The sequence below is a fragment of the Oryx dammah genome, unplaced genomic scaffold (genome assembly GCF_014754425.2).
Source record: "Oryx dammah isolate SB20612 unplaced genomic scaffold, SCBI_Odam_1.1 HiC_scaffold_28, whole genome shotgun sequence".
NCBI classification, from domain to species: domain Eukaryota; kingdom Metazoa; phylum Chordata; class Mammalia; order Artiodactyla; family Bovidae; genus Oryx; species Oryx dammah.
The window spans coordinates 95,297,562-95,368,674 of NW_024070212.1; the positions used below are offsets into that span (position 1 = coordinate 95,297,562).

Consider the following 71,113-nt stretch of genomic DNA (forward strand, 5'->3'; position numbering starts at 1 on the left):
AGCAGGTCCCAGTTTAGAGACCTACATGCTGTGGAGGGGACCTCACTGCTGGAAGACTACAGGGGAGAGAGGCTACCCTGCTCCTTCCAGCTGAGAGGGGCCCTTGATAAACTCTCCACCATCCCAGCCAGCTGGTCCAACTGGAAATCCCAGATAAGCCCCAGATTCTGGTCAGAACTAGTTTGGCAGCAAAGGGGGAATATTTCTAGCTGACTGACCCTCCTCACAGGGGAGCTGGCAGTTTCTGCCAAAAAGAAAAAGAAAGTGAACTAAAGGAGTTGAGGGGAGTGCTTAGAATTATTTGAAATACTCCAAAATTCTGCTTGCTTGCAAGTGCAAGTTTACACTTAGGAATCCAAACAAGCTTGCCCCTCGCCCTGCATTTCTTCTCTCACACTCTCCTCTCCTTGGCAGTGCAGTTTTGCCATGCAGTTTGGTCTGTAGCGCGATTGTTGAAGCGACGAATCCAGCATGCAGCGCGACTCTGGTGATTAGTCAATGCATTTTTTTTTCCTCCTGCAAAGCTATTGTTATTATCATTATTGCAAAGCAGTCTCTCGGCCCTTTCCCCTTCCCTCGGAGAATCGCACTCCGGCTGTGATTGCTCGGGTCTGACTTCGCGAGTGGCGGTGCGCTTCCAAACCCCCTCCTCCGGCCCCCGCCCCCCGCCCCCCTCCCTGCCGGTTCCGCGCCCAGGCGAAAGCAGCCGATTGGCAGAGCGGGGCTTTCAGGAACAATAACAGCGGGGGGAGCCCGGGCCCTGGGGAGCCGCCCCCGCCCCCGGCCCGGCCGCGCGGCTCGCGCCCCGCGCCGGGTCCCCACCTCCGCGCCCGCCCCGCGGGCTGACCGGCCGAGCGGGGCCCGCCCCCCCGCGCCCACCATGTACGCCTTTGTGCGGTTCCTGGAGGACAACGTCTGCTACGCGCTGCCCGTGTCGTGCGTGCGCGACTTCAGCCCCCGCTCGCGGCTGGATTTTGACAACCAGAAGGTGTACGCCGTGTACCGGGGCCCGGAGGAGCTGGGCGCTGGGCCCGAGAGCCCCCCGCGCGCCCCCCGCGACTGGGGCGCGCTGCTGCTCCACAAGGCCCAGATCCTGGCGCTGGCAGGTGAGCGAGGGGGCCGGGAGGGACCCGGGGACCGGGCGGGGGCCGGGAGCCGGGGAGGGGGCCGGGGGGGGCCGCTGCTCGCTCCGGCCCCCTCTTCCCGTCCCATAGGCTTTTCTCTGTGGGGAACGGGGTGTCTGTAGAAGGCCAGACCAGTTAAAAATACGGGATGGTCCCCTTTGTCTTCCCCGCCTCCCGGACAACTCGCGCGCTGTCAGTCTGTCTCCACGTCCCCGTGTCTGTCCTACTCTTTCTGTTTCTGTTCTCTGGCTGCTTCACTTTCCCCTTCTCTCGCTTCCTGTTTGCACCTTCATTTCTCTCCCACCTTCTCTTTCCCTCTGTCTCACTTCCTTGCCTCTCTGCTGTGTCTCCTTAAGTTTCTCTAGCCGGCTGTCTCTCCCTTTAAGGCCCGCAGTACTGCCTGAGGAGGCAAGGCTTGATATTGTCAGACTCTTCCAGGTGGGAGTCCCTCTTCACAGAGGAGAGCTATGACATCCTTGTCTCATCCGGGCGGTCCCTGGATGGGATGAAGAGGCCTTGATCACTGGGTACTGGGTGCCTCTCTCCTGCCCCTCCCTGAATAGGTGCAGAGGTAAAGAGTTAGTGGCACTTAGCATCCCTCAGCCTCCACACTCCTTTTGAATCTCCCAGAAGGCTCCTCGAGTAAGAGCTGAGGGCCAGGATAAGACTAGACTTCCCATTCCTGCTTTCCCAGGGCCCTGAGAGATAGGTAAGGCAGGTGGCACATCCCCATTTGACAGGTGAGAATGCTGAGGTTCAGTTAGAGTTGGACAAGAAACCAGCCCCCTAGTCTTCTTCACCAAGTTTCTTCTGCCATACTGAAGTGACTTTTCCTTTGTGAAGTCAGCAGATCCTCTTTCGCAGCCAGTTCTAGGAGGCTTGGGTACAGACAGGAGTAGAAGAGGAAAGTGTCACTTCTGTTTTGGGGAGCGGCCTTCTAGCTATTCCTGGTAAGTGAGGAGGGTGTACCTCAGACTGAGCAGACAGTAAGCCACCCTGCCCTCCTGTGCAAAGAGAAGACCAGGGATGAGTTGCTATTGCTGGTGTTTTGTAGTTTGAGACCTTTCCTGTCTTTTCCCACTTCCTTAGCTTTCTTCATTTAGCTTAAAAGAATAATTTAGCATTTATCATATTTAAATTTGGCAAGTAAGGAAACTGTGGCTTGAAATAGAGAAGTGACTTTCCAAGGGTCTCCTGGCAAATTAGCAGTACATTAGAGCTCTAGTTCATAATAAGTTCCTTTCCATCACCCCCTGTTGCCTCTGGAAAGTAGGTTTGCCAGAGTTGAGGAGTGGAAGAAAAGCTGGAAACAGATGAGCACCTGGGGCCCTTTTGGCAGGACTGTCCTGACCACCTCTCTGACAAGCCCTGCGTAGCAGTGGTATAAACTCACCCATGACACCTGGGCATGCCTGGGGCCAGAAAAACAGAATGAAAGAAAATATTGGGGGAGGGGAGGGAAACCTTTGTAGTTGATGAGGTTTTTGTTTTGTTTGTTTGCTTGATTTTAATTACCTGAGGGAAGGGATTTGGAGATTTCCACCCCCCCACCAGGAGTTCAGAATTGCCCTGAGGAAGTTATAACTAGGTTGTAATCATTGCTTCCCCTTGACTATAAGAAAAGAAAGCATGCTCTTGATGCTTCTGTTATACTCTTAGATCTGTAAGGGCCCTAGGAGAGAAACGGTGTATGTCAGAAGGAGTCAGTGGTATGTACATGCTTTAGTGTGGGATGGCTGTTTTCCTGTTTTAGAGATTGCTCATTCATCCATTTATTCATTCAGTAAATATTAACACTGTGCTTGGCTCTTCAAGCACTGTATAGAGGCTGCTGGGGGAGATGGCAGCCCCCACAGACTGATTTTTGAAAACTGACAAAAGTCTTTTTAAGTAAGACAATGTAATCTTTGGTCTGAGGACCATGAATCTTGAATGTATAGACTGTTTATCCTTCCAAGTTGGAAATAACTCTTTGGGATTATTAAAAACAATTTAAAAAAAAAACCCACAAAACTAGGTAACATCTGGAAATTGTCAGAGTAGATCCAGAGAAGAAGCGTGGTGCCAGCTTGAGCAAAGTGAGTTGAAAAGCACTTTCCCCCACCTCTCTTCAGGTTTGTTTGTTTGTTTGTTTTTTCCCTTGAGAAGAGAAAAGGGGCAGGGGGTTGCGGGGAGAAGAGAAAGAACTTGAGGTCTTGAGGTTGGCTAGACCACATTTAGAATTCCAATCAGCTGGTTAATTTTTAAACTAGGGCTGTTCTTCTGGCTGTAGACCTGATTGGAAGGGCCAGGGTGGGTTTGGGAATTCATTTATCCTGGAAGAACTCTCTTGTGTGTCTTGAAACCCCATCTTAAATGCCGAAGCTCTGAGAATTGCTTAGAGTGACTTCATCTTAAAGAGCTCTTCTTCTGGCATGTCCTAGTTGTAAATACAACTGTGCTGTGGGACCTGATGTGCTTAGGTGAGTCCTCAAGCGGGAGGCAGAGAAGGCCATGTTTTTGTGAATTAGCCATAAGTAATTAATCCCTCCCTGACATCAAAAGCAGGGTTTCAGGGGGGCAGTTTGGGGCTACGTTATGGCTTTTGGTGAGAAGTCTGTTTCATTACTGTTTGCCCAGGCCAACCCAGAGCTGTCTTCAAGTGTACCTCTTCCTGTATCCAGGAAATGTCAAAGCCAGCTGCTTTGGGACTTGGCATTTTCTACACCATGGTTTCCATGTGTGTCAGACCTCATGTATAGCCTTGATTTCAGTTCAAGCGAAAAAAACACAGTCTTTATTGACAGTCTTGCTTTGTGCCTGTGTATTATCTCTGTTAGTCCGCCACAGAAACCTGTTGGTGGAGATTGCTGTTGTTACCATCCCCATTGTATAGATAAGGACACTGAGCCTTAGAGACTCCTGTGCAGCTGCGTAGCTGCAAGTGACAAAGCCAGACTCAGAACCCAGGTCTTCCAATGCCAGGTGCCCACTGGGAAGTCTCCTTTGTAAAGTAGCTGATGCTTCCATCGGCCACACAGCAAGCTTGGAAGGAGTAAAAGAAGAAAAAGAGCTGTCTGTGAAGCTTACAGTTCAAAGCAAGTTTTTGAGCTCAAGAGCAGTTTTTAGCGCTGAATTTTCAAGCCCCTTCTGCTCTTCCCTTCTTCTCTTACCAGCCTCCCTCCTTCAGAGCACACATACCTTCCTCCCTGCTAAGTTACATCTTCCTCAGGAAATCTCAGAAGAGCACCCATCCTCCTGGTTCACATAACTCAAGACTTGGCTCACCTTTGGACACGGTCTCATTCGTCACTCTCATTTACTTGCCAAACAGCTTGTGAAAATGAGAGCAACCCATTTGGAGAACTTAACCATTATCCAACTGCAATCCAGTCTCCTCCTGGGGCTCATGATATTGAATTTATGCTTTTTGTTTTGTTTCTATTTAACAGGGCCCAAACTGGTTTTTTTAAGCTCTGAGTCTTAAAATGCTGTGCCATTCTCTCTAGGCACTCTTGCTACATTACTGTTACTCAGGTATGCTAAATTCCTCTTGTTGTCATATGTCCCCTTGCTACTTCCTATAGCCCAGGCCCCATGCTGTAACAAATGGATGCGCCAGTGCACCCACAGGTCTGAGGTCCTGGGATTGAAGTGGCAGCACAACCCGGGTGAGACCAAAAGGTAACTCTTCAGGCTCTGCCATGTAGGGTTTCTGTCTGTTGGAGTGACAAGCAAAAAATGGGCACCATCCTCGGGGTCGTCTTGGGGCCTGATGTTTGGCCTAAGTAGAGAGAAGCCAGGCACTGCAGGTCAGAGAAAGGGCCTATTCTAGAGGGGCTTTGCAGTTTCTCTTGCACAACTTTCTAACTTTACCCCCACTGCCCACATCCAGGCCTGCACCAGCTTTTACGTCTAAACCAGCATCTCTTCTAATTGATCACCCTGCCTCAATCTATTTTCCAAATTGCTGCCAGAATAATTTTCTAAGACACAGTCATAGTCAAGTCACTACTTGGTAGAACTTGCTGTAGCTCCCCATTGCCTACTGAATGAACTTCAGCTTCTCAGCCTGTGCGTTCATAGCGGCCCCAGTGCCACCTCATTTCTGCAGCTTCCCCTAGGCTGCAGATGGTATTTCATACCATCTTGAGAACACACCCTCAGGCACTCCTCAAGCCATCCAGGATGGGTTAATCATTGTGTCAGATGGGCCTCTGCCCATGGAACTCACTTTCAGTGGGAAGGGCAGACACATGGGTGCTTGCAGTCCTGTGAGCTGAGGGCTGTCATAGAGGAATGGATAAATGCATTGGCAGCACCCTGTTCCACTCTCTGTCCCCATGGGAGACCTTCCTTCCTTGGAGCTCTCCTTTGACTTGGCTGTTCCTCGCTTATCTGAGCATTCTGTGTCCTATCTTGGTCAGTCGTGACTGTGTCTGTCTTCTTACCAAATGGTGAACTCCTCCAGGACAGGGACCTGCCTTCCTTTTCTATGCACCTGCAGTGCCCCGCATGTGGTACACTCCAGTCAGCCCAAGTTGAACTCACCAACTTTGGGAAGTCAGGTGCATATGCTATGCTCGGGGAGAAGAAGCAGGGAGAACAAGGGACTCTGTAGCAGCAATTTGTTTCAGAGCAGAAACCTGCAGTGAGTTCTGGAGGTTTCATTCAACTTTGTTCATCTGGAAAAAGTCAACATTCTGTATCTCTCCCTTGACTAGAAGAAACCCCCCACTTGGGGGAAGTAGCTTCCAAAGCCACGTTCTTCTTGCTTTGGTAATTTTAGCTCATTCAGGGCTCAGGTCCCAGCTTGGCATTGTCGGTCCAAATAGATCTCTTGCTCCAGAAATGCTTTGGAACTTCTACAAAGTTAGCAGCGAAGCAGGGGACTAGGCGATTTCATATGCAAAGATTGTTGCATGTCATCAGTGGGAGACTGCCAACAAAAGGATTTTTTTTTTAAAGCAAGTGAAAACTTTTAATTTAAGTTTTGACGTGTTCTGCTGATGTACATTGGAGTGAAGATTGGAACTTGCCTGTTGTCATCTGTTGCTGATTCTACTGAAATGTTAACCATTGAAAGTTCCTTCTGATGTGATTTAAGAACCACATATTTGTTGCAACTAAATAATAAGTGCTACAGAGTACTTCAGAATTCTGGTTCACTGGATGAAAGGAAAAAATTGCCCCATGCAAGCTGAGGTCTTGCTCTTTTGAATGTTTCTTTTTGGTTGTTTTTGTTATTCAAGAGCACACTGGTTTTTGTTTTTAAAAACACACCAGAAAAGTAGAGTTCAAATTTAGATCTTTGGCTCCCAAGATTTATTCTCTTTCCACTGTGCCTACCTGCTTTGTCTTATAAGCTCTTTCGAGAGAGAAGATGTGTTCCCTTCATTTTAAAATGCTTACCAGAAAAGCATCCATGCCCTGAAGAACTTTTCTCTGGTTCCTGTTAGCTCCCCAGCTCTTGAGTTACACTAGGTGGTCAGTCTTACACTGGAGGGAAATGCAGGAGGAGGAACAAACTTTGTTTCTTGCCTTCAAAGACCAATTCACTAAATATTTATTTAGTACGCACCAGGCTCCAGGTTCAGTGCTGGGAATTACCATATACATACTCTTGCCTACATCCTTGTGAGACAGGGCTTCTTGTTTTACCCCAGGAGGAGAAAGCTACTCAAACATTTACTGGCTGCTGTAGGTGCCAGGCAGTGGGCTAAGATCTTCCCATATACACGAAGCTTATGGAGAACTGTGATCAGGGCAGTCAGAGAGTATGATACACACACTGAGGTGGCAGTGGTTGTGATGGATCTGAGATGGACTAAGGAAGGAGACTCCGTAGGATCTGGGAACTGCCTGGTTGTGGTGACGTGTGTGATGATGATGTGATCTGGGCTCTGATCCCACTAGAAGAGTAGTTGGTTAGAAGAGGAGATGATGAGTCTAGTTTGAAACAGGATGAATCTTGGGGGCCCATCGGACATCTGGGCAGATACTCTAGGAGAGGGATTAGGCATGTGGTCCAAGGTTTAGGAGAGTGCTCTGAAGTGGGGCTGAAGATCCCAGTGTGGAAATCATTAGCCATGGGTGTGGTGGGGTCACGGGGGGGGAGGCGGTCAGAGGAAGTGAATGGTGCAGAACTCTCTAGAACACCAGATTTTAGGGGGCACAGCTAAAGAAGAAGAACCCCAAAAGATGACTGGGAAGAAGCAGCCAGAGATGGGCTAAAAATCAAAAGATAAACAGGAGAGATGGGTGTTCTAGAAATCAAATGAGGAGTGAAGTCTTTGTATCCTAGATCTAAGCCTATTTTTGTGTCTTATAACTACATAGCAACCACTTTTTCCTCTGAGCTCACTGGTGAGATGTAGGATAGGACAGCTAAATAATATACAAGCAGGAGAAGACAGAATCTGCTTGGGGTGATATTTTGGTAGTTTTGGATGTCTGAGTTTTGCCCCAGTAGAGGAAGGATCATACCTGTTCTTTGGAGTCTCAGAAGCAAAATTAGGTCCTGGAATTCATAGGAGTTGGTGGGAGGACTATAATAAGAGCAGATGAACACTGCTTCCAACATGGTGATGAGCTCCCTGTCGGGGAAGGTGGACATTGCAGAATGAACTCCTGCCCTATGAAAGGAGAATTGGTTAAATGCACTCCTCTCCCAGGTCACTTCCTTAAGTATCAAGTAGGAAGTATTAGAGAGCTGAAAGAAGATAGGCTTTGAAATCAGGCTGTCTGGGTTCCAACTGTGACTCTGCTTACAAGCTGTGTGACCTTAGGGAGATTAAAGTCACTTCTCTGAGTTTTAGGTGCCCAAACATAGAGAGAGTCATGAGCTACTTACCCACTATATCATTGTGTTATTAGCAAAGTAACATGGAAGTTACCTGGCACATAGTAGGTACTCATTAAATGTAGGTAATTGATAAGGACTGTGATGGCTAAGCACTGTTGAAAGAACAGCTTGCTTAGTGTGGGTACTACCATTTATGGTAGAAAGGAACGATTTAGAGGACCAAGGAGCAGACAGGGTTAAAATATAACTTTTGTGTGTTGTAAATCCTCCTGGGGCTTGACTTTAGCATGAAAGGCTTCCCATCTCACCCCATGATTTTCCTGCCTGTGACCCTATGGTGGGGCCACTTATTACCCTGGCAACAGCCTGGTAAAGCACATGAGGGTCGCTAGACAAATGAGTCAGCAGGTTGAAGGTTCCGAGTTTTGTCTGTGCCCTAACCCTGTACCCAGGCCTGGCAGGCTGTGATAGCGAGAGCCGGGAGACCTACCAAAACCTGGCTGTCAGTTCTTCTGTCCCTTTTTGGATGGACTCATCAGGACACTTCTTCAGACAAGCCCACCTGGAGGGATGGGATCATCTGCTCTTATCCAGCACTGCACAGAAGAGAAAGAGAAGTGGAACTCCCTGTGGCTGTCCAGTGGTCACACAGCTGGAAGGTTCTCTTGAGTTTTCTAGTCCAGTCCCTGTTGTTTTACAGAAGAGAGAGTTGAAAGGAAGTGACTGGTCACCTGGAGAGTGAGTTACAAAGCCATGCCTCAAACCCTTGTCTCTTGATTTCTTTCTGCTTTACCACAGCAGGGCACTCATCTTGTTGTCTTGATTAGACACAGTCCTAAAAACTTGGGAATTTTGTCTGCCTCAGATGATATAGAAACATAGGCCAGAGAATGAGAGATATACATGCTTTTTCTGTGGCATGTCTGTTTCTGAAGCAAACATAGATGTTGCAGGGTTTTTAGACAGTTGAAGAACTTTAAACTGGCATATAGATATTTTTTTAAAACAAGACAAAGCCTATGTGAAATGGTTTATATTTAGCCTTTCAGAATTTCATCATAACCAACAAGCCCACACCATATTAAACTCTGATGTTTGATTCTTTTAATTATCCAGCATGATTTTATGTAAAATGGAAATCAAGACAGTGCCTTTCCCATTGTAATTGTACTTCTACTTCTCCAGGGGTCTCTTCACTTTTGAAGACAGACTTGCATGGGATTTCCTGTCTATCAGCCTGTTCTCTAAAACACTATTTGCTCATTACCATGCCTCCATTTTTTTTTCAATAGTGGTAAGTTTCATGGGATGTTTCTCCATCTTAGATGAATGACAGACACCAAGTTCTTCTGTATTTTTGAAGAGCAGCTTCTACCACATTTTGTGGCTTTGAATAGGGGCTCTTTGGGGGGATTGTTTAGGGCTTGGTGGTCTTGATAAGCTTGGAGTTCAGGAGGTTGGTGGTGAGTCACACTTGTGCTAAGTTGAGTTTGGGAATTTATCACAGCATTTTCCTGGATGCAGGCATGGGCTTAGGAAAAAGGCTGGCACTTGGGAGATTATATTGATAAACTTGTCATTTTATATGTGCCTTTTAGTTCAGTTGAGGAAGTTATAACAACTTGGTAATATTTCTCCTGTTCCTATAGGATAATTAGGTAATAGAAATCGTCCAAGTGTCATGCAGACGTGACTGGAAATTCTAGCTCTGATATTTAGTAGTTTATGTCTTAGGCAAACCGCCACACTTTGAGCCTCAGTTTCTGCTTCAAAAGAATCATCATGGGGATTAAATATATTGATGTTAGTAAAGAATTTGTCATGGGGCATGGTGCATAGTAGATGCTTACCTAATATTTGTTGAATAGATGAATGCAGTTAGCTAACACCACAGAAGCTGGAAAGGAGGATGAGATAGTTGATGCCCAAATCCTTGGTGGTTTTCTTGCCTGGAAATGAAACAATCAGGAAGTCAGAGTCAAAGAAGATTGTCTCTTCAGAGGCTATATGTTTATTTCTGTTTACACTAAAACTGATTATTGGGTCTTAAGTTTGAAGTAGTTGCCAAGGTGGGTTGACTATAGAGAGTTTTCTTCATCCCTTTGAGTCCATTGCTAATTTCTTCTGTTGTTTCCTGGAATGGAAAGCCAGACACAGACTCCAAAGCCATGTTAAAATGCCACATGAAGTCACCTGCTGTCTTAGATGATCCACACCATCGTTCACCTTCATTAATGTGACCAGTCAAGAGTTATAGCTTCTTGTCACCCTATGTTCAGTCTCCTCCTCACACCTCATCCATCTTGCTCACCACTGCCACATTAATCTTCCTGAAACGTCTCCTTCATCATGTCCCAATCTGTGTTGGATGCCTGCAGTTGTTCTCTGTGCCAAAGGATAAAAGCCAAGCACATAACCCACAGAACAGCCTCATCGCTGCTATTCATTGAACACCTTGGACAAGAAAGGCACAGTGCTTGGTGTTTTATAAGCATCACCTTTTGGAAAACAGTTTATCATCCCGACCTTAGAAATAATGAAAGTGAGGCTCAGACAGATGAAGTAGCTCGCCTGAATTCCCACAGTCAGCAGGTAGCAGAACCAGAGTTCCAAACCAGGACCACCTAATTCGTAAGACTAGGCAGCCTTTATTCAGTCCTGGGCCTCCCTCTCCCAACCAGTTTGCCCACTTCTTACAGTGACACTGAGTGTTCCATAATCTGTGGGCTAGAATGGATGGGAGGCATCACCTTTAGCTCAGGGTGAGGATTAAGGAGACCTGGAGATGTGAGGTTTGCCCCACATGAGCCAGCATCTCTCTGAAAGTCAAGCCTTGTATTCTGGTTGAAATTCTTGGTACTTCCTGGGTTGTAAGGATCTGAAAGACACGGACCACTTAGCAGAGTGCTCAACCCAGAACAAGGGTCAGTGAACGTCCACTGACCCCAGAAAAGGACAGGTGGAGGCCTTAGATCTTCTTGAGCCCTCATCCAGGGAGCACATCCAGGAAGCCCTCATCCAGGGAGCACAGCTCAGGGAGAAGACTGATGAGCATTAGCATGGAGCCAGGAGGTAGGTAGCTCTCAGAGCTGCCTCACGATCCCCATGGCCAAACATCGGGGCAGCCAGGACCAGGTCAGGGGACAGGTGACTGGGGAAACCGTCTGCTTCTGCTCCCTTCTGGAACTCACTCCTGTCACTCAGACCTTCCTGTACTGCTCATCCTACCTTTTTAAAGAACCCATTCAAGCCCTGGGGTCTGGCCAGCCTCATTCTGTTGTGCTTGGTAATGGTTACTTCTGTCTGGGGATTTTCTGAGGCCACAGGGTTCTTGTCAGGAGAGCAACTGTTAAAGTGGTCTTCTGCTTTGAACTTCAGGCTGAGGGATTTTTTAGATGTCTTTATCCAGAGTCATCATTCATTCATTCAGCATTTATGAATATGGCTCTACTGTATTTCAGGCATGTATTTAGAGAGAAAAGAGCATGGGCTTGGGAGGCGAAGAGATCTAGATCATCCCTGGCTCTGCGCCTTCCTGTCTGCATGGCTTTAGGCCCTCTCTGAGTCTCAGCTCTTCTCTCATGGGAAAATTGCAGCTAGTACTTAATTGCTGGGTTGTTGGGAAGTATAGTAGTATGTGAAAAGAGCCTTATAGTGGTATCTGGTAGGTAATATACATTCTAAAAGTGGTAGCCTATCTTTTAATTGAAGTATAACTGACATAAAATTCACCATTTTAACCATTTTAAAATGTATACAGCTTAGTGTTCTGCAATTATCTTCATTATTTAATTCTGGAACATTTTCATCACTTAAAAAGAAATCCCTGTTACCCGTTAAGTGGTCACTTCTCATTGCCCCTTCCCCCTCCATTCCTGGAAAACATTAATCCACTTTCCATCTCTATGGATATACCTATTCTGGACATTTCATATCAATGGACTCATACATTATATGGCCATTGTGTCTGGCTTCTTTCACTTAGTGTAATGTTTTCAAGATTCATTCATGTTATAGCAAGTATCAATACATTCTTCTTACAGTTGAGTGATACCCCATTGCATGAATATATCACATTTTTTTCCCATTCATCAGTTGATGGACAATGGGTTGTTTCCCCCCTTTGACTATTACGAATAATGTTGCTATGAACATTTGTGCACAAGTTTTTGGTGGACATGTTTTCATTTCTCTTGAGTATATTCCTAAGAGTGGACTTGCTGGATGCTACAGTTACTCTTTTTAACCTTGTGAGAAACTGCCATACTGTTTTCCATACCACCCCATTTTACATTCCTGTCAGGAATGTGTTAGGGTTCCAATTTGTCCATACTTTGTCAACACTTGTTTTGCTTATCCTCTGTTCTTTTCTTTTTTCTTTTTTTTTGATTGTAGCCATCCTAGTGAGTATGAAATATATCTGATTGTATTCTTTTTGATTTGTGTTTCCTTAATGACTGAGGATTTTGAGCATCTTTTCAAATGCTTACTGGCATAGCTTCTTTCTGTTATTCTTTCATTAAATATTTTTTGATGAGTCCCTATATTATATGACCAGGCTTATGATATGGGACCTGTAGTTATTCACACTCCAGTGGGAAAGGTAGACCTCAAAGCAGGTGATTGCAACATAGTAAGAAAATAGGCTAGAGAAGGTATGTGCAAGGTGTAATGGAACCTTGAAGAAGGAAAAAGGAGCTGAGTGGAGGTTGGATGGAGTTTTTCAGACAGAGAGGAAAGGAGAGGGCATTCCAGTTAGATGGAAGAGCATGGAGCTTTGGGTATAGCTGATGGGAGTGGGACTTCTGTCATCATATGGGGAGTAGAGCTCTGCCAAGTGTCACCTCTCTCAAGCCAGGTGGCTGGGCAGGTCTCCACCTCTTGGCGCAAGCCTGCAGCAGCCTTGGGCCAGCAGCAGGCTCTGCAGAACTTCGTCACGTGCTGTAAGGACAGGGCTCTGTTGCCTTCAAGGCACACGTACTCGGCTAATTTGATCCCACCTGAAGCCAATATTCTATCTCCATTTCTACAGAAAGAGATCAGTAGTACTCACTGACACAGCTACAACCTAGCAGAGCTGGACTTGGAATCCAGGTTGTCTGACTTTCCCACACCTGCAAGCTGAAACTTTGTTCTTACCTTGGCATTCAAGGCCATTTATTCTCCAAGCTCAGCCACCATAACTTTCTTTCTTACCTCTCTTCCTGCCTATAATTAAGCCATCTTTTGTAACCATTCCAGTCTAAATGCTTTTGCAGTCTTTATATATATATTTTAATTTCTGTCCTTTTCCCTCTTCTTGCCATCCCTAAATGACTGTCTTTTTATGACTGCTGATGGTCCAAGTGCCATTTACTTCACTCAAGTTCTTAACACACAGAATTGATCATCTTCAGGGCATCCTGGCAATGTGAGCAGGAATTATTTACTTCAGGTCACAGGTGAGGAAACAGGATCAGAGAAGTAAAGTAAGTTACCCAAGACCACCTTGTAAGTAAGGAGTTTAGCTCAAAGGGTACTTCTTCTCCAAAGCCTGCCATGGTTGTCCTGACCAAAGTAATCTTCCTTGCCCCTGAGGTCCTGTAGCAGCTACTGTCCCCTTATTCAAACTCAGTATTTGAAATCTTTTCTCAGTCTTATCAGAGAGTTTTTCTTTTTTGTGGGTTTTTATCTAGTGTCCCTAACAATGTTCATTCTCAGTGGCTCAAGGCCCCAGCTAGATCTTGCAAGTGTAAATTCTCAGTAAACATTAATCTGAGGTATAGGAGGAAAAGTGCTGAACTCTGGTTACATGGTCTGAGTTCTCACGCTGTTCAAGTTATGACCCTAATTTCTGTGACCTTGTACAAGTATGAACTCTCCAGAATGGGAACCCTGCCTGTCCTGCTCCTCCTGTATCCCTGGGCCTGCTGGTTTAGTGGACAGATGCATGGATTTACCATTTGGAACCTCATCTCCATCTTGACAGGGTTGAGTGAAATGATCTGAGGATTGCTCTAAGTTCAAATATTGCCCAGTTTTGTGAGTCTGAAGGATTGCTTCTCTCCATACCAACATGATTCTGAGCTTCAGAGTTTCAGCTCAGAGAGGCTGAGCATAGCTTGTCATTTCTAGTTTGGTGGCTACATCTCACATTTTTGCCCTTGAACTTGTCAAACTGAAGACTGACCCAGGAGCTTTGCCTCAACACATTCAGAAGTCCTGACACCACCCTCTCATCCCCTGTATCTCTCTCAGTTTCTCTCTCTGTTTCTTCACTTGCGAAAACACCCACCCATCCCATTTCAGGATAACTTCATTTGAAGCACTTTCGTTGGGTTTTACTTTTAACAGCTTTTTAATTTAGAAAGAAAGAACAATGGTTTAATAGGAGGGGAGCTGCTGTTCTTTCAGAAAGACCACAGTCCCTGCTGCTCTTCATTCCTAACCCACCTATAAAATGTAGGTTCAAAGAGAACAAGAACTAGAGCCCAAGGATTGCTCTTTCACTAGTGGGAAAGGCCATTTTCATCTCCGATCAGGGGATTGTTAACAAAGACCATCTTCTTTTCCTCGGCATTTCCCTTCCACTCTGTACCTTTCTGAAGTCATTCTTTCTTTCTTTCTTTTTGTTTTAATTGTAGTATCTTTATCCACCTTTTGCTTAGGGAAGGAAGACAGTTCTGAGCGTGTTGACCATGCCAGTTTTCACACCCTGCTTATTGCGTGCCTGGTGTCTGCTGTGCTCTGTGGGTGTGAGGTGTTGCTCTCACCCCTAGAGGAGACACTTGAGGTCACTAAAATAGTTAAGTGCCTGTAAATTCTGAGAATTCTCTTTCAGATTATCTGAAGTTGAGTTGAAAGAATAAGAAAGAGAGAAGTAGCATCGCTTTGTGTAGCCCTTTGTAGTTTGTAGTGCACATCAGTAAGCACTGGATGAGATGCCAGAGGCCTGCTTTCCACTTCCTGGCTTTTCCTTACACTCATCACACTCCTTCCATCCTCACATGTAAAATGGGAGAGTTGGACCACGTGGTCACAGAGGCCCCTCAAACTCTCTCGTATCCTGATTTGATATCAGTAAAAAGGCAGTGAATGTTCCTTGTTCCTCTTCCTGTAACCATCTTAACTCAGTCTGTCCTGTGTCTGGGCTGTGGAGGCTCCACCTCAGCTCCAGTCCAGGCTTTATCTTCATAAGAGCCACCATCCCTTCATGCTCTTTAGTACGTGAGCTGGCTGAAACCCAATAGTTTTCTTGGGAAGTCCTTTGGCTTAAAAAGATCTCGATTGTTGAGGAATTTGTGTGCTAGTTAAGTTAAAAACATAACAATCTAAGGGCCATTCCAGTTCTAAGATTCTAGAACTCCATAAAAGGCCACCCTTTAAGATATATTTAGGAAAACCCCTCAGCACATTCATTGGGTGCTATTTCAATGCTTTGCATGGTAGTGCTTTTAGCATATAGCCTTGATCCTCAGGACTTCCTGGTGGCTCAGACAGCAAAGCGTCTGCCTATAGTGCGGGAGACCTGAGTTCAATCCCTGGGTCTGGAAGATCCTCTGGAGAAGGAAATGACAACCCACTCCAGTATTCTTGCTTGGAAAATCCCATGGATGGAGGAGCCTAGTGGGCTACAGTCCGTGGGGTCACAAAGAGTCTGAGTGACTTCACTTTCACTTTGTTCCTCAAGCTTGATCTGCACTGTTGCTCTCAAGAGCCCTGCACGAAGGAGAGAACATGTCTTGGATTGGTTGGCTTTTCCTCTTTAACTGGTCTGGCCTCAGTCATTCTCTAGCATTTGAGGTTGTGGGCATTTTGAGCATTTTGACCCATAATGAACCTTATTTTTTTGATATGCATTTTAGAAGACAAATCTGACCTTGAAAACAGTGTGATGCAGAAGAAAATAAAAATCCCCAAACTTTCTCTCAATCTCGTAGAAGAAGATGGGGAGGTTAAAGATTATGGGGAAGAAGATTTACAGCTTAGACACATCAAGGTAACAAAATCTTTCCTCTCTTTGAAAGTATGGGGGAGCATTTTTCAGATCTCTCATAGCTGAAGAATTCCAGTCTGGCCTCCTCTGCCCATGTAAATGTCCCCTGGTGTCACAGGCCATGATCTGTTCACGTGGTGAGAGACTCGGGCCAGCTGCTAGGAGTTGGCTGTGCCGGCTGACTTTCCAGGGAGCACTGTCCTGTTTCGACCATCTGTGCAGTGTCATCACCACTGAGGGCTTGGAAGGGGCATTTGCTCCGGCCTTCAGCTCCAGAAAGGCCACTGCTGGGCTCCCGGCACCTGAGGTGGCTGTTCTTGGGCAGCAGGTCAGAGCCAGCCACTGTCGGTTGGCCCCTGACAGCCAGGAGTGGACTCATGAGCAGAGGAGGGTGTGCCAGGTTCACACAAGAGGGTTAATGTGGTCCTGGGTTAGAAGAAAAACTTCTGCATGAGTTGCATTTCCTTTGGTGTGAGCCCTAGTGGGTCTCCTCCAGCCTTTACTTGGAAGCCTGCTAAATAGCTTGTCCAATAAGCCAGATGTTTATTCTGCGCAATGGGTGCCCCAGAGGAAGGGAGGCAGAAGAGGGATACTTTCCACTTTGACCACAGTCTGATTTTGGACTCAGGGTAAGGACATTCCCGAAGTGTAGTCCAGAAGATTTAGCTGAGTTGAGTTCATGCATTCATTGCACCCCCACTGTGGCCCTGGCCCTGTGCTGGTTCCTGGGGTCGTCGAGATCAGACAGATGTGGTCACTGCCCTTGGGGGTGTCCCAGTGTAGTACTGCAGTTGGATATCTAAAGTGATCATTACAGTTTTAATGAATAGATTCACTTAGACTAGTAGCACTTTATCCCAGCTGATAAGATGACAGGATAGGATTTTGTCATGTAACCTAATCCCAGAGTCATGGTTCTTTTTTGTTGTTTTTTCCAAAACTTTCAGGAGCTTATTGAGAGGTTAAGGCAGGCTCAACCTGACATAGTTAAGTAGTCTGGAGTCTTGTGTCGTTGGTTGTCTGCACTTCCCACAAGTGCCCCCAGTCAGGAGAGTCCCTAGCCCTCCTGCCCTGGGCGAAGAATTCAGTTGGTCCCGTAGCTTCCACTCCCCATCTTGGAAGCTTTGTCCACTTGAGCTGGAATTTCCTCAGGCAGCTGAAGCCCCCAGCCCCTGGGTAGCCCTGGTTAGTTCTCCTCTCACTAAACCGTCCTCGCTCTATCCACTTCATGCTGAGCTTTAGCTTGGCCAGAGTTCAGGGAGAGACTGGCAGGGGTGGGGGAAGGAGCCTTGTGCTCTAAGTTGGGCTTTCAGTCCCAGGTCTGACTCTGTAGCTCAGCATGTGACGCTGAGTATAGTCCTTCTCCTCTCTAAGCCTCGATTTCCTCACCTGTAAAATGACAGAGTTAAACAGAAAGAACCTTCCAGTACTAGTATTCTTTGAACTTCTCAGTTAAGTAAACATGTAAGCCCCTGCCGGGTGCCAGTTCTGAGTAGGCAGTGGAGAAACAGAAAATGAGACACAATTCCTGCCCCAGATTAGAGTCCTTAGCATCCTTCCCAACTGGAGCATTCTTCAGGAAAACTTTATTTGGCGGAACGCCCTTTCTTGGGGTGGGGGGTGAGGTGGGGAGAAGAGGCCTTTATGTTTTGTTGGTGTAAAGATTTGACTGGGGACCCACCCAGGATGCCTAGGCCTGGCCTGATTTCTCATGGATTCTCCACAAATACTCATTGAATACCCACTGTGAGCAGATCACTGCCTGAGCCCTGTGGGTGGGGGAGGGGCCTGGGGAGTTGGGGAGGGCAGTCATGGTATGAGATACATCCAAGAGGCAGAGTGATGGGGATGGGAAAGCGCTGGCCTGGGAAACCAGAGTTCTGCCTCTGTTGCTCACTGAGCATGTGACTTTGGGCAAGACACTTCCCCACTCTGGACCTCTGTTTCCCCATGTGTAAAATAAAGAGCTTTGTCTTAAGTGTGTGCACAGAGTTTCTTCAAGCACTGATGTTCTGTGGTTCTGTGATTCTAGGATTGTCTGGGGACATATTGAGCCGCAGTCCAAGACAGCCCCAGCTGCCCTTGCCTGAACTGACTCTCGTTGTCCTACACAGAGACCCGAGGGGCGGAAGCCGAGCGAAGTGGCGCACAAGAGCATCGAGGCAGTGGTGGCCCGGCTAGAGAAGCAGAACGGCCTGAGCCTGGGCCCCGGCACGTGCCCGGAGGAGGTGTTCGTGGAGGCCTCGCCGGGCGTGGGGGACATGGACAGTCTGGAAGACACCGGCGTGCCCCGGGCTCTGTACGAGGAGCTGCTGCGCAACTACCAGCAGCAGCAGGAGGAGATGCGCCACCTCCAGCAGGAGCTGGAGCGGACTCGGAGGCAGCTGGTGCAGCAGGCCAAGAAGCTCAAGGAGTACGGGGCGCTCGTGGCTGAGATGAAGGAACTCCGCGACCTCAACCGCAGGCTGCAGGACGTGCTGCTCCTGAGGCTGGGCAGTGGTGAGTGCACCCCCTCCACCACCAGCCACCTGCCAACCCCCACGGGGTGGCATGGCAGCCCCGGAGGGCACTGGGGAGAGGCAGACCCTGAGGCAAGGCAAGGGCAGAGACGAGGCTCAGCAGGTCCCCCAAGAGAGAGGCCCTCCCTGCTCAGAGTGAATCTGACAGGAGCTTTGGAACACAGCAGCCTTAGCTGTCTAGAGCACAGTGGGCAGCAGTTGGAAGAGGGGCCTCAGAGAAACGTATTTGCCACCACCCATGTATGCATTCATTCAGCTCCAAGGGGGTTTTAGGATAATGAAGTGAGTTAGACATGATTCGAGGAAAACTTGCGTTACTTTAACGTGGTCAGGGCCATGGGAAAGATGTGGATAAGATGAGAGGAGAGTTCAGAGGAGGGAGACTCCAGGAAGGAGGTGGGCTTCGAAGGGTGGGTGGTCTTTTTAAGGCACAAGAGGTGGCAGAGGGCAGCAGTCAACACCATGTGTACTAAGAAGGGAGACTGCATGTGTAGTCAGGACAGGTGACTGAAGGCCTGGAAACCTGGACCAGCCGCGGGTGTCTGGGTTTGTTTTGGTAGGAATGAGAAACATTTTTGAGTAGAGAGGCACATGACCTTAGGAAGATTAATGTAAAAGATGTATAAAGCTACTTTGGTTTGCTCATAGAAAAACTTGATAGGCTCTTACACTGCAACAGAACTTAACAAACTTAGGTTTTTAGATTCTCTCATGGAATTGGGCTTCCCTGGTGGCTCAGCTGGTAAAGAATCCACCTGCAATGTGGGAGACCTGGGTTCGATCCCTGGGTTGGGAAGATCCCCTGGAGAAGGGAACAGTTACTCACTGCAATATTCTGGCCTGGAAAATCCCACGGGCTGTACAGTCCATGGGGTCGCATAGAGTCAGACACAACTAAGGGACTTTCGTTCTCACTTTCTCTCTCTCATGTAATGTGGCTTAGAAGCTGGAATCAGGGGAAATCTGAAAGGCCGCCACTTTGCCAGCAGGGAGAAATGACTGCTTACCTGAGAGGAAAAGACAGAAACGCTATGGAAAGCAGAGGACAGTCAGTGTTGAGCAAATCGGGATAACACAGATTCATAGCCCCACCTTTCTTCAAGACAGTCGTTACTAACCCTGCGTCAGTATTCTTGGCTTCAGAAAAGGAATAGACTGGTCTAGAAATACAAGTGCCATCCCCAAAGTTTAAATCCAGTACAATTTTATACTTAGGAAGGAAGGTTTGTGTTACCTAGATAATAGATTTACATGTAAATCTTCATTCCTTTCTGATATTTAGATAAATGTGCTACCTTACTTATGTTGATAGGTCCCTCCTACTACCTAGAGTGTGTTCCCAAGGCAGTGTCTCAGTAGATCTTCAGGGCAGCCTAAGGAGTCAGCCAAGAGGCCTTTTCATGCCCTTGTCACAGAGAAAAAAACTGAGGCTGGTACTTCCTCAGGGTCCCTTGGGGAAGCAGAAGCAGCGCTCACCTCAAACCACATCCCCACTTCCAAGGCGAGTAATGTCCCCACTTCCGGACTCTGCCTTGAGAGGCGCACAGTGACACTAAAGGTCACATGTGGTGTGCAACATAAAAAGTTATTAAAATTTTTTATCAAAGAGAAAACCTAACTGTAAAAAATTGTGATCTAGGAGTGGCAGTGGGAGGGCAAGAGAGAACTGAGATTTTCAGAGAGAAAAAGTGTTTCCTGGTCTTTGGATGAATAATTTTTATTTTCATTGCTTTCTGTACACTACATCTTTTGTAAACCTCTTGATGGGGGACAAAGCAAACTTAAAATTTCTCCACGTCATTATTTTTATTCCCAGGGAAACTGCCTGTCTTATATCATCATGAACTTGGTTTAAACTCCAGAAGCCACTCCTAACCCTTGAGAGCATTTTGTATCAGTATATGCCTCTTCGGGCTTCCCGGGTGGCTCAGCGGTAAAGAATCTGCCTGCAACGTAGGAGATTCGGGTTCAGTCCCTGGGTCAGGAAAATCCCTTGGAGGAGGACATGGCAACCTACTGCAATATTCTTGCCTGAGAAATCCCATGGACAGAAGAGCCTGGTGGACTATAGTCCGTAGGGTTGGAAAGAGACACGACCAAAGTGACTGAGCCTGCACATGTGCGTGCACGTACACGTGCCTCTTTAGTCTTAAAACACTTAGATAAACTTGGCCCCAACTGGGGTTTCAGTGTCTTGATCATTCTAGGCACTCCCACCCCACAAGGCCTTGTGCCATCTTGAGGGCCAGTGGCTGGCTTTTCTCTGATCTGAGTCACCTTCTGATCAATGGATTGAACATAAGTCAGCTTAAGCCACAGGTATGCATAAAGCACCCACCACATGGGGTGCTCTGTGCTCCAGGGACCAGAAAAGTCACATCTGATCAAGCTGTCCCTGACCTGTGAAAGCTTAAGATCCGTTGATTAACAAAAGATAAATCCCCAAGAGTATAATAAAAGGCTGTCTACTCTAAGGGGAGTTTGTATGTTTTCATGGAGGTAGTCTGGTCTGGTTTAGTCCTTGGAACCAGGCAGGCCTGGATTCAAACCCAACTTCCCCACTTCCCAGTTCTGTGGCTTTGGGAACCTTCTTTCCTTGCTTTCTTCCCTCTTTTCTCCCACAAATATTTACTGGTCTCCACTGTGTGCCAGGCGTTTTGCTTAGTGAGGCTTCCCAGATGACACTAGTGGTAAAGAACCCATCTGCCAGTGCAGGAGACACAAGAGACACGGGTTCAGTCCCTGCATTGGGAAGATCCCCTGGAGCAGGGCCTGGCGACCCCCACTCCAGTATTCGTGCCTGGAGAATCCCATGTACAGAGGAGCCTGGTGGGCAACAGCCCATGGGGTCACAAAGAGTCGGCCACAACTGAAGTGACTTAGCAGCAGGTAAAGTTCAATACATTTAAGATACAGCCCTTGCCCTCTGCCCTTGAGGATCTTAAAGTTTGATGTGGGAGAGACAGCCACTGATTCAGTTAGTGCCAGTATAGGGACAGAAGCTCTGCTGTGAGACAGTGGAGGGGCACCTACTGAATTTGGGAGACTGGGGAAGAAAGGTTTCCTAAAGAAAGTGACTTCCAATCTGGAGCCTGATGAATGCATTTTTCTTACTCAGGCAGGAGTGAGTGAGTGGGAAGAGCGAGGTGCAATGTAGGCAGAGGGCACATCTTTGAACCTTGGTGTTCTTATCTGTAGAATGGAAATAATAACATCCCTTTTACAGCATAGGGATACACAGCATACTATCGGGTATTCTGTTGATGCTCTATTACCATAGGCACCTTTTCCCATACCCCTAGCGGGCATCAGACATGGTCTGATTTGGTTTTTAACTCGTCTTCCCTAACCAGTCAAGGCTGTATCACCTTGAACAGGTTTACCAACTTCTCTGCCTCTCAAGGTCTTATAGGAGAGAAAGGGGGCCGTAGACATATTTCTTCATTCAGTCAGTTCACATTGACCACGTGCTTTCTGAGCCTAGCAACTTGGGGAGACACAGAGAAGATTCAGACCTTGTAGGCTGGGGAGGGCACAGTGATGGAGGTAAGCATGTAAGCATGCAATTGAAATGCAGTGAATGTGGTTCTGGGGAAGCGGCTGACCTTTGAAGGTGGAACTCTCTCTGGATGAGTCTGGGAGAAAATTCTCTGCTGTAACAGCCCCTGTACAGTACACACCTCCAAGAAGCCAATAACAAGGTAGAGAAGAGCCAGGAAGGGACTGAGAGACTGTCTTTGAATCTCAGCAGTACATCCTGGTCGGGGGCTGATGTGTGGCCTGGGCTACACCCTCCTTGCTCCCTCCCCCCCTGGGGACTGGCTCAAGCAGTGCTCTTAGAGGCCCACCCTTGAGTATTTTCTCCTTTCCATGTTGCCAAGGGACCCATCTCAAGGATGCTGGATCATCCACAGGTTAGGGATACTCAATTTTAAAAAGAATAACTGCTGACTCCCCCAGGCATTTGGGCTCCTGCAAGCCATAGACAGGAGGGAGCAGAGAGCAGGAGCCTGAAGAGGACCTCTGATTGGTGAGAAGGTTCCGTAGCAGCCAGGAGCTGTGATGGTACACCTGGTGGAGGTTAGGGGCAGCAGCAAGATGGTGTAAGATGTTTCAGAGACTTCACTGGATGACTCATTTATTCATTTGTCTATTCATTCTTTCATTCATTCCACAAATAAACACAAGATATATTTAACAGAGAACAATTCTCTAGAACATGGAGTCAAGGAGTGGCAAATGAGCTTAGAGAGGATGTAGGCTATGGCCCTCATGTCGTAGATAAGGAAACAAGCCCAGAAGGTGTTACAGGTCTATTTCTAAGGGTCTCCTGACACCTGGTTCTGAGAGCCTCTCTCTGGCCCTTTGGCCACATGCTCTTGTACTTAAATGTCATTGACATGGGGGTGACCCCCAGCCTAATCCCCTAAAGAAAATCTCTCTGTAAAACAGAGCTTTCCTTTTGTATGATCTTAGCATAGGATGCAGCCCTCTCCAATGGAAAGGAACCTCATTCTCTAACTCTGAAAGTTTCTTCTCTCCCGGCCTCTGTGACAGTGTCAGAATTAAAAGGGGAAGCATGTGTAAAGAATACATCACTGTAACCAGCATATTGCAAGTGTTTACTAAATGCCAGTCTCTTTCTCCTTTCCTGTTTGTCTTCTCCCAAAGAAATAAATGCCAAGGACACGAAAAGCATGAAGATCTTCTAATTTATAAAATACAGATTTGTGTGTTCATTCATTCATTTATCCTTTCATTCATTTATCATTTTTTAAGGGTATCCTTTGTGCCAGGATTGTATTAGGTGCTAGAGATATAGGAAGACGGTCCCTTTTGAAAACATTCACGAGCCTAGGGGGTGAGAGTGATGTTTATTAAACCAGGGCTTGGCAGACTCAGAGAATTCCAGGGGTGTGAGGGGAAGCAGAGCAGTGAAAGCCAGTGACAAGGGTGAGCTCCCGTATAGGAAGAACTAAACTCTAGCATCTCTCTTGAGTTCCCCTCAGCCAGAGTCCTTGTTCTTAGAGGTCAGAGACCAAAGCTCAGGTGTTACCCTCAGCTTTTAGCACTCTAAGTACCTCTTACTAGATAAAATGGTTTTGGTGTGATTCTGGTACCGTGAGTTCAACTAAGGTTGGAAAAGGCTCAGTGAGGAATGAGAGGAGGAGACAGAGTCCTTGCCTCCAAGCTGCACACACAGCCCGAGGCGGAGCTCAGACTTGCGCTTGGGACAGAACATAGCAAGTGCTGGATCTGCAGGAAGGCGGCAGAGGATGGCTCTAGATTTTGTGTGCACTTTGTAGGGAAGGTAGGTGGAAATGGTGAATTCTGACCAGAAGAGGAGTAGACACTAAGGATAATAACAGTAATTCACATACACATGACACTTGACAGACTTCAGAGGCCGTGACATTTTTATCTCATTGGACTATTCCAGTAGCCTTATTGCAAGGCCAGGTAAGCATTGTCTCCTTCTGAGAGAGCAGAAGGCAAAAGAAGAGATAATGCCCCTGTTGGCCAGATCACAAGCTGGTTGAAACTTTTGAAGGAGAAAGCCATTGTGCCCTGCAAATCTGTCTTGGCTCTTTAGAGCTGGGTTTCTATCACCTCTGTTCCCCTCTGGGCTCGTGCCTTGTGTTCTGTCCAAAGTCCGTTAAAATACCAGCTTTGATCTTTAAAATCCTTTGCGGTTGAAAGCTGGAGTCTTTCAGCACAGGTCTCTGGTGGTGCCTTTGAAAAGCAGCGAATGTCAGCCAAATGCCTCCTGCTGGCTCTCCCCTGTACTGGAGGCAGCGTGGGCTTTGGCAGCAGATAGGTACTTGGGTTTGAATCTCAGCTTTCGAATTCTTTAACTGCGCAACTTGAAGCTAATAATTTAACCCTTCTCAGCCTCTCTTTTCTCCTCTGTAAAATGGATATCGTAATGCGTACTGCACACAGGCAGGAGAGCCTGGTCACTGAGTAGGAGGTCAGAAATACTGGAGTTTTGAACACTGGCTTTTCCGTATTCTGATTGTGTTAACTTGGGCAAGTTACTTAACTTCTTGGGCCTTAGTTCCTTCATCCATAAAGTAGAGTCAGTGACAATACCAGCCACTATGGTTCTTAAAAGGATTAAATGAGCAAAGGCATGTACAGACTTCTGCCCACGGGCTGGCACATAGTAAGTGCTCAGTGAGTCCAGCGTTAGTGATGTAGTAGCGTTTGAGTTCGTACATGAGATGTGTGTATGATGCTTGGTGCACCAAAGGCACTCACTGTCCTACAGCAGAGCACAGATGTGGTTGTCTTGGCTTGTCTTAATCTTCGGTCAATCCAGGTCTCTTAGCGTCTCCTGGGGATTGCTACTTTCCCTTGTAAGTCCTCAGAAATCATATTTGAATTGTCTGTTTTACAGCTATACCTGGACTTGATTTCAGGCTCACTGGTATATAGTGTATTGAATTCTCCCTCCACGCACTTTTCCAGGGCAGAATTCCATCTTCCTCTCTCCAATCCTCAAGCACTCCTTTGGGCCCCCTTGATTCTTCGATTTTCTCTTTGTCACAGCTCTCCTCCCAGGGCTTGTTCATCTCAGGGCTCTTTTCCATTTCCTTCAGCCTTCACTTCACTCTCACCAGTACACGGGAGTACTCACAAAAGTTGGGCTTTGAGAAAGGACTAAGAGGATAGGTGGGAGATAGCCCATCGGGTCAGGTTTTCATGTTCGCAGGACCCAGCAGGTCCACCACGTGCCGCTGCCTTGCTTACTGGTGGGCTGGGGCCCACACCACCATGCCCTGTGCGCCCTCACCCTGGGCTGCAGGAAAAGGAATAGCAATGAGAACTGTGTCTCCTAAAGATATGGGTCATCTTCCCCTTCGAAGGACTTTTTGCACTCTTGACGGGATCAGCATTAGCCACAGTTCACCCTAGGTTGTTTTAAGATCTGATTTCAGAGTAGCAGGACAGTCCAGGCCCCTCCTTCCTCTTTCTCCCTGGAGTTCACTCTTCTGGGGCACTGGGGAGGGGGCTGATCCTGCTTGGGGAGTGAGAATGTGCAGGAGTCACTGGGCTTCTCTCCGTTGCCAGAACAGGCAATGTGCTTCTCACTTAAAATAGGGCTTTGCCCATCGGTCATGGGCTTCAGTGTGGCTGTGTGGCAGGCTTGTTTTCTGCTGGCTTTGCCAGTCCAAGGAAACGGAGGTGGGAGAGTTCTCCTTCCAGGCAAGGGCTGGCCCCTGTGAACACCTGCTTTGGGCCAGATGCTAGCTGCTTTTCATAGAGAAAACCACCCCAGCAGTAGATAGGATCATCGGATGAGGAAGCGGGCCCAGAGAGAGGAAATGAATGTCTCAGACAACAGGAGAGACTGATAAAGATTTGGAGTTAGGAGAGAGGCTGGCTTATTCAGGAACCACAAGTCACCCCTGACCAAACTACACAGAGGAGAGGTAGGTAGGAGGGACAGCCAGGGCTACAAAGGCAGGTGAGAGCCCCTAGAACTGCCCAGCCCTTACACAGGTGGATGCAGGGGCTCCTCCCCTCGGAGGGACCTGTAGCCCATCAACCTCAGAGTTGCCCCTTTGGTCATGGGCTTCAGGGACAGAGGGACAGACTGGAGCTGCCCCTCAGCCCCCTCCCCACTGCCCCAGAAAAGTGAACTCTAGGGAGAAAGAGGAAGGAGGGCCCTGGACTGTCCTGCTACTCTGAAATCGGGTCTTAAAACCAAGCAAATCAACCAACCCACATTTAGCAAAGACGAATCCCGTTTAGTTCCTGCTCTAGAACAACTCATGGAGTGAAGGGGAGAGCCAGCAAGGCCAGAGTCATGGATTGACTTGTTTGGGAGTTGTCAGCACCACCATGAGGAAACTCCGCCTCCCTTAGCCCCTGCCCCCGGGTGCTCACTGTGCCCCACAGCAGCCCTTCGGGAGTCTGAGGGCAGCCTTGGTGCCTCCTACCCCACTCCTTCGTACCACAGCCCCTCAGTCTTGGCACCCAGCCAGTTCTGGTCCAGAACCAAAGGCCGTTTCGTGTGCACTCAGCACATGTGTGGGGGCCTTCAGCGCCTGTCTGGCAGGACAGACCCGTGCTGTTGTGCATATCCTTGCCATTTGGAACGCTGCCTGGGTCCAGACAGTTGGGGTGGGTGGATAGTGGCAGGACCACAGATGAAGAGCCAGCCCAGCATTGACCACCAGCTGGCAGAGGACGGGCTCAGAGCTCCTAAAGGTGAGATGAATGCTGGTGACTCACTTTCTCCCCACTGCACCCCCTCCTCAATTGTGGAGTTCTTCACAGACACCTAGGAAGGCAAAAGAAGGTCAGAGATGCAGTATGGGTCCCACAAGGTGGACATTACGTGAGAAGCCTGTGCAGCCTGAAAACCGCAGTTAGCTGAAGGTGTGTAGGGCTGTGGTAAGAGCAAGCCTTCAGAGTCTAGCAACCCTGAATTTTTTTTTTTTTTTTTACTTTCGGCAAATTACTAAGAATTAAGCACGTGTTTGATGAGTATTCATTGTATGCCAGGGACATTGCACTGGATGCTGGGATACGGCTGTGATCAGGACAGTGGCTGACCTCAGAGTTTCCATCCTAACCCGGAAGATAGTAAACAAATAACTTGATCCTGGGGTGTCAAGATTTAAAGAATTTTTTTAAATAGTTGTTTTGGTGTAAAATTGGTCTCCCTGGTGGCTCAGCAGTAAAGAATCTGCCTGCCAGTGCAGAAGACATGGATTCAGTCCCTGGGCTGGGAAGATCCCCTGGAGAAGGAAATGGCAACCGACTCCTGTATTCCTTCCTGGGAAATCCTATGGACAGAGGAGCCTGGCGGGCTACAGTCCATGGGATCGCAAAGAATCAGACACGACAGTGACTAAACAACAGCAACAGCAGCTAATACAGATGTTCAGTAGGTGTCAGTCACCTTTCCTTTACAGGGAGAAGCAAATATGTCCTTTGAAACAGGCCCCTACAGTTCTCGAATATGAGTAAATTACCTTGACCACCACGACTGGGGACCTGGGCCCCCTCCTGCCACGCCTGTCTTGCTGGGCTTCTGCTCCATAGAGGGGGCTCTCTGGGTCCATTCCAGCTCTGCTGCTCTAGAGTTTTGACTCCCCAAGGGACCAGCCCCACTGTGAGGTGGTAGGGGGCAGGCAAGAGCTGCAGGGGTCTTGCCCAATCCAGTCTTTAGGGCTGGAATGGCCTCTCCTGCCTCTGCCTAGCAAAGCCTACTCCAACCCTCACCCACAGAGAGCCCTCAGAAAACGGGGAGGGTCGGGGGAAGGACCCCAAGGAGCCGCTGCTGACAGTGATCCCATTGCCCTGCCTGACCATCCCGCCATCTTCCCTCGACCTTATCTCAAGTTCCAGGAGCTCACCTGTCCCTCAAGGCCTTCCAGGGTCCCTGAGCCCATGGTTATCTCTCTGCAAACCTGTGCAGATCATGCCGCTGCCCACATCCTGGTCCATCAGTGAGCCTCCATAATGTGCCACTTGCCTTCCCCATGTGACGATAACTACCCCACTCCAACCCGTGCGGCCAGCTCCAAGCCCCAGCCCAGAAGTTTGTGACTGTCCTTCTGAAGCCTTCCTAGTCTCCTCCAGGTGTGGCACCTCCTCCTCTGCTTGCATTCCCAAGTCTTTATCCTTACTCTTGCGGGATGGTATTAATGGTCTGTGGTCTGTCTCTTTCCACTACTGGACAGCACATCATTTGAAGCTACCTCGCTCAGGGCTGGCACTTGGTGGGTACCTAACAGACTCTCACTGAAGGAATGAGACCAGCTTTGTCCCTGCCCGCACTGAAAGCTCAACGGGGCTAAGAACCATATGCATAGCTGCAGCAACAGCGAGAGTGGCCGATACCTTCTGAGAGAGGAGATCCAGCTGCCCAGCTGTGGACCATCTCCCATCTCTTTCCAAGGCCTCTGTGTATCTCCTTCTTTGCTGTAGCTCTTCCCATGCTCAGCTCCTTTTCAACAAGTAGAATCATCTTTTTTTTTGACAAACCCAGTATGCCTCTGGGCCACCAAAGTAGGCATATGCTTTAAGGATTTTGATTTGATTTTTTGATTCACTTTATATTTAGGAAGAAACTAGAATTATACCAGTAGCAGAGAAAAGTCCTGTTCATTTGCAGGAATAAATGGAAGACTTTAATACTTTTCAAGAGAAAATCTAATATTATTAGCCTTTTTTGTTTCAACAGAAGTCAGAATTGATTTTTAGTGTCCAAACATACGTATTTTGAAGAAATGGGTGATTTTTAAACCTCCTGTCTGTGGACAGAGGAGTTGCAGCAAAGAGTCGGACATGACTGAACACGCAAATAGAACATAAGCGTCAACTTCTTAGAAAGATTTTCAGGGAGAATGGCGTTAGTCCAGTTAAGCCAGACAAGAAGAGAGAATGTTATAGTTTCATTTATCTGTGGTGCCAGCAAACATTTACCAAGCCCCTTACTGTGTGCCACGATTCCCATTTTATGGGAAAGGCCTCTGGGGCTTAAAAAGGTAAAGACCCAGGATAATAGACCCAGGATTTGCAGCAGGTTTTCTAGCTTTGAATCCAGTGTTTGTCCGACAGCTCACAGCTATTTGTATGCAGTATAATGAGAGTTTCACGTGCTATATTCTCAGCGTCTCCAGAATTGGGGCATGCTGTATTTGTCTCCGGGTCCCCAGTGCCTCTTCCAGGGCTCGATCTTGGTATGCAGTCAGGGATTGTGTGATGAATGGGCTCATGAATGACTGAATGAAAAGACAAGCGGTGTCTTTTATACTCTTTCAAAAGCTTTTTTTTTTTTAACCCAGCTGAGAGGTTTCTCTCTATGGAAGGTATATTTTATTTTCTCCAAAATAAACCTGAAGTGGATCAAAAGGCTTTTTTTTTTTTTGATTCCTACTCTTCCCACAAAGTGAAAAAAAGTTGCTTTGTTACTTAAAATATCTGCACCAGATCGTGCAGTGCCGTCTCTTAGCACAAGTGCTTATTATCGTGGCTAATTTGGTCACATGTGTTTGAAGGAGAACAATGCCTCAGAAATTTTTAAAAGCAAAACAGCAATCTGAAGCGTTTGTTGTAATGAGATGTAAATTGCCAGCATCATAGTGGAGCCGACTAAAATTTGCAGTGAAGTGTTTTTCTCCCCCTTTTAAATTAAAAGCACTAGAGGCCCTCCCTCCTCTCTGGGAAGAAACCACATGCTTTTTGTTCCTTTTCTTTCTGATTCTGTACTACTAAACACGCTGCTTTATTGACTGATTCATCCCTTCATTCATCTGCCATTTTCTGAGCCGGTGTCTGAGCCTCCATTGTGCGCCTGCCTCGCTCTCTGGAGGCTATTGGCACTCCCCATTTCGCAGGTAGGGAAGCTGAGGCACAGAGAGGTGATGGAGATGTGTCTAAGGATTCACACCCGGGTCTCCTGACGAACCGCTTCCAGGAAGAGCCTTTGGTTGGTCTGTCCTCCTTGCTGAGACACCAGGTCCTTCTGTATACAATGCCAGAGGGGGCAGTGGCAGAGAGCAGTGCTAATCCCTGGCAGCCGTCAGGTATTAAATGTGCTGATCAGGGATGTTAGGAAATAAGAGTTCCTTGAGAGCTTGGAAGCAGGAAGATCCCATTACAATAGGCTCAGCATTTGACGAAACAACTCTGTTGGTCCTTGAGCAAGCTGGCAGAGGGGAGCCTAGTGTGGGTGTATGTGCCGTGAGAGCCTAAGCACCTGCTCTGGGCCAGGCTCGTGCCACGGACTTGGGGCAAAAGAAGACCGGCGGGGCCCTGATTCCCAGGGATTAGCAGTGACTAACTTGAGCGCCCAAATATGACCCCTGCGTGAGGCGGGGGTGGGGGTGGGGAGCCACCATTTACTGAGCACCCACGCCATGCCAGAGTCTGTGTGAATCATTACATATATGAGGCTAACTCCTTTACCCTGCAGCCTGGCTGAGTCACTGTTGTCATTCCTCCTTTCAGGATGAGGCAACAAGAGTCAGAAGGGTTAAGTACTTATTGATGTGTAAAATTACCTGTTGACAATTGAATTGGCACCAAGCACTGTGCTGAGCCCTGGTCTCTAATATAAAAAGACACAGTCTCCATCTGCCCTAAGGCTTACAGTCTAGTGGGGGTGGCAGAGAGAGAAATAGATGAGTGCAGCTAACTATTACCAGGGGAGGAGGGAGACCCAAGGACCTGGCTAGGCAGGCCACTAGGGAGCAGAGTCCGCCTTAGAAGAGAGGACCAGTGAGGGTGGAGCCAGAGAGGTGACCCTTTGCTCTCAGCTCCTGCTCTTTATGTGTCGCTGTGTAGCCATCAGAACTGTCCGTTCCCCTGGCTAGATGTTTCCAGTTTCCATTTTACAGCCCTAACTTCTACTTCCTGGGCTGCAAAAAGGTCACAGGTATTTGAGAACAAATACCTATAAACATCCCATTCACCTCAGGCACTTCCATTCAGCAGCAGGGCTTTATTTCAGAATCTGTGCCTCAGCCCATTTATGTCTCTTTCTTGCCCACAACTCACTCTCTCCTCTCATGTTATGAAGAATTTACTGAGAGCCTGAATGGTGCCAGACTTGCCCTAGGTGCCAAGATTACAAAGAGAGTAAAACTTTACCCTTGAGGAGCTTCACAGTTTGATGTGAACAGCAGACAGATTGGTAGATGATTCCAAATATAATTTGCTGGAAGTATTTACGATGTAGAGACCCTGTACCTGGTAGTGATCAGAGCAAGGCCTCACGAAGGAGACACCTAAGCTCTGTTCTGCAGTCTGAGCAGAGACTCGACAGGCAGATGAGACAGCATTCAAGGCCAAAACAGTGGCACGTCCAGAGGCTCAGACACTTGGGACAGCACAGCACCTGAGGGACAGCATCTGGGGAGAACAGGAACTGAGCGCCAGAGATCAAGAAGAAGCTGGCTATATTCAGGGTCTTAAGGAGGCTATGGTACACAACTTAATTTTGAGGGTAGTGGGAGCCTAAGCCGGGAAAGATTTGGTTGTGAGTAGATTTCTTTGGCAGCTGTTGTGGAGATAAATGGACGAGAACTAGACTGAAGTCAGAGCTGAGTTGGGTTCGTTCTCTTGTCCACCATCTTCTTCTCACAGAAGGAAAAGGAGGCTTTAGAGGAGGGACACTGTCTTTTCCTAAGATGACCTGTGCTCCATTGGCTGCATGGCCCCATTCCTTTATCTTGCTGCTGCATGTCAGAGCAGGAAGAGGCCTCAGGAGCCAACTCAGCCATGCCCTTTGGGGAAAGCCAAAGTACTTGCTTCTTCCCTGACCTAAGAAAAGATCAGATGCTCCACTTGAGTTTGCTTATATCTCAGAAATACAACCGAGATCTCATACAAAGAGAGGAGAAACTATGGCATCTGCTTCTGAAACTTTAGAGTTATTCATTCATTCTTGCCATTCTTTTGTTCATTTAGCAAACAGTCAGAGAACACCTCCTCATGCCAGGGGCTGGGGACAAAGAAAAGAAAGCCTTAGGCCCAGCTCTTGAGTAGGTCATGCAAAATTGGGAGATGCTCCTAGAATGGTGACGATGCTATCAGTCCCTCATTCTGACAGCTTGTGCATCGACAATTCACTCGCCTGTGATCACACAATTAAAATATAGCCAAACTAGGAATAAGACCTAAACTCGGTCTCCCAAGATGAGTCCTGTTTTTCAGTGAGCTCTGCGCTGCTCCCCAGCCTCGCTGCATTCAGCTTTGTGCCTTCACACTTCATTGAGCTGCTCAGGTGCCCTTAGTGGTAAAGAACTCGCCTGCCAATGCAGGAGACTAGAGACGTGGGTTTGATCCCTGGGTCAGGAAGATCCCCTGGAGGAGGGCATGGCAACCCACTCCAGTATTCTTGCCAGGAGAACCCCATGGACAGAGGAGTCCAGTGGACTCGAGGGTCCATAGGGTCGCACAGAGTCAGACACGACTGCAGTGACTGAGCACACACTCACGCGCTGAGCACGCATGCACCTGTGTTGTTGGAGACTTCCGAGATCTGTCTTGCAGCTACCAGCAACTCAGAAAGGGTTTTATCGGTCTAGGAAGCCCTATCGTGAGGAATTTTTGTAACAAAATCACCAATACCTTCCTCACTACCAGCCAAAGCCAAGGGTATGGCCATTTAGCACAGTAAATTGCAGCCAGGTTGTTGGTGAGGGCTTTGGCACACAAACAGCTCCGTACCAAGCGGCCCACATGGTAAGAATAAGGGAAGCCTGGATCAAGAAACTTACTGGTGACTTAAGTTACGTGCGCAGTCCTGGGGACCGGCTTTGGCAGTAGCTAAATTTCTGATCCCAGTTAACTCCTGAAATACTTGCATAGGGAGAATTTCCAGGATGCCAAAACTCTCCGTTGGCCTTTGGATTTGCTCGCCTATAAAAGTTAATCAAGTTATCCGGCCTTACCCTGTTTTTCTGCCCTTTGGTAATCAAGACACAACAGGTGATTTGAAAAATAGTCCATCATTTTAAAAAGCTAATGGAGGAAAAAAAAGTCCTCCTTAGAAACCACCACCACTTATCTCCTGCCTTTTACTGTTTAAACCGTACATAATTTGTGTTGATTGCATTAAAATAAAAATCAGGATAGCTGCCGGTTCAGGCAATCAGAGGCTTAATCTGTATTGTACTTTAATTTCTTGGTTGAAATGCGTCTGTCTAGATACTAGGTCTTGGGCGGGGCAGGCCTTTGCATTTCTCCCCCTGCTTTCCTATCTTCTGCTGTGGCCTGTTTCACGTAGGCTGCAGGGATGGGGTTTTGGCAAATACACACTTTGCATACTGCAGTCATTGCTACGCTGTCTCCACCCCAGTCTTAAAAGGACCTCTTTCCCCTGCAGGAAGTTGAATCCCTTGCATTTTCATTCAGACAGTGACACCCTAGAAGACTGCTTCTCATTCATGTTTAATTAGAATCTAGTCCATTCTTGTCTGCCACCTTTTCCCCTGTGATGTTCATACCTCATATTATTTTCAAGCTGGGGTTTAATTGTAGTCCAATGGACAAAAATAAGCCAGCATATTTTTGTGTGTGTGCCACTATGTGCTGACAGATGCCTAGTTAAAATATTTGCCTTTGATTTTCCTTGGAGTTCTAGACAGATCTCTTTTCTTAACTGCCTAGGTCCCGCCATTGACTTGGAAAAAGTAAAGTCAGAATGTCTCGAGCCCGAGCCGGAGTTACGGAGCACTTTCAGTGAGGAAGCAAATACGTCGTCCTATTACCCCGCTCCTGCACCTGTCATGGACAAGTATATCCTAGACAATGGCAAGGTAGTGTCTCAAGCTCACTCTCCATTCCCTGCAAGTGTGGGCTAGTCAGCGCGAAGGTGGAGGGTATGGTGGGAGCTTCCCGAGATACAGCGACCGCTTGGCCTTCAGGCCTAGCCCTGTGACTGCTTCCAGAATCCATGTGCTATAATCAGTGGAGCTTTATTAGGACTTTTTCTCTTCTTCTTTTTTTTTTTTTTTTTTTGGTAAATACTGGGCCAAAGCAACTGTAAAACTAAACTAACATTTAAAAATAGCTTATTAGTGAGAAAGATAATTTAAAATGATAATCTGATGAAACCAGATGTATAAAATGTATAAGGTGATCTCGAGATGAGATATCTGATTTACAGATATGGCTGTGACTGAGTAGTTATTCATTCATTGTTTGCAAAGTACCTGTGTGTTGTTAAGTCCTACCCTAACCCTAAATGCCGGGGATACAGAGGTGAATGGGACATGCTCCTTACCCCTAAGCTGCTTTCAAGTTGTACATTCAGCTTGGTTAGCCCACAGTCCTAGGACCACATACAACTCCTCAGATTTTTTTGGAAGACTCTTGAAAAAAAACTTATGAAAGAAAACTTAAGCACTATTAGTAGTTATATTAGTGCAGGGTAAAAAGTAATGGAATAGCCTTTGGAAGTCTTAAAATCACATATATGACATAGCAGCAGGGCAAGGAGAAGACTTCTAATATTCTTCCTACATCCAAATGAATTCATCTTGGAGGAAGTATACTGGCTCTCTTTGTCTAGGCCCTGGTCATATTCAGTTTTACTATAATAGTCTTTGCCACCAAGGCATGCGTTATAGACATCACCTCTCCTTCTCCCCAGAGACTCATCTGTGTCAGTCTGTTTTTCTTGCCTTATGCTTCAAAAGGTCTCTGTTTATCCAGTATCATTCCCCAGTAGGTTGATGAGAAAGGAAAGGTTGTTTTATTTGGGTTTCTCCAGATACATCCCTGCAGCTGGCCAGGCTGAGCCAAAGCAAGCATTGTCAAGCCAAGGAAATGACACTTGTTGGTCTTCCGGGCTCCCTTGGATATGCTGCCCTCCTCTTTCTATCCACGTGCCCTCGACTCCCTCAGAGCACTTCCTCCCCTGCAGAGGCAGAACAGATGGGTCAAACCACAGGCCTGTTCTGCCCTGCCTTGCTGCAGCCTACAGGCTTTAAGAATCTGCTTTGCAGGGAAGAGGTGGCATGACAGAGTGGAAGCAGGCAGCCTGGAGCCTGAGTGTAAGCTTAACTTTTTGTCCTACCTGTGTGACTCCGAGTGGGGGCTTCCCTTCTCTGGGCCTCAGCATCTCTAGCTGTGCCAGGTAGGATCGAATTAATGCTCTCCGAAGTCATTAAAAATGACTTAAACTGTGTATCTAACTTTGGTGAACCTTCAGCAGTTAGAGATGAAGAAAAGACTTTTCAGTCTTTGTTAATTTCTTTTAGGCACAACCACATATGGAATGACTACAGACTTTTTCTTAAAGTAGCTTCTAAGAGAAATCTATTTCTCTCTTGTTTTAAAGACTGGTGGACAGTTTCTGGGCATTATGAGGGTCTCTTTTGAAAGGATCATTTTCCCTCTAGGAAATTGTGTCTCTCAAATGTCATTTGATTTTTTCATACTCAAGCTGCACAACCTATCTTGAAAGTGCCAAGTTTGTTTTATCATTGATTATGGCCAATATGTTGCTATAAAACTAACTGGCTTTTGTTTCCACCAATTTATAGTCAAAGGAATTGATTAAGGGAGGGGAAGGAAGCAGACATCCTGGAAATGCTCAGCAGCTTGCTTAGAACAGCAATCCCCCACATCCCAGAAGTAGTCATTATTATTCTTGGCTCTGCTGTCGTTTCAGACCCTTGCTTCTTTCTGCCTCGATCTCTGTGATGCACAGAGCATGGGAATGAGATCCGTTTCCTAGTAGGAAGCTAGTTTTGTCCTCCAAAACATTTCACAAAGGCATTTGATCAAGTCCCATCCTTCCAGATGCCATATTTTTAATGACCTCCCTTGAAAGCGTTAAGGCTAACATTTCAGTCCAATAGTGAACTGTGGTTTATGTGAATAAGGGTTTGCCATAAGAGTTACTTTCTCATTTGGCTCAAGCGCATCTCTTTTCTTTGTCTTAAGATATTTCATTTCAAAAACTCATTGAATCGTAAAGCTTCAAAGACCATCAAAGTTTAAATAGTATAATTTATATACGGGATGGATGGGGAAATACATCCAGAAGGGGGCTCGTCTACAGCTGTACACCAGAACAGAGGCAGGCAAGAGCTGGAGGCCAGGTCACCTGGCTCTCAGGCTGGTGCTCTTTCCAGGCTGTTCTGCCGCATCCTTGAAAGCGGGGCATTGCTCTAGGAGACCCTGAGCTCTGTTGACCTCAGGAACCCTTGTCCCAAATGCCCCAGCCTGTTCCTGTGATCAGTCTTACCCAGGGCTTTTTCTTTCTGTGTGCGTAGCTGGCCTTGTACTCGAGTGCATGTCAGAAAATATTTTCTTCTTCAAGGAACAGCAGCTCATCTGAACTGAAAGCCAGTGCCATTAAGACATATTAAATATGTGCATCAGTTTCTTACAGCTTTGTGTTCAGACTAGTCTGAGCCACTTTGTAGAGGACGAAAGAGGCAAAGCCTGGACCTCTCCTCATGGAGATAGACTGCAAAGGTAGTGAGGGCTCTTAGTAAGTTAGAAATTCAGAGCGGATAGAACTTAGCCCAAGAGTAGTGACGGAGGTTTTCTTTCATTGGGGGCTGAGGTTTTCTTTCATTGGGGGCTGGGGTTTAAAAGCTTATTAGGCTAAGGAGATGTAAGGGAAGGCTTTTATCCCTGGGTGGGGGAGAGGCATGAACAGAGACATAGATAGGGGAAAGAAGGCAGCAAAAGTAACAGTTTCAGGTTTGCGCTACCCTCCTGATACTGTCTGCATGTTATCTCATTTATCTTCAAAACAGCTCTTTATTCAGGTGGTGATCTGTCTCTGGTACAGCTGAGGAAGGAAAGGCTCAGAGAGGTAGAGTGACTAGCCCAAGATATCCAGCTGGTAGGTAGAAGGGCTCGGATTCACAGAGAGAGGAGACTCTAGAGCCTGTCCTTTTTCTGTCACCAGACACTGGACGTAGGAGAAAATGAGTGAGTTTAGGGACATTGTTGAGTGGTAGACATGCTATGCTTAATAGGTTGAATGGAAACAGGATTCTAGAGGACCTTTAAAACCAACTGAGGACGTTGCATTTGATGTGACAGAAAACAGGGGTCCATTCAAGATTCCAGAGGGTTAACATAAAAACACAGTTGAAAGACTGCGGAAGTCATCTAGTCAAAGAAGGAAAGCTGTGTTTTAGGGAATTGATCTGGCAGTGTTTACAGCGTGGGTTGGTCGGGGCAGGGACTGGGGACAGGAAGGCCAGCCCGTGGCTTTTCTCCAGGTTTCCCTGACTGCAGTGTGACCCACAGTGGGTGCTGGCCAGCAAAGTGGCCGGGCAGGTGCAGAGGAGGCTCAGGAGGAAAGCCAGGTGAACATAAATCTGCTGTGTCTCCACCACGTCGGCACCACCATGACACCAGCAGCAGCAGGAGGCCAAGAGAGTATGGGCTGCAGGGTCATGCGGCTTTAGAGTTGGACCTTGATTCCAAAATTTTCTGATAGTATGTCTTGGGAAAACTTATTAGTCCTTCTGAATCTCTGTCCCTGTCTGTAAATATTTCTACCTGTTTCCATCTCTTAAGGTCATTATGTTTATAATTAAGAGTGGAATACCTAGTTCATAATGGGTACTCAAAGAAATATTAGTGTCCCCTTTCTCTTGTAGAAGAACATTGACCAAGATGACTACCACTTCTCTTTAAAGAACAACAAATTGAAAGGTTGTAGGAAAACAAGGCTTGAATAGAAAAGAGCAAAGATCTTTGGAAAATCGAAGTTGCCCTCCATCTCCAAGGGTTTCTGTTTCAGTGTTTAATCTAATTTGCATCCCTTGTTTTCTTCTGTCTCAAGAAGCTTGCATGGGTAGCCACAGAGAGTCCTCCAGGGAGGTGACTTGGGGTCCAACAGGGAGCAGGAGGGAGCTAGTCGCCAGCAGGCCTGATCTGGTACACAGACTGCCCACCTGCAGTTCAGGCTGCAGAGAAAAGGCCAGACTCGACCTCGAGTAGATGTTGTCCAGCGGCCCCAGGCCAACACATCCCACTCAAGGGCTGCTTATCTTCTGAACTGTGTGAGCAGAGTTGCAGCACTGAGGTTTGCAGCACAGGGAGGTCAGGTGGATCTGGTTACCTGATATGATGCCTGCAGAGGTCTGAATGGTCCTTTGAGCAAAAGGAAGTGAAGTTGGGTGTGGCAATGTTAGATTGTTTACCTGCTGACATTCGTGGGTGGGCTATGTTGCTCTATTTTTTCTTGTTCATGGTCTGAAAATCGCAGTAATTGGTGAAGGAAGAAGCGTTGCTGGTTGACCTGTCTCCCCATCTATCTGTGCATGCCCACTGTGCTTTCCAAGTCGATCTTCAGTAGAGAGCTCTTCAGATATCTCTGAACCCTGAGTCCTGCGAGTCTGCCGTCAGTCTGGGTGTGTGTATGCTGTCTCTCAGACCAGGACTCTCCCAGGGTATCTCCTGACCATGCTTGGTCCACGACTGATGGTCTCTGAAGACAAGGACCTTGGCAGGGACTTTCCAGTCCCCTCAGAAAATTTAACTCATCAGCGGCTGCCTCTCCCACTGTCCCCACAGAGGCCACGTCCACCCTCCATGGACTCGGTAGAAATGCAGCATGAATGGCAAGGTCAAAGTCAGAACTTCATTTTTAAATGATTAACATCAGCAAATGGTTTTTAAGTTGTTAAAAGAGCCAGAAAGGAAAAGGAAATCTCAAAGCTCCTTGCTAGATTATTCTGGGACATCTGCGTTTATGGACTCTACTCTGAAACTTTGAGCGCTTCCCTTATAAGGAGCAGAAGGTTGTGTTTTGTTCTGTGTGCCGTCAGAATCAGACCAGGGACACAGTGGTTGTGTTTAATTTGTTAAAATCATAGGTTTTCTGAGCCAGAAGGAACTTAGCTGAAATGTAACTCTCCCTGCTCAGCTCCCGAAAACTGAAGCCAGAGACAGGCAGAGCATGCATACACACTCCGCTAGTGGCAGGACCTGGGCAGTCTCCCTCCCCACTCCAGCGGCTGTGGCTGCCACACCCCGCTGTACCCTGGAGTCACCTAGAGAGCCCCACCCGGACAACATAAATCCACTCTGCAACTTCATAGTTGAGCGACTTTTCAAAAGTGGCTGCACCTCTCCCAACCTGGTTTTTCTACCTGAAATGAAAATAGTGTCCCAACACCTTCCTTCCAGGGTTGCTGTGAAGATCTGAGAGAGTAAATATAAAGCAATAGCATAAGGCCTGGCACATTACAGGTGTTCAGTAAATGCGTGTGATTATTTCCCTGAAAGAAAGGTGGTTAGTATTTATGGAGCAGATCTCTTGTAGATGTGCAGCAGTGTCGTTTAAAGGACAGGAAAAGCTTCCCGCCACCATCCTGTCCAACTAAACAGGTGCTCGCTTGCGTTCTTCTCCCTTTCAGGTCCATCTGGGAAGCGGGATTTGGGTTGATGAGGAGAAATGGCACCAGCTGCAAGTCACCCAAGGAGATTCCAAGTACACAAAGAACTTGGCAGTCATGATTTGGGGAACAGATGTTCTGAAGAACAGAAGCGTCACAGGAGTTGCCACAAAAAAAAAGAAAGATGCAGTCCCTAAGCCACCCCTCTCGCCCCACAAACTAAGCATCGTCAGAGGTGAGTCCTGCACTGGAGACGCAGGGACTGAGGTCCTGCCCTCAACTCTGTCAGGAACGCACGGGGCACATTTCAGTTCAGCACACCTGCTGAAGCCTCCCTGTGCCAGGCCCTGGCCTGGGCACAGGAACACAGGAGCAGACACGGACCTGGTGCTGGGCAAGCTCACATGTAACAGGGCAGATGGGCTCCAGACACAAGTGCAGTTCAGGGAGCTCACATGCTAGAGGCCCAGAAGGGGGCTCTCAGGAGGGCAGGAGACCCCTAGCTGGAAAGTCAGGGAGGGTCCCTGGGAAGTGGGTCACTGAAGCGGGCCTTGAAGGGTCCACCAGGCCTGGGGATGCATATGTTTAAAGAGAGGTACTCGGGGCAAAGGTGCAGGATTGGGAAAGGAGGCTGCTGTGTAGAGCATGTGAAGGTCAAGGCTAGGACACCAGCTCCTGGGGGTCCTAGCATCATGCCTGGAGCACTTAGTAAGATGACGACCAGCCGACGGTTGCCAGACTGAGCTTCTTTTCTGCGGTTTGGGAGGGTTTGGCGGGACTCCCTGTCTCTCTGCCTGTTTGTTTCCCCAAAGGTAGGGCTCTAACCTGGACTCTCCTTTTCCTTCCCTCGTGCCTTCCTTTCTCCTCTTTCTTTCCTCTTCCTTCTTTCTCTCTTCTGTCTCTCCCACCTGTTCTCCATCTGTTCACTGAGCTCTTATTCTTTACCAGACTCTACTGTGTATGGAGGACTTAGAAAGGGCTAAGACACAGTCTCCATCTGCAAGGAGCTCAGAGTCTCGTGCGGAAGGTGAACACAGAAAAGCTAGTTACAGTACAGACAATGCAGATTACAGAGACAGCAAAGTACATGGGAGCAGAGAGAGTATAATAATCGTTCATTATTCTGAGCACTTAGGATATTTCAGGTCCATATTAACTCATTTAATCTTCATAACACATAACTCTCCCTTCTGTTGGCTGCTAATATCATCCCTGTTATTAATGTGGAAACTAGACACAGAGATGTTAAGTAACTTGCCCAGATCACACAGTTTTAAGACTAAAGCCAGGAGTCCTAGCCAGGAGGGCTGGCTTCAGAAGCTGTACTCCTAACCACTCGTCTCTTAAGTGTCTAGCTGCCAGGTTTTGATGAAGAAAGTAAGACTCAACCAGTCAGCATGTGCATTTAGAACAGGCCTTGTACCAGGTTGTAGAGCAGGCAACAAATATGTCCACAAACAAATCAGATAATTTCAGGTATTGATGAAAGGCTGTGATATATATCTGAGTGAGACAGTAGCTATGTCAGCTGGGGTGGGTGGAGAAGACCTGTTCGAAGAGTTGATTTCGAGCTGGGAATTGGATGTGGAGGAGGCAGTCCTATATGATTCTGAGGGGGTGTGAAAGAGGCAGAATAAATAACAGGTTCAAAGGCTAGGATGCTCAAGGGGTGAAGAAGCCCCAGCCAGCTGCAGAGTCATGAGTTCAGGGAGACTGAGGCCAGAGTGGTGGGAGGGGCGAGGGATGATCTTGGGCTGTAAAGGCCACGGTGAATAGCTTAACTTATTCTTCTTGCAGGAAAAAGATAATACGGAGTCTTTGGTGGGAGGGACTGAATGGGAGGCCAGTTGGGAGGCTGGTGCAGTGGTGCCATAGACTGAGGTCAGAGCAGTGGAGACAGAGAAAAATGGCCAGTTGTAGGGTGTATTTTAGAGGTCCAGATTTCAAGACAGATTAGCTGACCAACTTTCAGAGCCTGGATTGAAACCCACCTGGCTGACTCTGATCTGGGGTTTGTTCTAAAGCTCGGCTGCCTCCCTGGATGGCTGATTCATGGTTAATTGATTTAGGCAGACACTTATTTTTAGACAAGCAGAGGTAACCTGTAGTCTGCCCACTGTCTGAAATGATGGAGCCTAATTTAGGAGGTCATCCTGAGAAAGAGTCCTTCCTGGGGACACAGCCCTGCCTCCCCAAGGGGTGGCCGACCTCTGATTCTGTTACGCTTGTTGGAATGTGACTCAGCAGGTCCCAGGTGCCTCCCAGTGACCGGCTATCACTGTCACGCCGTGGTATAAAGTCATCTGCCATGTGTCTGCCTCAGATGTTAGTGTGACCGTGTGAAACTCACCTCCCTGTCCTCCGTGCCTCACACAGGGCCTGACACGCTGGTAGCTCAGTCAGTGAGGGCTGAAGAAACACCATGCTGAGACCTGCAAGCCATCCCCTGATCGACTCTTCACATGGTTTCTTGTGAACCACTTTCCCTCCCTGTCCAGTGCCCTCAGCTGAAAACTTACCTCTCAGATGGTTAAGAGGGCTGCCTGACTGATAGCTTGGGTCATCGTTACTCCTGAGTTGTGAAAACAAGTTTCCATTCTTTGCTGAGCTGCGCCATAGGACTGGCATGACTTCGTGATGGTCATATCATTGAAGTTCATGATCGTTCAGTGCTTTTCAACTTTCAGGCCCCTCCCGACTGCTCCCAGTGCGAGGCGATGGAAAGCGGAAATTGGAAAGGAATATCAAAAGCTTGGGGTTGAGCCGCAGCTCTGCCTTGCCTTAACTCTGAGCTGCCCCTAGTTCTGCTTACTTTTGTTTCCCCAGGCCCCATGCAGTGCTCATACCAAGTAGGCGCTCGATGTGTCCACATGTAAGGGCAGGATCATAGCCCTTGCCCCGGCTGCCCAGTGGACCCAGAGACATTTTGTATGTGCTTTGGACCCCATTCACATGATGTTCTTTGTAGCTGATTTGGTCCCCATTACTAAGGGACAATCTAGAAGAAAACACCTTAGCCATATGCCTTGAGGCCATTACAGACTTACTGTCTTCAGCCCACAGGCCACGCCCTCCAAGTTTCCCTCACTCATCCACTCCTCAATTTTCCAAACCCTCTTTAAAGCTTCTCTACTTTTCCCATGAGAGTCCACACCTCTGTTTTCAAAAGATGGCCTTGTCTCCTCCTTCACAGAGAAAAGAAAAAGACATCCCACAGCTTCGATCCACCATATCTACAAGCTTACCTGGACTCCCCCGAGTTCTATGCCTCATGTCCAGAAGAAGAGTTTCCTTGTCTTATTGGGGCTGGTCATTCTCTCTTTCTAAGTTTCAGCCCACCTACCTTCCCAAGCACGTTATTCCTTCCACTCTGTTGGTTCCTTCCCAGTGCCATTTAAATATGCTTTCTTCACTCATTTCTTACAGAAGCAAGTGAAACACTCCCTAGGGGCCACCCGCATCACCCAGCTGCTGCCATGTCTTCCTCTTCACATCCGGGTTTCCTGAAAGAGTGTCAACACTCACTGCCCGTGTGCACTAGCAGTGCCCCTGCCGTCTCGTCTGGATTCCACTCCAGCCCTCTGCTTAGTCTGTCCTTGTCAAGCTTCCCTCCGGCTCCTCTTCACTCCTCCAGGGCAGGACTCCACCTCCTCCCCAGCCTATGTGACTGCCCCTCCTTTACTGAGAAACCCATCCTGCCCACTCAGGTCTCCTCCTGCCTGTGGCTTCTCATCCCCTCTGTGGGCTCCTCTCCCCTCCCCTCTCCTCTGTCTCCAGCCCTCCTCCCTCTCCCTCTACAAAGCTGCCCTCTGCTGCTCTCTCTCCTCTTGGTTCCCATTGCCCCCAGCGTGCACAGGGCCCAGAGTTGAAATCCACACTCATCGTCTTGGCTGCTGCCTGGTGATCCGCTTCCGGTGACCCCTCAGCCTCGTCTCACACACCTCCCAGTTCCCACTGCCTGAGGCCCTCCCACAGTTCATTCCTGTCCCCACTTCCTGCAGCGCCCTTCCTCTGGTCTGCACACTCTGCCTCCGAGTCATTCAGAGAGGCCTTGACTTCCGAGTCCGAGTCCTTGACTTCCAACTGTCCAAGCTGATGAAGTAGTCTTGCCATCACTCTCTTAACACATCACCCTCCCTAAAGTCTGCAGTGCATTTCTTCTTTATTTATTTGCTTGATGACTGTCTTTCTTCCCCACCCCCATGAGAACATGAGCTTTATGAGATTCTTGCTCAGGGCCAGTATGTTGTAAGTGCTTAATAATATTTGTTGAATCAGTGACTGGTGGCAAATATATATTTGACCTCAGTTCACACTTTGAGGTTCCTGATCCATACATTTGGGTGCCACTGGCCCCCTCCTCCCAGATGTCCACGTGACACCTGCACATCTATGCCCCTCGCTGCTCACCTCGCCTCTTCCTTCACCCCAGAGCCTCTGCCCTGTGTGTTCACCGTCATGATGAAGGGCACACCACCACCTGCCAGGAACCCAGGCATGCCTCATCCCGCACTCCTTGTTCACTCACTCTCCATCAGTTCTGCCCCTAAATACCTTTTAAACCATCTGCTTCTCTCCATACCCGTTGCCTCTTTCTTTTCTCCCCTGCCTTACCCCAGCAGCTTCCAGACTCCTCTCTTTATATGTAATCAGAGTGATCGTTCCAAAACCAAGTATGATCCTGTTACCACCACTCCGACACCTGGCACCCATTATTAAAGGGTAAACTTCTTATATATGCTCAGTCTTTGAGACTCCATGGACTGTAGCCCACCAAGCTCCTCTGTCCATGGAATTTTCTAGGCAACAATACTGGAGCAAGTTGCCGTTTCCTACTCAGGGGGTCTTCCCAATCCAGGAATCGAACTCACATCTCCTGCTTTGGTAGGCAGATTCTTTACTACTAGAGTCACCTGGGGAGCTTCTTAACATGTCATAAATCACCTTCATAATCTGGCCCCTGGCCTGGAGCTCCAGCTTATTTTTTTAGCATATTGCCCTTGAACTGTAGGTTCTTACTATAATGAGCCTCTGTGTTCCAACAAGCCTTGTCCTCTCTCACATTAGGGAATTTGCAGATGCTATATCTGGCACTAGAAGTGTAGGTCAGACTGCCCACCTAACACCTGTGCTGCTCTGCCCAGCCAGCTGTTACTCACTGCCCAGGTGTGCTCAGGAGAACCTTCCTGCAGGAAGCCCTCCCTGACCTTTCAGGGTAGAGGGACACTTCTGTTGTATGTCCTAGGGCACCCTGTGCCTGCCTCTGTCCTCTTCTGTCTGTATCTTTGCCTCCTAGGTACCTGGTCAAATAACCCTTAGAGCCCATAATACTTGCCATACCAGTGAGTAAGAGGGAAATTGACTTACCCAAGGCCATACATCTGGTTTGATCAGAGCTGAGCTGAAGTGGGCTTTCAGGCTTCCCTGGGTCTCCAAGGGTTTCTTGTCTTCCTGAAGTACAATGTCAGTTTGTTTTTGTTGTTGTTGTTGTTAGGTACAGCCCAGCAAGTTTAAAGTCTGTCTCCCATCGCAGCATGCACTCACCGTTTTTAGCCTAATTATTTGAGGTTGCATTTGACTGATTCTTCCCATGCAGGCTGTATTCTGGACTGAGATTATTTATGTTTGTTTTGTATGACTTTACCACACTTACTCACATTGGACATGTCAAAATGACAAAAGCATTGGTGCTCGCAGGGTTGGTGAGGACTTTTTTCTTCTCTTTGGTTTGGAAGCCATTCTTCACCAGGTAGCCGGGGAATGGGGTGAACGCTGATGTCACTTTAGAAAGGTGAAAGCAGGAGGGCTGGAGGGGTGTCTGGCTGCAATGACAAGCTCCAGAATGACAGCTAAACCCTTATTAAGGTCAAATGACCTTTTGCAGACTGTCTGAGTTTTCAAATGAGCCACAGCATTGAGTTCTGGTTAATTTTTATAACTTTTTTAATAGGACACATTAACGCTGTTATAAACCTTGTTAATTAAGCAATAATCTCAAATGCTCCCTCGCAGAGGGAGACATTCCCGGCAACTGCAGGTGATTAATATCTGGAGCCTAACGAAAGCCTTTTAATCAACCTTGGGGGCCATTCAGTGCTCTTACCCCCAGGAAACGAGAGTGATTGGTATTCTGTGGAGGCCACTCTGAAAATCTTCCTCCATCTGCCCATTTCTCCTCCTGCCTCTTCTCTGACTCACGCCGGGGCCTCTCAGGGGCCAGCACACCCACTCCCCTGCCCCCTCCTCTCTCCTTTTCCTCTTCACCCACCCTTTTACCTTCCAGAGAACTAGAGCCCTGGAGCTGGAAGAATCTCCTTGGATGATTGGGTTTAACCTGCTTTCAGACCGTGAGACTGATACCCAGGAAGGTTCCCACTCAAGGTGGCCCAGTAACTAGGGTTAGAGCGAGACTCGAACCCCTGAACTTAGAGACAGCCCTCTGCGCAGGACACACCCCATATTTGGTTCAAATTCCAGCAACATCACTGCAGTTGTCTGCCTTACCCTGGCCCAGGGCTGGAGAGGGAAGCCCCAGGGTTCTAGTCTGTAGGAGAGACAGTGTGGTCACAGTTTTATTAGGTTGCGGTCAGAGATTTGATAGGGAACAAGCCAAATGAATTAGGGAGCACCAAGAATGCAGGCAGAGTGGGGTCTCTGGCTCAACCTGGGAGATTCCAAGATGAATGAATCTAGAAGAATGAGTGGGATTTAGTCAGGTGAAGGATGAGGCCCGAGTAACTGGAGAGGAGATGAGCAAAGACTGATTTGTGGGTCAGCCTGGAATGGGGCAGGAAATGGAGTGAGCAGAGGTAGGACTGGAGAGACAAGGCTACCTGCCTTCTCGTCTCAGTCCCTGTGAAAAGGCCAGCACAAGACAAAGTGCAGGCTGGTCAGGAAGCAGTGAAGGTCAGCTGAAAGTTTCTAAACCCTTCTCCGTAGGGAGGAGATGTACTTCAGAGAAAGAAGGCCTATAGCACACACACCCACAGCCTGAATGGCAGCAGGAGGCAGGCTGCCTGTGTCCCCAGGGAAGGGCTCAGAGCAGAGACCACGGGGGATCTTGCCCCCACTTAACTGCTCTCCAGCTTCGGTCTTGTCTCATGTGGGTGGAGGAGTTGGCACCAGTTAGTCTCCATGATTTCTGCCGGTGTTGACGCTCTGCACCACTGACAGGATTGCCTGCTGTGCACTGGCCTGGTAGACAAGACTTGATGTGTGTGCATGCGTGTGCCCAGTCCCGTCTGACTCTTTGTAATCCCATGGATTGTAGCCCACCAGGCTCCTCTGTCCATGGAATTTTCCAAGCAAGAATACTGGAGTGGGTTGCCATGTCCTCCAGGGAAGACTTTGTTCATCCTCCATAGCAGTTCCTCGAGACTCGGTTGCCATTCCTGTTTTATAGACTAGGAGGATCAGGTGCAACAAAGTTAAAAACCTGGCTCAGGACTACATTACCCCAGTGGTTCAGTCCCACTCACAGCCGTAGTCCCCTTTTGTGCAGAATTATCGTGTCCCCTCAGGTTTCCTTAGAGAAACATTCATGCATCCATTTATTCATTTAACAGGCATTTACTTACTCTTGCCCCTGTGCCAAGCACTGTGCTAGACCCTGGAGCAAACAATGGCATATACATAAAGTAACTATGACAACCCCATACAGGTATACTGTTCCTTACAGTTTGGCAGAATCTTGCAAATTGCAAAATGTTTGTATCACATCCTTCATGGCAGCCTTAAGGAAGATCACATGTGGTTTCTTATCCTTGTTTAGTAGGTGAGGAATCTAGGGCAATGATTTGCCTCAGGTCCCCGGGCTAGGAAGTAGGCCACCATCAGGTTCCAGTCAGGTCCCGTCTGGGGCTTATTCTCTGCCTCATCTCCGCAAATGGCCGAGTCAGTGCAAGTGGCCGTCCTCAGCCTCGTTAGTATCACCTCCCTGAGGCACCACTTCACACCCACCAGGTGGCCGAAACCTTAACAATCAGTTAAGATGTATGCATACTGAACTTTGAGGGCTTCCTGGTGGCTCAGTGGCCAATGCAAGAGATGGGAGTTCCATCCCTGGACTGGGAAGTCCCCCTGATCTAGGAAATGGCAGCCCACTCCAGTATTCTTGCCTGCAAAATTCTATCAACAGAGGAGCCTGGTGTACTACAGCCCATGGGGTCACAAAGTCGGACATGACTGAGTGTGCATAGACACCCACGCACAGCCCATGTAGCCCACCAGGCTCCTCTGTTCATAGAATTTTCCAGGCAAGAATACTGGAGTGGGTGGCCCATTCCTAGTCCAGGGGGACTTCCCAGTCCAGGGATGGAACCCACGTCTCTTGCGTCAACAGGTTGATTCTTTACCAGCTGAGCCGCTGAGCCACCAGGAAGCCTTCAGAATTCAATATGCATACACCCTAACACTGGGCAGGTCCAGCCAAGGCCTGTACTGAACATTTCCTATCTGCCCCAGGACACACAGCCTAAGTGCCTATAATTGCAGAACACAGCAAACAATCCAAGTATTCACTGACAGTAAAGTGGGTCAGTCAGTGTGGATTAGTCAGACAGTAGAACACTGCTCATCAGTGAAAATAAGTGACCTGCAGCTGCACTCACACTTCAGTGTGGGTAACTCTCAACACTGAATGAAAAGAAAGTCAGATGGATATACAGAGTAGGGAGACACTGTAAAAGTTCAAAACAGGGGAAGAGTAGATGATATGTTATTTAAAGATGTGTCAGTCATTCAGTTCAGTCACTCAGTCATGTCCGACTCTTTGTGACCCCATGGACTGCAGCAGGCCAGGCTTCTCTATCTATTACCAACTCCCAGAGCTTGCTCAAACTCATGTCCATCAAGTCGGTGATGCTGTCCAACCATCTCATCCTGTGTCGTCCCCTTCTTCTGACTTCAGTCTTCCCAAGCATCAGGGTCTTTTTCAATGAGTCATTTCTTTGCATCAGGTGGCCAAAGTGTTGGAGTTTCAGCTTCAGCATTAGTCCTTCCAATGAATATTCAGGACTGATTTCCTTTAGGATGGACTGGTTGGATCTCCTTGCAGTTCAAGGGACTCTTAGGAGTCTTCTCCAACACCACAATTCAAAAGCATCAATTCTTCTGTGTTCAGCTTTCTTTATAGTCCAGCTCTCACATCCATACATGACTACTGGAGAAACCATAGCTTTGACTAGACGGACCTTTGTTGGCAAAGTAATGTCTCTGCTTTTTAATATGCTGTCTAAGTTTGTCATAGCTTTTCTTTCAAGGAGCAAGTGTCTTTTAATTTCATGGCTGCAGTCACCATCTGCATAAAGATGTGTGCCGTATGTGTTAACATGAAAAAGAAATTCAGGAGAACAGTTACCTCTGGTGAGGACGAGGAGAGGGTAGGATGGGGAAGGAGTGTCTGGCAGCTTCAGAGGGACCCCGTTAAGCAGGGGAGTGGGCACATAGGCGTTGTATCTTTATTTTTAAAGTATAAATTTACAGTGTAGATCTCTTTTCTCAGTACATTTTGTGTTGAAAATTTTAAAAGGCAGCCGTGCCAGCCATGTGAATTGGTACTTTGGAAGTATGTCAGGAGGCACATTTTCCTCTCTCTTCCGTAAAGATATGTACTTGAATGCACCATTAATCCTTGGCCTTCTTGTTTCTTTTCCCTGTCTAGAGTGTTTGTACGACAGAATAGCACAAGAAACTGTGGATGAAACTGAAATTGCACAGAGACTCTCCAAAGTCAACAAGTACATCTGTGAAAAAATCATGGATATCAATAAATCCTGTAAAAATGAAGAACGAAGGGAAGCAAAATACAATTTGCAATAAACTTTGGATTTTTCATAAAGCCTTCTCGTTTTCCTTGCTTGGCGTGTGATTTGCGGGCGATGGTGTTGTCCAGATCAGACCCCACCATGCATGGTGGTGTGCGGGCCAGGAGCCAGTAGGGTTCTGGGGTCAGCCGGCCTATTCTGAACTTGGACTTCTCACTCCAAAGACCGCAGATGGATTTGCTGAGATTCAGGCAGCAACCTGGCACCAGAGTTGTTCCGGGGATGGTGAAAATCCTATCCTTTCGGAAGGGGATGAAGTGACTCTGAGTTACCTATCACTCGGCCAAGAATTTGAGCTGATATTTTTACCATTCAAGGACTTCTATCTTTGTTCCTCTATTTTGTTCTATAATAAAGCTTCATTAATTCTTTGCTGTGGACAATCTTTATCCTCATTTATTTAAGGATGGATATTAAGTGTACGGTGGATGTGACCAGTGTCCTTTGAGAGGCAGAACATTCACGCTGAAGGAAAGAAAATTCATAATGGATGTAACTGCTGTCTGCGGATCTGAAGGGCTGTCTTGGAGCAGATTACTTTCTCTTACCTCAGAGGGCAGATCTCAGTCCAGTCACCTCTCCCTCAATGTGATCTGAGACTCAGCTTCCCTGATAATTTGAGTCAATCTGTAAAAGAGTGAGAGGGGATGGTAATGTTAGATGTGGTTCAGGGTGACCTTCAGGAAGTTGGAGGCAACATCACCTGGTGTCAGTTCATTTATCCTATCTTGTATCTCAAGTGATCTTTCAAGTTGCCTAATTTGTATCTCATTCAGTACCTGCGTCTCTAAAGTGCCTGGTGCACAATCAAGCAAACCACATTTGATCTTCCTGTTGATTTGCACTTCCTTTCTGTAATGCCTGTGCCTTTGAAGTCAGCACCGGGCTTCCCTCGTGGCTCGGCAGGTAAAGAAGTCGCCTGCAATGTGGGAAACCTGGGTTTGATGCCTGGGTTGGGAGGATCCCCTGGAGAAGCAAACGGCTACCCACTCCACTATTTTGGCCTGGAGAATTTCATGGAATTTATATCGTCCATGGGGTCACAAAGAGTCGGACACAACTGAGCAACACACACACACACATGTACATACACATGCATGCGTGTGTGTGTGCTGCTCAGTAAATACTGGCAGTCATTTCTGGTTATTGACTTTTAGGCATTGGTTGGAAAACTTTGGCGTCTGGTTTCTCTAATGCTTTATCCACTAAACCATTAGATCATTGGTGGTCTATAAGCAAAAGCTCAGGGTCACTAGGGTGAATAGTGGATGTGGCTACCTTTATAAGAAGTTTTATTTTAGTATATAAAATAATATTAGTATATAAAATAATATAAAATATTATATGCTTGCTAATAGGTTGTATAAGTGTGAATTTCCTTTTATGGTGTTTTCCCAGCTCTCCACAGACTAGCAGTGTGATCTTGGACCATGCACTTAACTTCTCAAAGTCCTTGGCAGTACAATGAGGAAAATAATGCATACCACACAGGCTAGGTGGATAATTAAATAATAATAACAACAATAACAGATACTTAATATGTGCCAGGACTTTTCTAAGTGTCTAATGTAAGTTAATTAGGTAAGTAGAGTTTGTGACACTTAGTAGAATTCATTAAATTCTTGTTATTAAGATGTGTCCATTTAAATGGCAGGGGCAGCTGGGGCTTTAGTAGTGTGGAATGCATGCGAGGCTGGGGAAAAGCATGCATTCTATTTGAGCTTATCCCCTTTCCTCCCAAAGCATGACAGACACTGAGAGGCTCCGTGCATTTCCCTACACAGGCGAATATGATATGATACCTGCTTAAAGGTACTTTTATTGAGAGTGTGGCGAGAGTCAAGGAAATACATGTTTAAAATGCTGTGACGTGGAACTGCTTTAGGTAATGTACAGCTTATACATCAGAGACAGAACAAGGTTGTGAGAGACTGTGTGGTCTGAGTTCACATCGTGACTTTTACCACTTTTCAGAAGGTCACTTGACCCTTCTGGAGCTCGTTTCTTCTAAAGTGGAGGTGATGATTCCTAACTCAGCACTCTTGTGGAAAGTAATCTGGGTAATATCTGGGAAATGAGTCTCAAAGAGCCATGCAGATGTTATTGGTCTTTAGCTTGTAAGGCAGAATAGAATCAGACATGGATGTGAGAAGAAAGGACTTAAGAGCTGTTTCTGATGGGGAGTCTGGATGGGTGGGGCAGGTGTTTTTATACCCTAGTTAGACTGAGACTTTTTGAGCACCTATTGTATACCTGATGCACTGTGACTCTTATATGAGGGCAGGGCCACTGTTCTTATATTCATACAAAAGAGGAAATGGCCTCAGAAAAGGTTAAATAACGTTTTGGCCAGGGTCTCAGACTTGTCAGCGGTGCAGCTGAGTCAGAATCCAGAACTGGGCAAAATCTGCCCTTACACTTCCACTGAAAGCTGAGTGGAATATTATGGTCTGGGCTGAGAATCTAGCCATGTAATCTCAGAGCATGTTTAAGAGCGTCCCAACATCAGTAACCAATCAATGGAAATTGGTCTCATTAATTCAAGCCATTTGGAGAGAGGGGAAATGAAAGTACCATCCATGAGGATCTATAGTTTTATTACATTCAAATAGTACACAAAGCTCAAGTTCATTTCGTGTGGCAGGGAGTTTCCCAAACTTGCCCAATCTTAAGAATTTGCTGAGGTACTTAAAATGCAGATTTCTGGGCTTTGGTTTAGAGAGCTGGATTCAGTAGTTCTGGGATAGAGCTGGCAACATATTTTAACACTACTGCCAATTTCTGTCCCAGTGGCTCAGTGGTAAAGAATCCACCTGCCAGTGCAGGAGGTACGGGTTCTACCCCCGGGTCGGGAAGATTCCCTGGGTAGGAAGTGGCAGCCCACTCCAGTATTCTTGCCTGGGAAATCCCATGGACGGAGGAGCCTAGCTGGCTACAGTCCAGGGGGTCGCAAAGAGTTGGATATGACTGAACATGCACACCACACACCAGGCCAGTTTTGAATAACGCCAGTCTAGTAGGCTCATTAGAAGTCCTGTTTTAACAAAGGAGCAAGAATGTTTCCTAAGTAAAAAGACATGTGCCTTCTAAAGTGCCTGGCAATATTTGAAACTGAGAATAAATTTCCTCTTAAATAGCTGAGGATCTGCCCGCAAACTTTGTCCAAAATTACACTTCCACGCTCACCAAATGCTGTAGACATGACTGCAGAAGGTGACTTTAAGTGTAGGTGTCATTGATTTCCCCTTGCTTTTACACTTAGATTCTTCCTTTTGCTTCCTGTGACAGGCCAGTGAGCGTGCAGGACAGAACAGTCAACCCTGAGTTGGCAGAGCCTGAGTTGATGAGGTTTGGGCCCTGTCTTCAGAAGCCCCAGCCACGAGTTCTCTGTTGCCAGACCAAACAGAAAGATGTGGCTTATTTTTACTTTCTAGAGGAGGTAAATAACAGTATTAATGACTGTTCTGTGCCCATGGGTTTCTTAGATGCATTTCTAAATTACAACTTTTTTTGGAAATTATGAAGAAATGAAAAGCACTTTATAGAAATCTTTGTGAAAATAGGGGAAACGTTCCAAAGTGCACAGATGCGAGCATTGTGACGTATTTCTTCTAGTCCTTCGTTCAAGAGCATGAATGTGTATTTTACATATCTGTGGTAGTAGCATACGATCAAGTTTATATCCTTCCCTTTCTGTTTAATGTGTTTCCCTGCTGCTCCATGAAATGTATAGGCATTAGTTCGGACATCCACCCAGTGAAAGGGCATCAAGCTACAGTTGGGTAAGCCACCCGGCCAGCTGTGGGGCCAACCCACAGGGCTGCCAGTCCACGGAAGGCGTCTCTGCATACTTGGGTCAGTGCAGTAATGGAATGAGCTTGAGTTTAGAAGTTCAGTGCATCTGAGGTCAGGTCCCAACTCTTAACACCTGGTACCTCACTTGAGGCGAGTTCCTGCAGCTTTCTGAATGTTGGCTTCCTCTGTAAACTAGAGAAAGTAGTATCTAGTTTGGGGGTTGTTAAGAGGACTGAGGATGTAGTTAAGGTACCCCAACGAGAGTAGCTGAATGACCACCAGTGTTAATGTTGGTTTTCCTCTCCTCACACCCCTTCAGTCCTCACCTGTGTGTGTGCCTATCCTGTCTCTGACCTGCTCTGACCTCTTACACGGTGACCTTGGCTTCCAAACCTGCCTTTGGCTCTCCAGACATCCTGTGCTCATCCCACAGTGCTCAGTGCTCATGGGCTTTTCCCTGTGCTGGGCAACTAGGCTCTCGGTCCACCTTCCAGCTCTGTTCACCCACTCCAGCCTCCGCCTTGCTCTAGCCAGCCCACTGTCCTTCCTTGAACTTTTAGGTTGTTTATAAATAAAACATCTATGAAGATGTTTGTGTGCCTAGATTTCCCCTTTATATTTTCTGTCATTTTCTTAGGTTCATTTTACCTAGGTCAAAAGGAGTAGCAAATTTGTCACTCTTGATACATATAATGGGCATGACCATGTTTTAAATTATTTTGCCAACCTAACAGTGAAAATTGGTACCTCATTCTAATTCCTTTGGTTATTTCTGAGTCTGCACATCTCTCCAGAATTTGGTTTCTTGTTTATACAAACTGAAAGCTTAGCTTATAAGAATTTCCAGCAGAATTGATTTCATTTTCTGAAGATAGTTTTCTCTGGATCAATGTGTTTGTTTACCTTGGGCATATTTTTACTTTTATATCTGCAAATAGACATATCAACAGATCTTCTGTTGAAGGGATGAATCAGTTTCTGCCAAGCAGCTTCATAGGCTCATGGAACCTAAGTGTCAAAAGTGAACATCAAGGTCCTCCATCCAGATCTCCTCTTTACTGAAAGCAAATGCCTTTCCAGAATGTGCTGGAATTCCTCCAGGCATGAAGAATTCATCTTCCTACCAAAGAGTCCATCCAGTTATTGCCATCACTAAGAAGTTTTTCTGTTGAGCTAAAAATCTACTTGACTGAAACTTCTGATGCCACTCAAATTCTCTCTTCTGAAGTCACGCAGAATGCTTCTGCTCATAACCCTCTGCAGAGTTGAAGAAGGCAATCTTGTTTCTTCGTGGGCTAATAAATAGCTTGAATTCCATTCTGCCATTTCCCACCTAGGGAAGGTTGCACAGGAAATAGTGAGGACTCTGGGGATTTCTCTGGCAGTCCAGTGGTTAAGACTCTGTGCTGTCAATGCAGAAGGTGTGGTGGATTCAACCCCTGGTCAGGGAACTAAGATCCCACATGCTGTGCAGTCTAGCCAAAAGATTTTTTTAAAAAAGAAGAAGAATACCAGAATAAAATGCAGGCATGGTAATAATCATTGTCAAAATAAAAGTGATGCCCAGAAATCAAAGAATTTAAAAAAAGAAAAAAAAAAGAGTGAACACTCTGGATTTAGATAGCCCTGGATTTATATAGCCTAAATCTTGACTGCCACTTATGAGTATGTGACCTTGAAAAAGTTCTCAATCTCCCTTAGCTTTAGTTTTCTCATTGAAAATGAGACTATGATACCTGTCTCAGTTCAGTCAGTTCAGTCACTGAGTCGTGTCTGACTCTTTGTGACCCCATGGACTACAGCACGCCAGGGCTCCCTGTCCATCACCAACTCCCAGAGTTTACACAAACTCGTGTCCATTGAGTCCGTGGAGCCATCCAAACATCTCATCCTCCATCCTGCCCCTCTCCTCCTGCCTTCAATCTTTCCCAGATCAGTGTCTTTTCCAATGTGTCAATTCTTCACATCAGGTGGCCAAAGCATTGGAGTTTTAGCTTCATCATCAGTCCTTCCAATGAATATTCAGGACTGATTTCCTTTAGGATGGACTGGTTGGATCTCCTTGCAGTCCAAGGGACTCTCAAGAGTCTTCTCCAACAACACAGCTCAAAAGCATCAATTCTTCAGTGCTCAGCTTTCTTTATAGTTCAACTCTCACATCCACACATGACTACTGGAAACACCATAGCTTTGACGAGACAGGCCTTTGTTGGCAAAGTAATGTCTCTGCTTTTTAATATGCTATCTAGATTGGTCATAGTTTTTCTTCCAAGGAGCAAGTGTCTTTTAATTTCATGGCTGCAGTCAACATCTGCAGTGATTTTGGAGCCCAAGAAAATAAAGTCTGTCACTGTTTCCATTGTTTCTCCATCTATTTGCCATGAAGTGATGGGACCAGATGCCATGATCTTAGTTTTCTGAATGTTAAGTTTTAAGCCAACTTTTTCACTCTCCTCTTTCACTTTCATCAAGAGACTCTTTAGTTCTTCTTTGCTTTCTGCCATAAGGGTGGTATTATCTGCCTATCTGAGGTTATTGATATTTTTCCTGGCAATCTTGATTCCAGCTTGTGCTTCATCCAGCTTGACATTTTGCATGATGTATTCTGCATATAAGTTAAATGAACAGGGTGACAATATACATCCTTGATGTACTCTTTTCCCGATTTGGAACCAGTCTGTTGTTCCATGACCAGTTCTGTTCTTCCTGACTTGCATGCAGATTTCTCAAAAGGCAGATCAGGTGGTCTGGCATTCCCATCTCTTGAAGAATTTTCCATAGTTTGTTGTGATCCACACAGTCAAAGGCCTTGGCATAGTCAATAAAGCAGAAATAGATATCTTTCTGGAACTCTCATTCTTTTTCAATGATCCAGTGGATATTGGCAATTTGTTCTTTGGTTCCTCTGCCTTTTCTAAATCCAGCTTGAACACCTGGAAGTTCACAGTTCATGTACTGTTGAAGCCTGGCTTGGAGAATTTTGGGCATTACTTTGCTAGCATGTGAGATGAGTGCAGTTGTGCAGTAGTTTGAACATTCTTTGGCATTGTCTATTTTGGGGACTGGAATGAAAACTGACCTTTTCCAGTCCTGTGTCCACTGCTGAGTTTTCCATATCGGCTGGCATACTGAGTGCAGCACATTCACAGCACCATCTTTTAGGATTTGAAATAGTTCAACTGGAATTCCATCACCTCCACTAGCTTTGTTCATAGTGATGCTTCCTAAGGCCCACTTGACTTCACATTCCAGGATGTCTGGCTCTAGGTGAGTCATCACACCATTGCAGTTATCAGGGTCATGAAGATCTTTTCTGTATAGTTCTGTGTATTCTTGCCACCTCTCCTTAATATCTTCTGCTACTGTTAGGTCCATACCATTTCTGTCCTTTATTGTGTCCATCTTTGCATGAAATGTTCCCTTGGTATCTCTAATTTTCTTGAAGAGATCTATAGTCTTTCCCATTCTATTGTTTTCCTCTATTTCTTTGCATTGATCACTGAGGAAGGCTTTCTCAGCTCTCCTTGCTATACTTCAGAACTCTGCATTCAAATGGGTATATCTTTCCTTTTCTCCATTGCCTTTTGCTTCTCTTCTTTTCTCAACTATTTGTAAGCCCTCCTCAGACAACTATTTTGCCTTTTTGCATTTCTTTTTCTTGGGGATGGTCTTGATCCCTGCCTCCTGTACAGTGTCATGAACCTCCATCCATAGTTCTTCAGTCACTCTGTCTATCAGATCTAATCCCTTGAATCTGTTTGTCACTTCCACTGTATAATTGTAAGGGATTTGATTTGGGTCATACCTGAATGGTCTAGTGATTTTCCCCACTTTCTTCAATGTCAGTCTGAGTTTGGCAATAAGGAGTTCATGATCTGAGCCACAGTCAGCTCCAAGTCTTGTTTTTGCTGACTGTATAGAGCTTCTCCATCTTTGGTTGCAAAGAATATAATCAATCTGATTTTTGTATTGACCATCTGGTGATGTACATGTGTAGAGTCTTCTCTTGTGTTGTTGGAAGAGGGTGTTTGCTATGACCAGTGTGTTCTCTTGGAAAAACTCTGTTAGCCTTTGCCCTACTTCATTCCGTACTCCAAGACCAAATTTGCCTTTTACTCCAAGTGTTTCTTGACTTCCTACTTTTGCATTGCAGTCCCCTATAATGAAAAGGACATCTTTTGGGGGTGTTAATTCTAGAAGGTCTTGTAGGTCTTCATAGAACCATTCAACTTCAGCTTCTTCAGCATTTCGGGTCAGAGCATAGATTTGGATTACTGTGATATTGAATGATTTGCCTTGGAAACGAACAGAGATCATTCTGTTGTTTTTGAGATTGCATCCAAGTACTGCATTTCAGACTCTTTTGTTGACTATGATGGCTACTCCATTTCTTCTAAGGGATTCTTGCCCACAGTAGTAAATATAATGGTCATCTGAGTTAAATTCAACCATTCCAGTCCATTTTAGTTCACTGATTCCTAAAATGTTTAAGTTCACTCTTGCCATCTCCTGTTTGACCACTTCTGATTTGCCTTGATTCATAGACCTGACATTCCAGATTCCTATGCAATATTGTTCTTTACAGCATTGGACTTTACTTCCATCACCAGTCACATCCACAACTGCATGTTGTTTTTGCTCTGGCTCCATCTCTTCATTCTTTCTGGAGTTATTTCTTCACTGATCTCCAGTAGCATTTTGGGCCCCTACCAACCTGGGGAATTCATCTTTCAGTGTCCTATCTTTTTGCCTTTTCATACTGTTCATGGGGTTCTCAAGGCAAGAATACTGAAGTGGTTTGCCATTCCTTTCTCCAGTGGACCACATTTTGTCAGAACTCTCCACCATGACCCGTCTGTCTTGGGTGGCCCTACACAGCATGGCTCATAGTTTCATTGAGTTAGACAAGGCTATGGTCCATGATACCTGTCTCACAGGGTTGTATGAGTAATGCACCTAGGCACAATATCTCTTAGTTCCCTAATCCTAAGAACTCGCACCATCCTGATTGCTCACTCACAGATGTGCCACTAAACCTGGGGTTCAGGACTAGAAGCTCTGGAAAGGGTTTGGCCAGTACTAAGTAGGAGCCACTTGTCCTTTCTGGCTCCTGAATGGCATGTCTCTATTAGTGTGTCCTAACCTTGAATTTGATAGCTGCAGTTGCCTTATTTGTTATGCAGTTGTTTCAGTAACAATACTGGCCTGCCATGCCAAACCTACAGAGCTCACTCTCCCAGTTCTGGGCTGCAGTAAATGTGGTTCTTTTTGTTCCTTTTTTTTCTTCCCTTCTTCAGCTTAGCAGCTTTGTATACCCTCCTCACCTCAATCATGTGTTCTTAAATATATTTCTGAAATGAAATACAGGATCTCACATGCATCCCAGTTCCATTTCATCTTATTGGTTTTGGCCCAACATTCCAGCTGGTTGAGATCTTCTTTTCCATTTGTGTTTAAAATACAAAACAAAATTTAAGGAAAGCCAGAGCCAAAAAAGAAAATGCAGACGTAATCCCCAAAACCTAGTCCAACTGCGCGTCCACTGCTAGGCGCCCCTCCTGTCTATCCAGGGAGGGAGCACCTCTTTGCTCATGGCAGTCAGCCAGCCTCCCCGGATCCTGCCTTGTTCATTTAACATCGTATGGCAGACATTTCCCCCTCTGCCGCCTGGTGCGTGTAGCTACCATTTTAATATCCTTCCAGGCACTGGGCTACAATCATCTCATCTCTCCACTGCACATTTTGTTGTCTCTAGTTTCTTACTATTAGGGATAATGCTGTCGTGATCATTTATAGTTGTTTGTTTCTTAAATTTCCAGGAGTGAGCTAATTGGGTTAAAGGGCAAGAACATTTTCACAGTCTTTTCTATGGTGTTGTTATATCTATGCTTGTTGTATTGCTCTCCAAAAGGTTAAGCCATGTCTCAAGCAAGGTGGACATGCATGTGCCAATTTCTCCCAATTTCACCATGTCTGGAATTTTTAAAGAAGTTTGGGAAATTCGCTTTCTATACAAAAATACTTTATCAACTTCTTCCTATGTGAATTGTCAATACATATGTTGGCATATTTGAGATTCTTAAGGAATTTCATTTTATGCTTTATTCTTCCTCCCAGTTTTATAGTATATAAATATGATCTTTTGTATCTTCACCAAGTTATCAATAATAATGTTTAGGTCACTAAAAAGAAAAGAACCATGTGGTCCTCCTCTAAAGACCCCACTTTTCCTCACCAATTACTTTCTTTGAGCTGGATTATTCTCATAACTAGGGCTCTTCTACCTACATGTAATCAGGGAAGACCTCTAAGACATAACAGTTGAGTTTATACCATAAGGATGAGATTAGCCATGAGGAAATGATTTGTCTGTCAGTCCGTCTCTTGCCTCATTCATCTTAAACATGTTGAATATTTAGTCTTTGCCCAGCACTCCAAGAGGCATTGCTGGTTGGGTCCAACCAGGAAGTCACATCTCAACTGTGGCTCCAAACCCTTTACACCATCCCAGAATGCACTCTCTTGGCCATATGTGATCTGGTACCCAAGGATCTGGTCATGTTTCCATTTCTTTAGTTAATGGGGAGAGAGATTCAATATTCTAACCTCACCAACATCTATATCCAGAAGTTCCTCCATGAGTAATTATGGAATCATCCAGTCATTTTACAAATATCTGAATATCTACTAAGTGTCAGCCACTAGTCTAAATGCCTGAGACATATCAGTGATGACAAACACATAAAAACTTAAACTCTAGTGGGAGTGGAATGAGATGGGTAGGAAGATTAACAGTAAGCTTAGTAAGTAAGAGAATGTTCAAGGTGATAAGTGCCATGAAAAAAGGAAAATGTAGACCAGGGGAGGCAGATCGAGTATGTGGCACGGAGAAGTGGTGTGCCTGGGGAAGCTTCGTGGAGAAGCTGAGATCAGCACTGGGTAGGGAGCCCTGCCCAGGACCCCTGCCGTAGGATTGAAAGTGAAGTGCAAGTGTTAGTCATTAAGTTGTGTCTGACTCTGTGACCCCAGGGACTGTAGCCCCCCAGGCTCCTCTGTCCACGGAATTCTCCAGACAAGAGTACTGGAGTGGGTAGCCATTCCCTTCTCCAGGGGATCCTCCCAACCCAGGGACTGAACCCAGGGCTCCTGCACTGCAGCAGATTCTTTACTGTCTGAGCCAGGGGAAGCCCCTGCACAGGAATGGAGGTATCTAAGGAGTGTGAGAAGTGTGGGACATTAAAGCTGTCCTGTCGACCTGGAGCCTCACTTTTATTTCAAGATGGGCATTCATCCGTCCCTGGGTCATTAACTATGGCAAACCTCTCCTCCCCTGGCTTGAAGACTCAGTGCACATATTTCCTCTAAGGACATTTTCCCACCACTTCTTAGACGGACTCTCCTGCCCTTCTATAGTTTTCCAGGTCTCCTCCCTTCCTTTTCTCCCAGTCCCAGCCTTTCCAGCATCTTAACACTCAGAGCATTGCATTGTAACGTCTACTTAGTTGCCTCTTTCCCTGAGACTGTCAGCAAACTGAAGGCCGGACTGTGTAAATTCATCTCTGTACCCCTTTGCGGAGACCTTACTGCATGCTAGGTGCAGGAGATAGAGATATGGGCAGTATTTGTTTAATTAACTAGTACTTATTGAGCACTTACTATGGTGCTCAATTTGTCACACAACCTTGTAAAGCAGATACTCCGACCACTTGCTTTTCACAAATGAGGAAACTGACTTACAGAGGTTGAGTAATTGACCCAAGATGGCACAGCTGTGACCAGGAGGAGCCAGGACTGGCAAGGAAGCTGGAGTGGCTCCAATGCCTGGTGTCTTCGGGACCATGATATGTGTTAACTTAGATCACTCGTGGACACAAGCTGTTTCTTCTGTGTGAACCTTCCCCAGCTGCCTCTGGTCCGTGACCACCTCCTTCTTCTTCCTCCAGGAAGACTTCAGGGCTCTCTCTCTGGCCTGGGCGGGGCCGCCGTCTCCTGCTCTGTGGCACCCTCTCGTGCCCTCTGTTGGTCTTGTCAGCCTGCATCATCATTGTGCGTCCATCTTTATCGCTGTGAGCCCTCCAAGACAGGCCCACTGTGTTCATCTCTGAGTCCCAGGCCCGGCACAGAGTCCGGTGCTGATGAAATGGGGTGCTGCCTAGAACCCCGGCCCCTGATGACCAGAGCTGTGGGAACCCAGAGACCAGAGCCATTCTTTCTGCCTGAGAGTTTAAGAACTTGGGGGATGAAAAAAGTCCTTCAGAGGGTGTTATAAGACATTCTTGGTCTTGTTCCCCTAGGATAGACTGTCATCAGACTGTCAAGAAAGGAGGAGAGGACTTGGCAGAGGTCAAATCTGAGAAATTTGACCTCTTGGGTCTGACTCGGGGATCTACCACTTACCAGCTCTGTGACCTTGGGCAAGTTATTTATTTGGTTTGGGCTTCAGTTCCTTCCTCCATAAAATGGAAATTTCAGTTCCTATAAGCATTAAGTTAATTTCTATTAAGCACTTAAAACAGTAGCTGACACATAGTGAGCAAGGGGCAAGAGGGAGAAGAAGGTAGACGTTGGAAGGAGTGGAGATGAGGTTGGTATTGAGGGAGCCGCCTGGCAAGGAGGGCAGGGCTGGGATCCTGGGAGCACCTCGGTCCCAGGCTGAGGTGCTGGGCTCTGGGGACCAAGTTCAGGGGCTGAAGGATCCCAATGGCCGCAGTGTGGTGACTGGGGTGGAGGGAGGGAGAGGAGTTGAAGGTGTTTGTGGAATAACCCAGGTGAGAGATGGTGGGGGGGTGCACACTCTCCTTCCTCCTGAAGTGTTGGCACTGCCAGGTGGGAATCAGGCTGTGAGCAGCATCCTGCAGCCATCCACACAGAGTGCCCAGGGCCACTGGGTCTTTACGTACCTTCTGTGCCCTGGACCCACTCTGTGCAGGCCCTGGTGGGGACTCAGCTCATGGAGAGGTGGCAGACCTCCCTCCAGGAGAGGGGGGAGATGAGATGTGTCTGGGGACGGGGTGCGGATTGCAGGCCTGTACTTGTCTCGTGTCAGGTCATCCCTAAACACCTCCTTGGTGCCAAGGAAATGGTGTGGGCATGAAATGAGGCTACAGATTTGGAGCTTTCCTCCAGCGCTTTTCAGGGGCATGACCTTGATCATGGTACTCGACCTCCTGGTCCTCAGATTTATCAGGTATGGAAAATGAATAACAGCATTTTAGGGCTGTTGCATAGAATGCTGCACACATAGCAGGCACATAGTAGGTGCTCATTAACAGGTTCTGCCCGCCCTCTCTGCATGATAAAAGCAAAGAGGACCGAGAGCATCTCACTCGCCTGTGCTGTGGGCGGGCTTGGCACTTCCTTTCTATGAGCCTTAGTGTCCTTAGTTATAACGCATGCCTGACTGTGCCTGCTCCACCAGCCTCTGAAGCCGCCATGGCCTCGCAGCATCGTGATGGCCAAGCAGGGCTTGGAAACACAAAATGCTCCCGGTGGGAAGGTGGGTCCCTGACGTCCTTCTGTTCTCCTTTCCCCTCCCTCCTGTGAGGCAGCAGATCTCAGCCTGGGATACATCCCTTCCCAAAACTGGGAGGGAATTCCTGGCCCTGAGTGTGAAAAATGTGAACCATTACTGAGAGATTATCAGTGTGGGCAGGAGGGAGGCTGGAGTTCTTCTTCCCAATGGCCCTTTAAATTATTTTCATTTTGCTGACTTGTGCACTTTTCTGAGCTCAGGAGCTTTGGGAGATGGTTATAGGCCATTTATGCAGAAAACCTCATTGGCTCAAGTCTCTTAAGGGAGAAAGAGATTTAACCCTTTGTAGCCCAGCCTGGTGCTGCTTCCCATGGGGCCCAGGAGGACAGGTGGCCTTTGTAGGATTGGGACTGCCCTTTAGGGAGCCTGGTCCAAGACCAAGTACACCCTGTCCAGATTTCCAGTGTCAGCCCGTCAAAGGCACAGATGGGAAGGAAACCCAGCCAGATTTGGAGGCAGCTTCCTGGGTTTCAAATGATGACTTTAAGATCTTTTTTGTTTTCTTTCCTTCTCTTTCATTATTTTTCATTTTTCTTTTGTTTTTAAGATTGAGCATTTGACCTAGACTTCCCTATTCAGAGTGAGAAGGAAGCTGACAGTAGTCCACCAAAGCCTCTACCATCTGCCTGGGATCAGGAATCTTTCCATGAGTGTTCTTGAGCCCCTCCTGTGTGTTAGGGTCCACACTGAAGACTTCATGTAACTCATCATTACAACAAGAATATTAGGGATCTGGTGTTACTCTTTATTTCTCCTGATTAGGACGCTGCAGCCCAGAGAGGTTAGAATAATTTTTGCACAGGATCACGCAGCTAGTAAGTGAGAGGATCAAGATTCAAACCCAGGTCCTTCTGAGACCAAGTCCACTATTCTTTCATCACAGCCTCCATGCCTTCCAGTAATCAGCACTGATGGAGCCGGCTGGGTGCCAGACCCTGCCCCATGTGGCCAAGAGGAGTGTTCCTCCTCCCCAGGTCAGAGTCTAGCCATGTTCAAAGTTCACCTCCATGTGCAAGATTTCCTTGTAAAGTAACATGGGATGGAAGAAGGAGTGGAAACCAATGTCCAACAACAGGTTAATTATGCACGTGTATGCAAATGTGCACGTACGCACGCGCAAACACACACACACCACGCATACGCATATGCTGATTTTCTTCTTAGAGTGAAATGCCATATAGCAAAAAATGAACCAGATCTCTATGGATCACATAAATAAATCTCGAAAGCATAATGTGCAGTCAAAAAAGCAAGTGGTGGAATGGAACTTAAGAGTTTGAGGTTATGTATGTAATATCCTAAATAATGCAAAATGATACTATAGGTTTTTGTGGACAGACGAGTGTGCAGGCATAGTCAGAAAACTTGGGCAGGAAAAAATACAGCCCAGCATATCAAGGCAGTGGGGGATGGGAAAAAATGCAAAAGATGCTTCTAAAACATCTTAACTATTCAAAACAACCAAACAAAAAAGACCTCCAAAGAAAAGAGCAGAAAGTAAAAAAAAAAAGTTCCATACATTTATTTTTCCCGGGAGGGTAATGGGAGTGGGGTTTGTGACACACACCATGTACCTGGAGTGTAGTCTGGCCTGACACTTAGAGTCCTCGGGGGCTTGGCATTAACTCACCTCCACAGACTCATGGGACGATTAAACAAGGGATCGATTGAAGGCATTTTCTCTCTTTCTTTATTTATTTATTAGCTGTACTGGGTCTTCATTGCTACACAAGCTACATACTCGAGCTTTCTCTAGTTTCCATGAGCAGGAGAAACTATTCTCTAGCTGCGGTGCTCAGGCTTTTCACTGCAGTAACTTCTTTTTTGGAGCATGAGCTCTAGGCATGCAGTCTCAGTAGCTGTGGTACCTGGGCACAGTTGCCCCACAGCATGTGGAATCTTCCCTGACCAGGGATCGAACCCGGTGTCTCCTGCATTGGCAGGCAGATTCTTAACCACTGGGCTGCCAGGGAAGTCCTCAAAGGCATTCTGAACTGTAAGATGTTGTCAGAATGTAAACTGATGTCACACACCTCTGTGCTCTTTTCCTGTCTGTCTTCCTGAGTAGACTGGGACTTCTTTGAGGGCAGGGACAGTTTCTAATTCATCTCTTGACCCCAGGGAGCATTGCTGACCCCAAGCCAGAACTCTGGATTTAACCAACCTTACTAACAGTGCCTTATCCCTGATCCACAGGCTACCTGTTCTTAGAGGACTGTTTGGAATGAGAGGAAACAGCTCATCCCTGGTGTGCACCCTCTGTGGACACCTAAAATTGATTGTTCAGAGCAGCATCGGGTACTTAAGGAGAGAAAGGTGTGGAAGCCTGTCTTGGGTCCAGCAGATGAAGGGTGAAGGTGAAGGATGTGGTAGTAAGAGACCATCATCTCCCCCGTCTAGGCTCTCCACTCTGGTCCCAGGCACAGCATCCTCTCACCTGCATGGACAGGTCTGGGGCAAAGACTGTGTATGTGACCCAATCTGGTGAATGACCTCTCGGAACTCCATCCCCACAATACCCTTACTTGATCCTTCCATGGCCCTTTGAGATGCTTGTCACCCGGCCCATTAAGAAGGCAAGGATGCTGAGGCTGGAGCGGTAATCATGGGCAGAAAGTGAAGTGAAAGTATGAGCCACTCAGCTGTATCTGATTCTTTGCGACCCCTATGAACAGTAGCTCACCAGTCTCCTCTGTCCATGGAATTTCCCAGGCAAGAATAAGGAGTGGGTAGCCATTCCCCTCTCCAGGGGATCTTCCCAACCCAGGGATTGAATCCAGGTCTCCTGCATTGCAGGCAGATTCTTTACCATCTGAGCCTCCAGGGAAGCCTGATCATGGGCAGAGTCAATTTCAAATCCCAGTCTGGTAGATCCCCAAACCTGTGCTATTCTCCAAGGACTTAGGTGTCTCCATGGGCTGTGAAGGCAGAGCCGTCCCCAGAAAATCCATTAGGGCAGCAAGTTGCACCCGCCACCCTCTCCTGTAATTCAGTAGACTAGTGGCTGAAGCAGGGAGTAGAGTGAGATAATCACGTTTCAGAGCCCACTAGAGTGGCTGCCATTCAGAGGTCCCTTTGTATTTTGAATATGCAGTCTCTAATTAGACTTTGCCTTAATTGTGAGATTTCCATACGCCGTGACTGCATGCGCTGTCTGGGGATAAATACGTCCATCAAGAGACAAGCAAATTGTGGTGCTTGCCTTGGCCCTGTCATTCCGTTTGCGTGCTCCACTGCAGCTCCTCTGGGGAAGTAGCTCAGCCTTCCCCCGTGAAAGTGCTCTGGGGCCCACATTTTAATCAAAAGTGTACCTGCCTCTAGGAAGAAGCATAGGGCCACAGCTCAAAAGTGATTAAATTTAATAACCAAAAGACCAGAAAAAGTATGCTTTGCAATGCATAATTTCAGCCGATATTTATTTCATCATGAGGCCATAGTCTATATGCTGTATGGGGACACTTTATTAAAAATGCCATTTATTTTACCTGTAGCAATAAGGGACATGCACACCTTCTTTTTACCTCCCCACTGTGTTAAGGCATTTGTGGTTATTAAATTACTCTTGAGTAGGGGAATGCCTGTCTCCAAATTTACTCTGAAGTATTCCAATAAAATGATCTGAAATGTTGATTCACTCAGCAAATACTCACCAAAGCTGTTTGGGGCCGGGTGCTGTGCTAGCGCAGGAACAGTGAGGAGGGGCAGCAGAGTGCCCCTCTGCCTCCCAGGAGCTCCTGGGCAATGGGATAGGGGAGTGGCAGAGGCACTCGGCGTTCCAGCACAGGGACTGGCCCCTGGGGGCTAGTCAAGCAGGTTTCATTCAAGAAATGAATGGATGGATGTATGAATGAATAAGGGGGTGAGTGGAGAGAAAACCGGAGCACCTCAGTGTTACAGAGTTGGGCCTGAAGTCCTGTGGGGCACTGTAGAGGCATAGAAGAAGGGCTGGTTGATCACCCTTGGTGTCTTAGAGGAGGTGATGGCTGAGCTGATTCTCAGGTGGGCCCCAGGAGGAGCCTAAGATGTCACAAGCAGGGAGAATGGGGGAGGTAAGTTCTGGGGCCCTGGATCCATCTCCCCACAGACATCCACAGGGCCACCCTCAGACTCTCCAGATCTTTGCCTCCGTCTTCCTCATTAGAAGTGCTCTCCTCCACCACCGACTAGAACAGGCACATGTCATCCCACCCCAGGGCACGCTCTCATCGTCTTCTGCTACCTTATATTTCTCCCATCCTGATGTATTGTTGGAATATTACCCTCAAATGGAGTGTCATGAGAGCAATGACTAAAAGAGGACTTCTCATATAACAGAGGCTCAAAGTTGGACAAGTGGAGGTGGGGTAAATAAATGAGGAACTGTAAAGGCTCGGTGGTTTCTCAGCAACACAGGAAGTCCAGCTTGGGGTCTGAAGTGCAGGGTCTGAGTGGGGCCTGCTGAGAAACAAGCCTGTAGGGTAATGGGGGGCCAGAGACCCCAGGCCTGCAGGCCTCACATGCCTGCTTAACAGGCATGGGGACTTTGCCTTCAGGTGGCAACAGGGAGTCATTGAAGGGTGTTGAGCCCGGGAGTGACATGGTCAGAGTGGTGTTTCAGAGGGACCACTCTGGTGGAATGATAGATGATGAGCGGGACAGGCTGAGACTGGACCTGGGAAACAGTGACGAGGCTGAGTGGATGGTCCCTGCAAGACCTGGGGGAACCAGAGCAAAGCAGGGGTTCTGGGAATGAAGGAGTGGGCAGGGCAGGACAGAATGGATACATATAGTCAGGGTTAAGTCACTGTGATTTGCTGGTAGGAAGGGAGAGGGGTAAGAGACAGACTGCGTGATGACTTCCCTGTTTCTGGCTTATCTGAGCAGGTGGGTGGTGATGTCCTTCACTGGGAGGGGACTAGGGGCTTGCCCTCCCATGGGCAGTATGATAGGGCCACAGAAAAATACTTGTTCCTATGGGAATCTGTAGCTGAACATGAGTCACGTTGTTGAAAAGCACCATCCAAATGTGGGTCTCACATTTGGGGGCCTTGTTGAGCCCTAGAAATGCAGTTGGCAGGATTGTCCTCTGATGAAGTAAGACAAGTAATGGCTCTCTAGTGAGGAGACACCCAGAATCTGCCGTCTCTCCTGACTGCTCATGCCAGCTATCCAGCCTTCATCTTGCATTCCCTCAGAGGTTGTCCAGTCACTAGGTTGTGTCCAACTCTTTGTGACCCCATGGACTGCAGCATGCCAGGCTTTGCTGTCCTTCACCATCTCCCGGAGTTTGCTCAAACTCATGTCCATTGAGTTGGTGATGTCATCCAACCATCTTATCTTCTGATGCCTTCTTCTCCTTTAGCCTTCAATCTTTCCCAATGTCAGGGTCTTTTCCAATGAGTCAGCTCTTTGCATCAGGTGGCTAAAGTATCAGAGTTTGAGCTTCAGCATCAGTCCTTCCAATGAATATTCAGGGTTGATTTCCTTTAGGATTGACTGGTTTGATCTCCTTGCAGTCCAGGGGACTCTCACAAGTCTTCTCTAGCACCATAATGCGAAAGCATCAGTTCTTCGGCACTCAACCTCCCTTATGGTCCAACTCTCACATCTGCACGTGACTACTGGAAAAACCATAGCTTTGACTATACAGACCTTTGACAGCAAAGCCCTCAAAGGTGGCCAGGTAGTAATAGAATGAGCATAGGATTTTAGTTCAGATAAATAGACATGAGTCTTGCCTCATTGTGAACAAGGCTTGGGTGGGGGCATTTGGTCCCCCTAAACCTCAAGTTCATCAGTTGTAAGTTGGGAATAATGATACTGTCTATCTTGTAGTGTTATAGTGACAGTCTAGGTGTTAAAGGGATGCAAGCCTGCTCAGTGAACTAAGAAGGGCCATTCAGTTGGAAGAACTCAGCAAACCCAGACGAGGGGGAGGATGGCAGGAAGGCCCAGTACAGCACCAAGTGCTGCTGGTACTCTGGGCCCAGAATCTTCCTCGAGGTCTTCCTCAGGACCTTGAAGTTGACCCCTCCAGCCAGGCTCTGTGGGACTCTTCCAGAGACAGCCAAGCATCCCTACACATGGGGGACACTTGGGGCTCATTCCTTGGGAAGCTCTGGCCCCAGGGAAGAGCCTCATTCCCCTTGCACTGTGACCCACCAGTCCCTCCCCTCCAGGACCCTGAGCGGCTCTGTGCTTCCCTTCTGCTGGCCCAGTCCTCACTGACCCAGCTGCTTTGCTCCTCCAGGGCTCTCCTGCCCGATGCCTGTCTGTCCCCTGAGGACGGCTCTCCCCTCTCGCACTCTTCCCATCTGTGTCTTCTGGGTGAGCTCCTGGACCACCTCTCCCCTTAGGTGATATCTTTTCCAGGAAACTCACCGAGTGCCAGGTCCATCTAAGTGTGCCTCCCCTGGGTCGCCATCTCTCGGGGCACTGCTCACATTCGGTGAATTGTATTTGTTTCCATGTCTGTCCCATCCAGCAGACCAAGGGCTTCTCAAGGACTCCTCACCATGTGATTCATTCCTGGTGCATCGTGGCGCAGAGAATACGGGCCTCTGCCAAGAGTGCCAGCACCCTCGTCTGGTGGAGAGGGAGTGCTCGGCTGCCGTTCCTCCAGAATAAGGGGACACGGTGCCCTGAAGGTGGCCAGTGGGTCCTAGGTGGGGCTTGGGTTGGCAGGCTGGGCTGCAGGAATGACCGTCCCACCGGGTTTCCTGGGCAGCGCTGTCTCTTTCCCATTTGCTCCCATTTTAACCCCATTCACAGGGGCCACATCCACGTAATTGGACTGAGCAGACACTGACAAGGTCAATTTGACAGTTTCATTAATCTTTTATTAAACATGGGCCGTGAGCTCCAGCCAGACTCGTCTGCGTGCCGCCCCAGAACGTGCCTGGCGTATTCTGGTCTCACACACTTCCTCCTGGCTGGATGTGGTCAGCGATGCCCACAGTCACTGGGGGCTTCCTGGGACAGACCCTGATGCTGAGCAAGTCCCTTGGCCACTCTGACCAGCCCACAATGGGGCTGGCGAAGCAGTCGATGTGTGTGCAGCCCTGGGTTGAGTGTGCTCAGTGCTCTGTGTTATTATTACCATCACTGCTACTACTGTTAACAACTCAGCAAACCCAAGGAGGGAGATTCAGCCTGCATTTTGCTAAGGAGTAAACTCCGTGCAAAGGGCAGAGAGGGCAGAAAGGGCAGGGTTGTGCCCTTGGACACAAAGAGCAGCAATCAGCGAAGCTAGAAATGCTAGGAAAGGGCCAGGTACAGAGAACCCCTACCTCTCAGGGTGGTTTGGAGGATATGATGTGACCTGCACAGGGCCTGGCACACAGCACACATTTAACACAGATTTGTCACATGAAAGAAAAAAGGTACGTGGAAAGCGGGTGTGAGTTGAAGCTTCCTCTAGATCCTCGCAGAAGGAGGAGGTCACCTTCTTGGGGCAGAAGGTACCTTGTGGGAAACGGAGGGCTTAGGATTCAGAGAGAAGCGAGAGGTGGAAAGCAGGAGAGCCTCACAGATGAGGAAGGAGGATACCTGGGGGACTGAGTGAGTGTGATTGAGAGAGGGAAGTGGTCCAGGAAAATGGGGCTGGAGAACAACGCAGGGCACATCCGGGGCCCACGGAGCTGCGAAAAGGGAAAATGGGGCTGGAGAGCAAGGCAGGGCACATCTGGGGCCCACGGAGCTGTGAAAAGGGAAAATGGGGCTGGAGAGCAAGGCAGGGCACATCCAGGGCCCACGGAGCTGTGAAAAGCATTCCAGCAAGGAGCCACATCATCCAATTTGCATTTTAGAAAGTTCACTCTGGCTGCAGCATGGAACTTTGGAGCAAGATGGACGAGAGGGAGGGAGGTCAGTGGACTCTGTGGATGCCAACCATGGGCCAAACCCATGCTAGGCCCTGAAATCTGGAGGGGGCTCACCCATGGTCAGGGCCCAGAGGACCTCCAGTCAAGGGCGAGCAGTGGGGCCAGACAGTGCCAGGAGTGGAGGGCCCCAGAGGAGAGATGGAGGAATCTGTGTGAGAAGCTGTTCATCTAGGAAGCCTTCCCAGAGGAGGTGATGTTTGTCCTAGATCGTGAAGAATGCACAGGGACTCCATAGGTAGGCCAGTGGGGTGGTGGGTTTTAGACATCTCTTTAAGGACTGCCTTGTGTCCTAATATTGGTCTTTTAGCCTGTTATAAGATCACTAAGTGGGTAGGGGAACTCAATCTTAGTCCTTTTGGGATCTTCCCAGGGCAGGGCCTGGAACATGGCCTGGAAGGTACAAAAGCCCGTTGAGTGAGAAGGCTCCTGGGCTCCCTGCACCCATGTTGAAAGGGGAGGGAAAGAAAGGAGCAGAGGATGGAGAGAGAAAGAAAGAAGGTTCCCTGGAGGGATCCTTAAACCCCATCTGACTTGTGTCTCCTAGCTGGGAAACCCTCCTTGGCTCCCCACTGCCCCAGGACAAAGCCCGGCCTCTTCCTTCAACCAAAACCCTTTCTATCCGGGCTCTGATGGCTCACCGCCTTCCTCCAAACACAAGGCCCCACACCTTCACCTTCAGGTCCTGCTTTCCTTGGATGGCCCCAGACTGTTCCCACCTCCAGGCCTTTGTCTACGTGCCTCCTCTGCCCAGAGGTCTGTTTCATCCTGTGCATGCATCCTCCATGTCCTTGCCCACTGCAGAAAGAGGGCTTCCCCAGGAGACCCTCAGCACCCAGAGCCCCACGCCGCCCACCT

At 47.4% G+C, this 71,113-nt stretch overlaps 1 protein-coding gene across 1 annotated transcript; it reads left to right on the top strand.

The window, feature by feature from the left end:
• The first annotated feature begins 799 nt into the window (after positions 1 to 799).
• BEND5 (BEN domain containing 5) lies at positions 800 to 49,449 on the top strand. The gene is made up of 6 exons (XM_040231212.1): positions 800 to 1,106; positions 15,753 to 15,886; positions 17,998 to 18,382; positions 33,538 to 33,686; positions 39,267 to 39,480; positions 48,907 to 49,449. The coding sequence occupies exons 1-6, from the start codon at positions 881 to 883 to the stop codon at positions 49,062 to 49,064; spliced, it is 1,266 nt and encodes a 421-aa protein (XP_040087146.1). The 5' UTR covers positions 800 to 880; the 3' UTR covers positions 49,065 to 49,449.
• Positions 49,450 to 71,113: the final 21,664 nt, after the last annotated feature.

Coding starts and splice junctions, on each gene's coding strand:
- BEND5 (XM_040231212.1), top strand. CDS start 881: ATGTACGCCTTTGTGCGGTTCCTGGAGGACAACGTCTGCTACGCGCTG. Junction 1,107..15,752: donor CCAGATCCTGGCGCTGGCAG/GTGAGCGAGGGG, acceptor TATGCATTTTAG/AAGACAAATCTGACCTTGAA. Junction 33,687..39,266: donor ATATCCTAGACAATGGCAAG/GTAGTGTCTCAA, acceptor TCTCCCTTTCAG/GTCCATCTGGGAAGCGGGAT.